At 38.2% G+C, this 72,089-nt stretch overlaps 1 protein-coding gene across 1 annotated transcript; it reads left to right on the top strand.

Moving 5' to 3' along the window:
• Positions 1–36,104: 36,104 nt before the first annotated feature.
• On the top strand, positions 36,105–38,381 carry LOC132477510 (zinc finger protein 410-like). The gene is given in 1 exon segment (XM_060079900.1): positions 36,105–38,381. A coding segment is annotated over 1 exon segment (1,383 nt). The 5' UTR covers positions 36,105–36,294; the 3' UTR covers positions 37,678–38,381.
• Positions 38,382–72,089: the final 33,708 nt, after the last annotated feature.

Genomic DNA, 72,089 nt, shown 5'->3' with positions numbered 1-72,089 from the left:
ACAAGCAAATAAATACCCAGTTCATTAAACACACATTCTGGACCTGGAGCCGACATTTACTCACATCTGAGGATCCCTGAAACTTCTACCAGCAAAGAGTGAACCAAAGATGTTAGGCTTACAAATGCTCAACTTGTTAGCAGGAAATTACAGTCTAAGAAGTAATTTTCTTATAAACTTAGAATATCAGTGAAGGTAGGTTTGTGGAAGTAGCAACGCTGGATACCCAGATAATCCTATCTGTTATTTCATACATCTGATTTTTTTTCTCTCTCTTAAAAAAGAAACAAAATCAAGATTTGTCCCGTCTGCTTATAGGCAGCAAAACTCATCAAAATCCACTCATTTTTCCTTATGTCTCGGAGTAAAGTATTTGCTCTTGTGCACATGATGAGAGGCTGAAGGAAACTGTGGAGTTAGACAGAGAAGACAAATTGTGCCTAAATCAGTGCATACCCATCACTGCCAATGATTTACACCCCTGAACTTCTGGCTCTTCAAAACAGGTGAGTAGATGAATATTTGTGTTTACCTTGGAGGTTTATACTGCAGGATTCCTTAAGGGAAATGGGACAATGGAAATGAAACCTAATTAATTCTGATGTGAGAGGCATTCTGTGCAATGGAAATTAAACCTTGGAGCCTTGGGGATTACTAGTTTCTTTAGGTCTTGAATAAAATTTAAAAGGTTGCAGAAGTTTTTGTGAAGTACCGACTTTAACTTTTCAGGAAAAAGTTTAAACACTTTGTTTCTTTTTTCCTCAATAGTTATTCTTTTAATAATACTAGACTTTTCACAGGAATTTTCTTGAAAAGCTTTCATTTTCTTGATAGGTATGGAATGTGCTCTTTAAAAATGTAAAATGTCCTCTGTACATTTGTCTATACAAGAGAAATTCATTCTTTCATGGAAGAACAGGGCTGGTTCTTCATACATAAAGAAAAAATCTAGCATTGTGGAGAAGACACTGTATGTCCTAGATATTCATATGAACATTGTATCCTAGGTACATATATTAACCTTGATAATCTCAGTAATTTTATATTGATAATGTACATATTGAGGTAGTAGAGTATACCAGCCTGATAATTTCAAGTGATCACACTTCCAATCTGACTGTCATTATTATTTTTATTATCACTATCATTAGTAGTCATGTACTTCTCATTAGTAGGAGTAGTAGTGATAATAGTACCATTTGGGCACCTATGGTGTCTCAACCTTGTAGTCTAAGCACATTTTATAAATTATTTATAATCCTCACAATGACCCTGATATATATTATTATTCTCACTTTATAGAGGGGGACTCAGAGTTTAAGCAAGGGTTCGAGATATGCTTAACAAGTTTGACTTGAGGAATCAAGCATCACAAGAAGAAAAAGTGAGGAAGGAATGGAGCTGAGAGAACTGGAATAAGGCTGTCCCTCAAGATGGTGTAGCATTTACACACCTATAAATCGTTAAGTCTATAACTTAAGTATACAAGCATGGAATTGTGTTTTTCTAAAACTAAGCTGAATTTTTACTAAAAATTATAGAGAAATTCTATATTCCACTGGAACTGTGTCCATTGGGTAGAGTTTCATCTAAGAGTTGAAGATGCATCTGCAGTGTGAAGGCTTAACAGGGCAGGGCAGTGCCTGTGCCCTGGTGGATCATCCATCCCACTTGGTATTGACTCAGGAACACCCGTTCTTTTCCATCTTTGACCACATTGGGTCACACAGGCAAAGCCCTAATTTACTGGCCTGGGCAGCCAAGGTATTTTGGTTCTCTGTGCCACATCCATTCTGCTTTGGTGAACATGAATCATCCTTCCTCTTGCTCTTCTCATGATGCAGAGACTCAGTGAGGCTATTTTAAGCCTGCCTCCACAGCTTCCCCAAAGGACATTTCTTCTGAACTCCACAATGGGAATGAGCCTAGACTCTCAACTGCTTTGGGCAACTTGATTAAGGCAAAGCAGTATCAGCATGGGTGTGTCGCTGTCCTGGCCTCATCCTCTGTGAACCTGATACAGGGGCAAGACACAATCTGATGTTGATGATTGAAACTGAACAGGAAACTGCAGGGTCTTCCTGGTGGAAGACAATCCCCAGTGTCCTCTGCCTCTTGTGTGTAAAAAGCTTTAGCCTCCTAGGACAGCCAGAGTTCTAAGGAGCAAATTTAATCAGAAAAGTGAAAAAATACAGAAACAAAGGAAAAGAGTGAAACCAGACAAAATAATAATAGTTTAGTCATTAAACAAAGTCAAGGACTTTTAGTTTTTCCTCAGAAGCTATATATCATATCCTGAGCCATATCCTTGAGTTGTTTTACAGATACTAAAACCCCCATGAGGTGGAAGAAATTAACTCCATGCTGATCACAAACACATAGACCCCAGACCAGTTGAAACCAGAAGTTGATGATGTTAACTCCCAAAATACCACCCTGTTTGCTCAGCACCAACTAATCAGAAAAATGTCCAGGAGCTGATCAGGCATCCTACAACACTCGCCCCTAATGTTGCCTTTAAAAACCCTTCTCTGAAAGCCACTGGGGAGTTAGGGTCTTTTGAGCATAAGCTGCCTGTTCTCCTTGCTTGGGGTCCTGCAACAAATGCTGTAATTTCTTTACCCCACAACCCATTGTCAGAAGGTTGTCTTTGTTGCCAAGTTTGGTTGGGTAACATGATGGAAAAAACACTCCTTCCCCACAACCCCACAAAAAAAAAAAAAAGAAAAAAAAAAAACTCTGCTCTGCCCAGAACTGGTATAGAATAGAGTGAGAGTGAGAATACAGGCATATTACCTCATGCTAACTTGTTCTAGAAAATGAACTCATGGGGTAAAGAGGCTTTGAGGGTAGCAGGTGTTGTGGAATACTCTAATAAGTGCCAACTTTTGAAATCAGAATCAAAACCAAATCCTGCACCTACTACTTTCTAGCTGGTCTGCCTATACATGTTTTCTTAACCTCTGGAAATTCAGTGTCCTCATTTACAAAGGGGCATAATAACAACTTCATTCACAAGATTTTTGTGAAGATTTAATATTAACTAAACCTAAAGCTGTTATAGAGCTTTCATATTTCAGGTGCTGTTTGCAGCCCTTTATGCATAATAACTCATTTTATCCTCACCCCAACCGCATGAATAGATGTTATTATTATGCCCACTTTACAGTAACCACAGTACAGAGATATTAAGGAATTTGTCCAAGATCACATACTAATAAGTGGCAGAACTGGGATTTTCCCTCAAGGAGGTTTGTGCTAGAGTTCATATTTCTACTCACTCCACTGTATTGCCTCTCCATTAAAACTAGAAGTGGTTGCTATATAACTAATTGTCCAAATCAGGATCCTTTTGAGTAAAAGTGTCACTAAAATAATGACACTGGAACATGATATGTAAACAGAGATTCTCCCAGGGAAACTAGAACATACGAGCACCTTAATGTGCCCTTCAGTACTTCACACAGAGCCTTCATCTTCAAAACAGAAAAAAAAAATCTAACATGATCAAGAACAAAAGCCACACATATTTTTTTCATCGAAGCCTAAATATGTCAAAGTTTTCATGAAGAGTAATTATAAGAAAAATAATCCATGTATTTTTGTGAACTATGTCTAACTACTGTATCAAATTTCTCTTCCATTACCAACCTGCAATCACCACCACCCCCATCTTGTTCTCTCTTACCACCAACCTACTGTGGGCCTGTCTTAGCATCATTGCAGGTCACAGCACTGATTTACCTATACTGAAATCAATCCAGGTCTTCACTGACACTGAGAGCAATTGGTCAGGTCCCACTGCAAAAGGTTTTCCTGTTGAAAGTTCTCCTCATTTCCCCCCAAAGCACTGCTCACCTTCCAATGGGAATCTCCTCAGTAGTCAGGGGTCTATGGCAGATGGGACCAGTAAAGCTGCCCAGTGAGAGGTTGAATGGCTCTTTTTGGTCCTCACTGCTCAATTGCTATTTTTCCAGGCACAACACACATTTATGTAAGCTATTTTGCAACACAGATGATTCACAGTCTGTCTGGGATTCAAAATAAATCAGCCAACATCAATCAATGCATATGTATTGAACACCTATTTTCAGTGCACAGGGAGCCTGACCTTCAGTTTTATGGAGCCATTTTTTTTCCCATTGTGCTGATGAAGAGTTTTCTTTTCCCTCCAAGGCCTGCTACTCTGTCTTTGCCCTCATTGACACTCTTTTATGTTGTCTTGACTTCCCACCCAGATCAACAAGGGCACTTCGAATTTTGATCCAGGTTTACTGGATGTTGGCCACTCTCCCATATCTTGGTGCAAAAGGAAAATAGAATGAAAATTTCTCTTACTGACTCTCTGTCTCTCCATATAACCATTCATAACCCCCTGAGTCTAGGAATGGAGGGTCCAGAAAATGCAATGAACTCAATGCAGGTGTATTATTTATCTACTGCTGCAAAAAAAACTACCCTAAAACACAGTAGCTTAAAAACAGTAAATACTTGTTATCTAATGTACTTTATATGGGTCAGGAATCTGGAAACAGCTGAGTTGAATGGTTCTGGTCAGGATCTCTCATGAAGCTGCAGTGATGATGACCACCAGGGCTTCAGTCTTCTGAAGGCTTGACAGGGGCTGGAGAGTCCACTTCCAAGATGGTTCACATGGCTGTTGGCTGGAGGTCTCAGTTCCTCATGATGTGAATTTCTTCGTTGGGCTTCTTGAATGTTCTCAAGACATGGCAAGTTGCTTTTCCTAGAAAAAAATGATGAAATAAAAAGAAGAAGAAAGCCATAGTGCCTTTTATCACCTTGCCACTCTGTCACTTCCAGTGTATTTCATTCATTAGAAGCAAGTCTTTAAGTCCAGCCCACATTCAAGAGAGAGGGGAATTTGGCTTCATCTTTTGGAAGCAAGGGTGTCAAAGAATTGTGAACGTATTTCAGGATCACCTCAGTGGGTGTATTAGTCAGGGTTCTCTAGAGAAACAGAACCAACAGGATATCTATCTATCCAGCTATCTGTATCTATCATAAGGAATCTGTGCACACAATTACAAGGGGTGGCAAGTTTAAAATCTGAAAAGCCAATATCCCAGTTCTAGTCAAAGGCCAGAAACTGCTAGAGAACCAGGAAGAGCTGATGTTCCAGTTCAAATACAATCAGACAGATGAAAAACAGGTCAGCCTTTTGTTCTATTCAGGCTTTCAACTGATTGAATGAATCCCACCCACATTATGGAAGACAATCTCCTTTATTCAAGTCCAATGATTTAATGTTAATGTCATCCAAAAAAATCCTCACAGAAACAATAGAATAAAATTTGCCAGCTATCTGGGTATCCCATGGCTCAGTCTGGTTGATATATAAAATCAACCATCACAGTAGGCATTTAAAAAAGTTTATCAGTAATGACATATCTGTGTTGTTCTTCTAGAATTTTACTAATTTACTGACCCATTCTCTGGAAAACAATAATAACATTTGTTTGCATGGAATATAATGATTTGCAAACCACTTCTCAAAAGTTTAGTAATTTAAAATTTCACAATATCCAAGATGAGAAAACTAAGGTCCAGAGAGGTTAAGTGACTTGTTCAAGGCCTCACAGCTAATTGGAAGAGGAAAATCAAAGGAGAGTTTCTCTGAGTCTAGATCCATGGAATTTTCCTTCATACAGCCTTTTTGGCAATTGTACATTCTCCTAATATTTGAGGAGACTAGATCAGGGGTTTTTTGCAATGTGTATAGTAACCAAATTCCTTTTGTAAATGAAGATTTATAGAGAATGAAAGGTACTTAAAAGATAAGTGAATCTGCTGAGGGTAAACATGGGTGAGGCTGGAAGAAATGAAACTCTACCCGCTCTGCCTCTCTTCCTCCCAGTGGCCCTTTAGGCATCTTCAAGAATCTGTGACACTTGGCTTGAAATCCACTGGCTTAGATCACATTGGCCTCTGTCTTGAGAATGCAGCTTTGCAGGGGGAACAGAAAGCCCATTTCTCAAGTAAGGAAGGAGTACTGGGTTGTCACTGTTATTTTACCTTCAGTCAAATAAGCATCTAGCTCTGCTGTTCTGAAGGGTTTGTCTAGGAGGAAAAACTCAAGTTTCAACATGGAAAGCAGAGTATCAGACCGTGATTTGTCTTGAACCCCTTGTACTCACACCTTTAAATTTGTTCTAAATTTTATTGTTTCTGAAATTAGATTCTCAGTTTTCTGTGTTGTAAAATGAGAATTACAAAAAAAAAAAAAAATAGGATGCCAGAGCAAAAACGTTTTGAAAAGGTACTTGGAAAAGTGAATTGGAACACAATTTAGAATGTCTGACTATATTACTTTTCATAATTAGAACATTTCATGATTATAAATGGTTGATTGTAAAACCTCAGCCAGACTGTCAGCCAGACACCTTCAGAAGCTCTAAAAAGAATACTTTTTAAGCTTGAAAAAAGTCTCACCTCCACAATAAAGTAAGTTAAAATAACTCTCCCACATACCAAATGAGCAAAGAACAGTGGTCGTGTTTCAATTCCTGACCCAGCATATTAGATCCATTAAGATATTAATTAAGATATACTATAGTTCTGTACATTTGCAGATTGCAATTCAATTAAAATAAAATTGACAAATACTAATTGAGAAATGGTAGGTTCTGTGCTAGCTGCGAAGATATAAACAAACAAAAAGGCACAACCTTAGGAAGCTCTCAACTCAATATGAAAGTCTAACAAGCACACAGGTAATAGACACACCTATTACACAGGTAATAGATGCAATACTAGATAGAATATAAGAGATAGAGAAGGGAATGATAATGTTGGAGACTTCTCAATATAACAATCTTGTGCTAGATGTTGAAAATAAATCCGATTTTTTTGGAAATAGAAAAGTTAGCCAAGTGGGGTGCACGGCTGTGGGGTGATAGGTGGAGGGAGGAAGGCTGACTTCTCGGCACAGGGAATAGCCTGTCAAAAGCTTTGTAGAGAGACGGTGGGAACTTTTAGTCCCCAGAATCCTCTGGGCAAGTTTTGACAGCATCAGTAGGAGAGGGGGCTTCTAGCTTCTGGCTCAGTGACAGCAGCAAGATGCTAGTACTAACAGAGACATTGGCTGCCCCACTGCACACTGACCAGGGGCCTAGCCTTCAGCTGGCAGCAGCTCTCACTTCTGAGTAATCAGTTGTTTTCTTCCATTGCTATTTTGATCCTTCGGGTCTGATTTTTTTTTCTTTTTTCCCATGTTTATTGCAATGTAAGTGACATAAAAGATTGTATTAGTACAATATGATTTGATATAACTATATATTGTGAAATAAGTTGAGTTGCAGACATCACCTCACATACTTACAATATTTTTCCTTATGGTGAGAACTTTTAAGATCTACTCTGCTATCAGTTTGCAAATACACAATGCAGTATCGTTGACTATAGTCACCGTGCTGCATATTACATCCCTATCATTAAGGTATCTTCTAACTGGAAGTTTTGACCAGTTTCACCTATTTTGCCCACCTCCCTCCTGCTCCCGCCCCAACCTCTGGCAAGCACCATCTGTTCTCTGTATCTATGATTTCAGTTTGTTCAGATTCAACATATAAATGAGATGATACAGTGATATAGTATTTTTCTTTTAATGTTTGACTTATTTCATTTAGCATAGTGCCCTCAAGGTCCATCCACATTTTGCAAATGGCAGAATTTCCTTCTTTCATGGCTAAATAATATTCCTTTATATATATATATATATATATATATATATATATATATATATATATATATACACACACATATATTCACATCTTTTTTTTTTTTTTTTTTTTTTGTGGTACGCGGGCCTCTCACTGTTGTGGCCTCTCCCGTTGTGGAGCACAGACTCCGGACATGCAGGCTCAGCGGCCATGGCTCACGGGCCCAGCCGCTCCCCGGCATGTGGGATCTTCCCAGACCGGGGCACGAACTTGTGTCCCCTGCATCAGCAGGTGGACTCTCAACCACTGCGCCACCAGGGAAGCCCAAATCACATCTTGTTTATTTATTCATCAGTTGATGAACACTTGGTTGTTTCCATATCTTGGCTATTGTAAATGATACTACAATGAGAATCCAATATGTTTTTAGCTTATTTCCTGTGTTGGATTCTCTCTGCTTGAAAGGCCTAGAATAACTCATGTTATCCTGATAAGACATTGACTAATACAAGCTCCTAGCACAGTGTTAGTGCTAAATAATAAAAGAATTTATATGTGAAAGAATGAATAGTTGGACAGATACATAATGAAATGAGGATGTTCTTATTCTAAAAATAAGACCTAGTTTTGGCAAAGAAGTCATGCAATTATGGTGACATCATGGGGTTGAAGAACAGTGTCATCAAGGAATGGAGAATTTCCTGAAGTTCTTAAACAGAAAAGGGAATGACCACAGCTTCACTGTAAGCATATTAAACTACATTGGAGATTTTATAATCCTCCCTCAACATTCTCCAGAAAATAAGGGGAGAAAATTAGTTCTCAGTTTGGCTTTGGATATTTATGAATTAGAAAGTGAATCCTGTCTTTTTCTGTTGGAAAATGAAAGTGCCAATGGAAAGGTTTTATACTTTTCTTTATAAACTTCTTTAATCCCTAGGTTTACTTTTGTTGTGTTTTCTTACAGCTTTTGCAGGTCAAATCAGAGTTATCTGCAAACAGTTTTCATTTTCAGTGAGACCATAAAGTTTAAAATTTACAGAAAATTTTATATTGACTATACAGCATTTGAGGCTGTGAAAGCTAAAGTGAATAGACTGTACTATTCTTTTTCGAGGGGAAAATTTTGTCAGTAAGCGCTGGCAAAGATCAGGCAGGGGAATTAGAGGGACAGCTTGATTTCTTAGGGAGATCAATGAATATGACAGGTTAATAGATGGCACACAGCTGGTGTCAGGTTCAGAAGAAGTGATGACAAGGGACAAAGGAGAGGACAAGATGAGCATTTATAGAACCAGAGTCCTGTTCTGCATGGAAAACCAGAGACCCTGGGGAAGACAGGGGTTAGCAGTTATCTTCCTTGGGATAAGCAGAGCAATCAAAACATCTTAGACATTTGGAGGGTCCCCCAGGAACCCAGACACTTCCTCCTCAAAGCCACAGGGACATCTCCAAACAGCAGTCTGTGCAGTCAAAACATCAGCCATGGTTTCTGGATTATTCCCCCTGTGTGACATACTCTCCGAGAGAAGACAGGAAGATATTCCCACCTTGTGAAGGTCAGAAGCAGGGAAACATTTTTTCTTGTGGCCATTCCCACCCATGTGTCATAATGTAGCTGAGCAGGAAGAAAATGGTCTTAGAAATTAAATTATACCTGTGTGAAATTAATTCTCTATTATTTATTCACCAGGCAAGTAATTCAGCCTCAATAGCCTCAATTTCCTTACCCACAAAATGAGAATAATAATACCTACATCCAATGATCATTGAACACTTTAAATGAGATGATGATGCTGATGATGATGATAATGAAAATGATAAAAGCAAACATTTGTGTAAAAATTACTAGCAGACACTGTTCTGAGTGCTTCACACATGTCAAGTCAAATCTATATCTAAGATACATAATATGGACAAAGTGCCTGTATAATATCCTGCACTCTGAGAATGCCTAATAAATGACATCTTTCTCACTGATGCAGGTACGTGGTGGCTACAGTGGTGATATTATCATTCCTTCCCCTTGAGATCCAGCCACTAAGGCCCCTAGTGTACTTAACGGAATATGCCTTCTCATTCCTTACATGATTTACATTAATAAAAATTCTTATCTGAGGGCAGTGTGATTGAAGCAGAATTTAGGCCATCTGCAAGAAAGAAAAACAGCTTTATTTATATTATTCTCAATATACTCATTCTCACTCATGTAATTAAAAAATAAGAGTACCATCAGTAGGGTAACTTGGGGCATGGTGAATATTGAAGTATGGGATCAAAATGTTTAAAAAGCAGAGGAAATGTCTGCATATTGAGAACATGTGTTAGAAGACAAAAACAGAGAAAGTATGTGCATCTAAAGAATATATGTGATGACCTTTTTGTAAATAAAAATGTTTTAAAAATATATACAAATGTTTACAGAAATAGTGACAAGGTGATGGCAGATGCATTGGCATTAGAGTCAAGCTTTTAACCTGGCAAGCTCTCTAACAGGTCTCAAATTTCTTGTCCTTATCTACTGAACAGAAGTATTAATGTCTGCCTCACAGAGTTGGATGTGTATAACAAAGTAAAATATATGAAGTGCATAATATACTAGTCTGTATATAGTAGTCACTCAATAAATGTTAGCTCTTTCTCCAACTTAAAGTCTCTAAGTTCCTTAACAATAACAGCTGGATGAGACATTCCCAATGCATTGTGTCAAAAAACTAATTTGTGGACCCATCCTGACACAATGTAAGATCAACTTTATAGCACTTAGGGGGAGGGGGATATGTTTAGAATTTTGTATTATATGACTAAGGATTATCATAACTAGGCAAATCATAAGACTAGTAAGGATCAATAATTAACTTCCTTCATCAATTCTTTATAGAATTCAGAATATTTTAAATGATCTTCTTTAATAGATTTAATAGGAAGATAGACAGAAAATAAAAATCAAAGAACTAGACCACCATGCTTAGCAATTAATTAACTGACTAAGAAATACCAAGAAATACCAAGGAAGACTTTGGAGGAGGACATTGGATACAGGTAATAAATATGCCACTTTGTCACATGCAGATAAAACTTTGTAATAGGCACAAATAGTGGAAAATAAACTTCTGTAAAAATAGAATTGCAAATGAGAACTAACAAAACTCACTGAATGTATTGAATCAATATTTGCATTAGATAAGGGATTATGTATTACCCCAGGAAAATTTCAAATGACTGCTGAAATTCAGTAAGGGAGGACTTGGGGAGGGGTTGGGGGCGGGGGTGATGGTGCACACTGGTCTAAGAAATGCAGTATAAAATTTTATATTAGAAGAGCTCGGCTCCATTTCCAGCATCACTTAGTCTCATCTGGGACCACTCACTTGCATCTACACTAGACATTTCAAATAGAACGGCTAGGGTAAAAGAAGAAGAGCTACCTGTGGAGTGTCAGCTACACTAGTGACAGAAGTATTTTTCTAAGACTTCTCTCCAATTGTTAAGAACACATCTGCTGTACAACAGAAGAACTTGAGGTTTGCCTCTCTTTGCTTCAGCACCTTTATTAGTAGTGCTGCAAGGCTGAAGGACAACGTCTCAGGCGAAATGTGTATGTTTCGAGGCCAAATATTCCCAGCTTGAGCTTTCTGGTGAGCCTGATTTGAAATTGCTCAGAGATATACATGTGTTTACAGCTACCCACCAACTTTATTAGGAAAATGTTTCATCCTACTAGAGGGTTGTTTTGTGTGTGTGTGTATAATGACAACGTGTTTCCTGTTTTTCTAATCTGTTTGCAATAAATCATTTTAAATAGCAAATACTTTTTCTAGCTCCTTTCCAGGCAGCAATAACTTTATATTAAATTTGATTTTATACAGATTGCATTTTAAATAAAGAGAAAAGAGAAGGATTGAACTGACCTTTAGCTATTTATACCTCATAAGTGTAGTTATAGAGTCAAAATTCCCATATAATTCCCTTTACTTCTTCCCATGTGAAGTATTTATTGAGGTACTCAGACCACCAAGCATTAAATGATTGAACCAATTAAAATCCACCCCATCTCCCAAATCTCTATAAACAGCAAATGAAAATATGTAGGGACTGTAAGAAAATGATTGAGTGATAAATATAACTTTTTTAACTAATATCAAACAACTAACGCCTTTATTGATCATATATTATATGAGGCAATGAGACTGGAAGTCAGAGTCAGATTCTTAAATTCAGCCTCTGCTGATGTCTGAGCTGCAAACTTGATCAATTTATTTAATTTCTCTTAGCAAAATTCCTTACTTATAAAATGAGGATAATAATATTATGAGATATTATATATCAGTATATATATATAATTATATGTATATATGTGTATATATATGTATATATGTGTGTGTATATATATATAAGAAAATGTACCAACTCCTAACAATTGCTTAGGAGATTTTTGTTCCTTTCCCTACATGCAAAGTTCTGTCCTGACAGCAACTTGAGAATGTGACAAATGAAGAGAATTACCAAGTATAACATGTTATATTTTTCCCTCAAGGAGCTACCACTTCAATAGAGCATGAAAGATACTCATTCATGAAAAGTTAATTCATAATATTTTAGTATATAGAGGTTTATATGAGATGCCCACAGAGTTTAAAGGCAGATTTTGTATTTGAAATTAAACTAGCAAAATTGTACCCCATTGGATGGGAAGGGCCATCTGTTGAGGGGGTTCAGTACAAACAAGCATCAGCAAATGCAAACCTGAGGAGGTTTGGGAAAAACCCAAAACCAAACAAACATGCCAGGCCGTATTTGTGGTTGTAGTGAGACAGACGTCAAGGAAGCCCAGAGTACTAGACACTCATGCTCTGGTCATCAACTCAACAGATGTGACAATTGTCTTCACTTTCTTTGTTCTGATACCAGGATCACAAAACAGCTGTTTGATCACAACTTGACTTCATAGGCTTTCATCTTAGGGAAAGAATATATTGACCTAAGAACACACTTGTTCCCTCTGTTTGGAAGTTCTGTTTTCATTTAAACTTTTTATCATAAACTAATAAATATATCAATTAGCTATGAGTTTAATTAACCAGAATCATTTCTCTTGAAACTGGTCATCTTTGGCCACAAAGACAAAACCAAATGAGGCTCTGGACTACCAAACTGTGCCCAGATGCTAGGTCATGTGAGGTGACATGATTTTTCACTCTCAACAAATACTAAGCAACGTGGTTTATGTTAGTGCTTCAAAATTAAAACCCAAAACAGAACAGAACTAGAAAGAAATACTCTTATTTAATGGCTAGGCTATTGGAAATATAAAACAGTGGATAAAACCTCAAATGTCACAACAATCGTTCTACTGTAGTTACACAGAACCACTGTTTTTGTTTTGTTTTTTGTTTTTAACATCTTTATTGGAGTATAACTGGTTTGTTTTAGAGTTTGTTTAAATATACATTCATACCAATAACCACATTCTACTGAACCCATAAATCCCAACCTATGTGGTTGGGACCCAGTATTAAGAAAGTCTGGGTTTCCATACTTTTTAAAACTTTCCAGGTGTTTCTAGTGTATAGGTTTGTGAATCCATGGACCTGTAGGCAATTAATATAAAGAGTAAAAGCAGAACAGGTAGAAGCTATAGGTAAGCCCAGTCTAAAGGGACAGCCCTTATTCCTCTATAACTAGCTATTCCCTTCTGTAATTGTAGACTCATTGTCCATGGATCTTTGGTATGTTTGAGAAAATTCAGAAATCTGGAATTTTTGAAATTCTCCAATTTTCAATATTTGACAAACAATTCAAAGCTTTAAATATTATTCTGTAAATTTCACAAAGCATACTGTCTGGCCATGAGCTTGTGTCCTCTGATTATAAACCAAGAAAGGCTATGTGACATGCAAAGCCATTATAGAGGTTCAAATACACCAAATCTTTAAACAGCAAGGACAAAATTAACACATACAGATGTGTTGACATCCCATAGAAAAGATGATCAATTGGTGTAGTGTTTTGCTTTTCCTACTGATATTTTACCTTGACTTTGGTCAAGAGCCTAAGTGTCTTGAAGGCAGAAATTAGATTTAGTTTATGTTAATTTCACCTCTCTAGTCCTGAATACATCCTTGGGCATTTATAAATCCTTGAACATGTTATAAATGTGATACATGAAATGTTTTAAATATAGACTAAGCCAGTCTTCTTTTTCATGGTTACCTGGAAGAAAAAATATGCAATTAATCCAGCAAGTATCTAGGGAACGTAGTTAGTGGTCAAAACCAGTCTGTTAACTGCATTATGATCAAATCTCTCTCCCTCTCTCTTTTTCTCTTCTTTGCCAGTTTTTCTCCCTCATTCTCACTCTTTGTCTCTTTTACTCACTCAAAAGTTGGGATCTACCCAATCTTTAAATGCCACTTTTTACATGAAAACAATCTGGAAAGAAACTGAAGGGAGTAACTTTTCTTAAGACTAACAGGGAACAACCATGGAAAAGCTTGAATATTGACCATGAAAGATTTTAATTACATTAACATCGATTGGGATAAGGGCAATTTAATTATAGAAAAGAGTTAAAGTTCTGTCCTCAAGTCACATTGTTTTTTGTTTCTAAGAGTTTCTTTGGCTAGTCTTTATGAAGAGAAGTTTTTAGGGGTTTGTTTTCTATCCTTTTAATCTATTTTTAATTTTTTCCTGGAACCTTTCCAAAAAATTCAGCCAAGTATGATAAATCAGATTGAAGCTGGGAAACATCTCAAATCTAGTTATTGACTTATTATTTGATTTCAAATGCTCAAGAGAATATGCTGCTTATGAAGAGAAAACAATGCAAGCATTTCCAACTTAGGGAAAGAAGATATTTTAAGAGTGCAAAGGGCCCTGAGGAATGTTGATTGGAATTCTATACAGTATAGGAAATCTATTGCACAGAAGTAAAGAATTGAACATTTTGGAAACAATTGGAAAGGCTGACATTGAAATTCAACAGAAACAAATAGTAATCACAGCACTGAATTTAGAATGAAAGAGTTGAATAAAATACAAGAACACACACTAAAAGACCATTAAAGGCAGTGCTTGTAGTTGAAGGGTCTTAAAAAATTCTACTGTCCATGACACAGTTTATCTTAAAATACATAAAACATCATGTACTTCAACTTTGCAATGAGGTGAGTACTTTATTATGTTTTAGTATTAGAGAATGGAAATACCTGGTGTCTGATTAAACACTACTTTTGTGAAATGTATTTACTCAAGAGAAATATATGTAAGACACTTGGATCTTTAAAAATTGGATTTTTCTAAGAAACTTTTCATAACTATAAGTAACAACCTTCATTATGAATTTTTTTTTAAAAAACTAGTTGGTTAATTGGTAGTTGTTGGGTGGATTTGAAATTTGTTTGCTGTTATAAATTTGGTTTTAATGGCATTGGTTACAATAGTTTTGACCCCATGTTGAGATCATATATATAATTTATATCATATAATTATATTATATACTATAATAAACTATATTGAATTATTATAATTATATATATATATATATGGTTATATTGCAAACATAAATACAATAGTAGGACATGATGAAACATGAGGGGGAACAAAATATTTTAATATATGACAGCTCAGAATCTTCCTTCCCCCTTTAGTCCTTTCTTCCTTTTAAATCTCACTGTATTCTATTCTTTTATTTTGGTTTAAAGGATAAAGTCCTTCTTTATCCCTAAGTCATTTTAAGCATATGTATTCTATATTTTTCAGATTTTTTTACCCAAGTTCTTAGTATATAACTTCTGGCCCTCCACAGTGGATTATCTCCTTCTTTGGTTTGTAAATTTTACCAGGGATTGCCTTAACTCTGGGTCCTCTGTAGAGCCTGAGCTGTAGAAAAGTCCCTACAGAGTGGTGATATATTTGCTTCTACAGAGAGCTCCATGGGCTTTACCAGTATGGGACTAAGTTTTATAATTAGTTTCCTGGCTTGGGAATTTCCACATCATGCCAAAATATAAGTTTGGTCAACAAAATCCAAACATGTCACAACTTGTGGCTTGGACTGTTCATGGGAGATTTCGCCCCACCTCCAGAATGTCAGGCAGGGTACACAGAATCTCCTTGAGCAAGTGCAAGAGTCTTAATTCAAGCTCCTCATCTTCTGCAAGCCAAGGCTCCTGCCTCCTGTCCTTATACAGATATTAGAAATTCAGCCCCTGGGCTAAGTTCCTATAATCAAGAGTGCTAGGTCCCACTTTGTTGGGACATTGGCTAACATGTTTACTGCTCTGGCTTTAATCTCTGGTGTGAGCATTTGGATTTTCCTTTACTTTTTTCAAGTTCAGCATTTACATATTTAAATTTTTGATAGATTCTGTTAATATGCATTTAGAGTTTTATTTCTACTAAGAGGCCTATGTTAAATCAGTCTTCTATGTCACTGAAATCAGAAGTCTCCTCCCCCACTCTTTGATGATGGAGGGAACAGATTTTCATGAAAAAGCTGTCAAGGCAATAGAAACTCCCCAAGATTTTATTCAAAGTTGTCACAAAATAAGTACTCAAACACCTTTAAAATGTTAAGAAAATGTGAGTGTGAGAAAATCTTGTCTAGTAAAAGCTTTTTTAGATGTAGTAGCAGCTGCATATCTGACATGTTTTTCTTGTACCAAGGTGAGGATATTGGTGCTACAGGAATGTAACAAATGTGAATTGTTGGTGTAATTTAGTCCAATCCAGGATTTGGACTCAAAAGGGATAGTTCCATCTTTCTTATCAAAGGCCAATTGTAAACTCCTTAACCAAATTTGGGCCAGAATGCCAAAATGAATGGAGGTAGAGTGGTGACAGCAAAGGATTATTACGGAGATAACAAAGAATTACAGGGCACTGGATTAGGATCCAGATGTTTCCTTTATAGAAGCTTTTAGGAAGTAGACAGCTGCCACCAACTACCACCAAATATGTCAAGGAAGCATCCCATCTATGCTAGATCCACACCAAGTCAATAGCAACAGAAAAATAGCTCAGATCAAAGAAACAGGCAGGTAAGCAGAAGCCAGAGTGAGATACCAGGCATGAGTGACAAAGCCAGGCATCAGGAGTGCATCCAGGAGGCAAAACTGTTCTGACAGCATATTTGGATGGTGAATAATTCCTGAAGTTCTAATCCAGCCTTTAACTCCATCCCAGTGCTTAGTGTGGTAAGATTCTTGGGCACAGCTGTAACTTACTTCAGCAACACAAGCTCTATTGCTTGCACACGATCACCACCAAAGTCCAGGCACACAAAAAGTACATCAGCGGGATTCCTATAGTACACAGGCTAGAAAAGCAATTTTCCTAATATTGAGTAAAAGAGAAAAGGGCTTCTATCCAGCAAACTTTTAATTAAAATTAAGAATATTGCTTCCTTGGATGAATTTAGAGTCTGTCATACAGAATGAAGTAAGTCAGAAAGAGATAAACAAATACCATATGCTACCACATATATATGGAATCTAAAAAAAAAAAAAAAGGGGTTCTGACGCAGATGTAGAGAATGGATTTGAGGACATTGGGAGGAGGAAGAGTAAGGTGGGATTAAGTGAGAGAGTGGCATGGACATATATACACTACCAAACGTAAAATAGATAGCTAGTGGGAAGCAACCGTATAGCACAGGGAGATCAGCTGGATGCTTTGTGACCACCTAGAGGGGTGGGTTAGGGAGGGTGGGAGGGACATGGAAGAGGGAGGAGATATGGGGATATATGTATATCTGATTCACTTGATTATAAAGTAGAAACTAAGACAACATTGTAAAGCAATTATACTCCAATGAAGATGTTAAAAGAAAAAATATTTATATATGAGAGAGACTTAGGGCCTTTTTAGGCTTTGGATTAAGGAAATGTAGCTGGTTTGATTTTCTATCCAGACCACTCAGAATTTCATTCTCCATGTCAACAATAAAGCTCTTTCACATTCTTGTCATTCATGTGTTCACTGAAGTAGCACTTATAATTCTTTTCAATAACTTTTCCTTTGTATTCAAAACTTGGTTAACTATTCACAAAAGAGACCTAGCTTTTGGCTTATCTCCATTTTTGACATGCTTCCCTCACTAAGCTTGATCATTTCTAGCTCTTGATTTTAAGTGAGAGACATGCAACACTTCCTTTCACTTGAAAACTTAGAGATCATTGTAGGGTTATTAATTGACCTAATTTCATTATTGTTGTGTTTCAGGGAATAAGGAGGCCCAAGGAGAGGGAGAAAGACAGGGGAATGGTTGGTTGTTCAGTGGAGCAGTCAGAACCCAAACAGGATTTATTGATTAACTTTGTCATCTCATATAGGTGTAGTTCACAGTGCTCTGAAATAATTATAATAGTAACATCAAAGATCACTGATCAGGAGACCTTCAAGATGGTGGAGGAGTAAGATGTGGAGATCGCCTTCCTCACCACAAATACATCAGAAATACATCTACATGTGGAACAACTCCTACAGAACACCTACTGAATTATGGCAGAAGACCTCAGACTTCCCAAAAAGCAAGGAACTCCCCATGTATCTGGGTAGGGCAAAAGAAAAAAAGACAAAACAGAGACAAAAGAATAGGGATGGAATCTGAACCTCTAGGAGGGAGCTGTGAAGGAGGAAAAGTTTCCACACACTAGGAAACCTCTTCTCTGACAGAGATAGGGTTTGGCAGAGGGGAAGCATCAGAGACATGGAACAACATGGGTGCAGAGGGCAAAGCAGAGAGATTCCTACACAGAGGATTGGTGCCAACCAGCATTCACCAGACTGAGACGCTTGTCTGCTCACCTGCTGGGTCGGGTTGGGGCAGGGAGCTGTGGCTCTGGCTTCGGAGGTCGGATCCCAGGGAGAGGACTGGGGTTGGATGTGTGAACACAGCCTGAAGGGGGCTAGTGTACCACAGCTAGCCAGGAGGGAGTGCAGAAAAAGTCTGGAGCTACCTAAGAGGCAAGAGACCATTGTTTCAGGATGCACGAGGAGAGGGGATACAGAGCACCATCTAAAAGAGCTCCAGAGATGGACGTGAGCCACAGCTATTAGCACAGACACCAGAGACGGCCATGAGACACTAAGGCTGCTGCTGCCACCACCAAGAAGCCCGTATGCAAGCACAGGTCACTATCCACACCTCCCCTGCCAGGAGCCTTGCAGCCCCCACTGTCAGGGTCCTGTGATCCAAGGACAACTTCCTCGGGAGAACACACAGCACGCCTCAGGCTGTTGCAACGTCATGCAAGCCTCTGCCGCTGCAGTATCACCCCACATTCTCTACACCTCCCTCCCACCAGCCTGAGTGAGCCAGAGCGCTCTGATCAGCTTCTCCTTTAACCCCATCCTGTAAGTGAAGAAAAGACACCCTCAAACCACCTACATGCAGAGGTGGGGCCAAATCCAAAGCTGAACCCCAAGACCAGTGTGAACAAACAAAGAAAGGGAAGTTTCTCCCAGCAGCCTCAGGAGCAGCAGATTAAATCTCCACAGTCAACTCGATATACACTGCATCTCTGGAATACCTGAATAGGCAACAAATCATCCCAAAATTGAGGTGGTGGACCTTGGGATCAATTGTAGACTTGGGGTTTGCTTTCTGCATCTAATTTGTTCCTGGCTTTATGTTTATCTTAGTTTAGTATTTAGAGTTTATTATCATTGGTATATTTGTTATTGATTTGGTTGCTCTCTTCCTCCTTTTTCTTTTATATATATATAGATATATTGTTTTTTTTTCTTTTTCTCTTTTTCTGAGTGTGTATGTGTATGTTTCTTTGTGTGATTTTGTCTGTATAGCTTTTCTTTTACAATTTATCCTATGGTTCTGTCTGTCTGTTGTTATTTTTTTTAGTATAGCTTTTAGTGCTTGTATCATTGGTGGATTTGTTTTTTGGTTTGGTTGTTCTCTTTCTTTCCTTCGTTTTTATTTTCTTCTTTTTATTACTTTTAAATTTTTTAATAATTATTTTAATAACTTTATTTTATTTTATTAGTATTTATTTTTCTTCCTTTCCTTTTTCTCCCTTTTCTTCTGAGGTGTGTAGCTGACATGTTCTTGGTGCTCTGGCTTGGTGTCAGGCCTCTGAGGTGGAAGAGCTGAGTTCAGGACATTTGTGCACCAGAGACCTACTGGCTGCACATAATATCAAATGGCAAAAGCTCTTCCAGAGATCTCCATCTCAATGCTAAGACCTGGATCCACTCAATGACCAAAAAGCTACACTGCTGGACACCCTATGCCAAACAGCTAAAAGGACAGGAACACAACCCCACCCATTAACAGAGAGGCTGCCTAAAATCATAATAAGCCCACAGATACCCCAAAACACACCACCAGATGCAGTCCAACCCACCAGAAAGACAAGATCCAGGCTCATCCACCAGAAAACAGGCACTAGTTGCATCCACCAGGAAGCATATACAACCCATTGAACCAACCTTAGTCACTGGGGGAAGACACCAAAAACAACAGGAACTATGAACCTGCAGCTTGAGAAAATGAGACACCAAACACATTAAGTGAAGCAAAATAAGAAGACAGAGAAACACACAGCAGATGAAGGAGCAAGGTAAAAAACCACCAGACCAAACAAAGGAAGAGGAAATAGGCAGTCTATCTGAAAAAGAATTCAGAGTAATGATAGTAAAGATGATCCAAAATCTTGGAAATAAAATGAAGGAAATACAAGAAATGTTTAACAAGGACCTGGAAGAAATAAAGAGCAAAGAAACAATGATGAACAAAACAATACATGAAATTAAAAATTATCAAGAAGGAATCAATATCAGAATAACTGAGGCAGAAGAACAGATAAGTGACCTGGAAAATAAAATAGTGGAAATAACTGCTGCAGAGCAGAATAAAGAAAAAAGAATGAAAAGAACTGAGGACAGTCTCAGAGACCTCTGGGACATCATTAAATGCACCAACATTCGAATTTAAGGGGTCCCAGAAGAAGAGGAACACAAAGAGACTGAGAAAATATCTGAAGAGATTATAGTTGAAAACTTCCCTAATATGTGAAAGAAAATAGTTAATCAAGTCCAGGAAGCGCAGAGAGTCCCATAAAGGATAAATCAAAGGAGAAACATGCCAAGACACATATTACTCAAACTATCAAAAATTAAATTCAAAGAAAAAATATTAAAAGCAGCAAGGGAAACCAACAAATAATATACAAGGGAATCCTCATAAGGTTAACAGCTGATGTTTCAGCAGAAATTCTGCAAGCCAGAAGGGAGTGGCTGGACATATTTAAAGTAATGAAAGGGAAAAAACTACAACCAAGATTACTCTACACAGCAAGGATCTCGTTCAGATTCAAAGGAGAAATTAAAACCTTTAAAGACAAGCAAAAGCTAAGAGGATTCAGCACCACCAAACCAGCTTTAGAAAAAATGCTACAGGAACTTTGCTAAGAAGGAAACACAAGAAAAGAAAAAGACCCACAAGAAAAATCACAAATCAATTAAGAAAATGGTAATAGGAAAACAAATAGATAATCAACTTGAATGTAAAAGTATTAAATGCTCCAACCAAAAGACAAAGACTGGCTGAATGTATACAAAAACAAGAACCTGGGCTTCCCTGGTGGCGCAGTGGTTGAGAGTCCGCCTGCCGATGCAGGGGACACGGGTTCGTGCCCCGATCCCGGAAGATCCCACATGCCGCGGAGCGGCTGGGCCCGTGAGCCATGGCCGTGGAGCCTGTGTGTCTGGAGCCTGTGCTCCGCAACGGGAGAGGCCACAGCAGTGAGAGGCCCGCGTACAGCAAAAAAAAAAAAAAAAAAACAAGAACCTTATATATGATGTCTACATGAAACCCACTTCCAAACGAGGGACTCACACAAACGGGAAGTGAGGGAATGGAAAAAGATATTCCATGCAAAAGGAAATCAAAAGCAAGCTGAACTAACAAATCTCATATCAGACAAAATAGACTTTAAAACAAAGACTATTACAAGGGACAAAGAAGGAAACTACATAATGATCAAGGGATCAATAAAAGAAGAAGATATAACAACTGTAAATGTTTATGCACCCAATATAGGAGCACCTCAATACATAAGGCAAATACTAACAGCCATAAAAGGGGAATTCAACATTAACACAATCATAATAGGGGACTTTAACACCCCACTTTTACTAATGGACAGATCATCCAAAATGAAAATAAATAAGGAAACAGAAGCTTTAAATGATACATTGAAAAAGATGGACGTAATTGATATTTCTAGGATATTCCATCCAAAAACAACAGAATACACTTTCTTCTCAAGTGCTCATGGAACATTCTCCAGGATAGATCATATCTTGGGTCACAAAACAAGGCTTGGTACATTTAAGAAAATTGAAATTGTGTAAAGGATCTTTTCTGACCACAACACTGTGAGACTAGATATCAATAACAGGAAAAACTCTGTAAAAGATACAAACACATGGAAGCTATACAACACACTACTTAGTAACCAAGAGATCACTGAAGCAATCAAAGAGGAAATCAAAAAATACCTACAAACAAATGACAATGAAAACATGATGACCCAAAACATATGGGATGCAGCAAAAGCAGTTCTAAGAGGGAATTTTATAGCAATATATTACTACCTCAAAAAGCAAGAAAAATCTGAAATAAAAAATTAACTTTAACCTAGAGCAATTAGAGAAAGAAGAACAAAAAACATCAAAGTTAGCACAAGGAAAGAAATCATAAAGGTCAGATCAGAAATAAAAGAAAAAGAAATGAAATAAACAATAGCAAAGATCAATAAAATTAAAAGCTGGTTCTTTAAGAAGATAAAAAATATTGATAAACCATTAGCCAGACTCATCTAGAAAAAAAGGGAGAAGACTCAAATCAATAGAATTAGAAATGAAAAAGGAGAAGTAACAACTGACACTGTAGAAATACAAAGGATCATGAGAGATTACTACAAGAAACTATATGCCAATTAAATGGACAACCTAGAAGAAATGGACAAATTAGTAGAAAAGCACAACCTTCCGAGACTGAACCAGGAAGAAACCGAAAATATAAACAGACCAATCACAAGCACTGAAATTGAGACTGTGATTAAAAATCTTCCAACAAACAAAAGCCCAGCACCAGATGGCTTCACAGGTGAATTCTATGAAATATTTAGAGAAGAGTTAACACCTATCCTTCTTAAATTCTTCCAAAATATAACAGAGGGAGGAACACACCTATACTCATTCTATGAGGCCATCATCACCCTGATACCAAAACCAGACAAAGATGTCACAAGGAAAGAAAACTAGGGGCCAATATCACTGATGAACATAGATGCAAATAACCTCAACAAAATACTAGCAAACAGAGTCCTACAACACATTAAAAGGATCATATACCATGATCAAGTGTGGTTTACCTCAGAAATGCAAGGATTCTTCAATATACACAAACCAATCAATGTTGTAAACCATATTAACAAACTGAAGGATAAAAACCATATGATCATCTCAATGGATAAAGAAAAATGTTTTGACAAAATTCAACACAAATTTATGATAAAAGCACTCCAGAAAGTAGGCATAGAGGGAACTTATCTGAACATAATAAAGGCCATATATGACAAACTCACAGACAACATCTTTCTCAATTGTGAAAAATTTAAACCATTTCCACTAAGATCAGGAACAAGACAAGGTTGCCCACTCTTAACACTATTACTCAACGTAATTTTGGAAGCACTAGCCACAGCAATCAGAGAAGAAAAAGAAATAAAATGAATCCATATAAGAAAAGAAGAAGTACAGCTGTCACTATTTACAGAAGACATGAATCTATACATAGAGAATCCTAAAAATGCTACCAGAAAACTACTAGATCTAATCAATGAATTTGGTAAAGTAGTAAGATACATATTAATGATCAGAAATCTCTTGCATTCCTATACACTAATGATGAAAAATCTGAAAGAGAATTTAAAGAATCCCTCCCAATTACCATTGCAAAAAAATAAATTAAATACCTAGGAACAAACCTACCTAAGGAGGTAAAATACCTGTACTCAGAAACTATAAGGCACTGATGAAAGAAATCAAAGATGATACAAACAGATGGAGAGATACACCATATTCTTGGATTGGAAGAGTCAACATTGTGAAAATGACTGTACTACCCATAGCAATCTACAGATTCAATGCAATCCCTATCAAACTACCAATGACATTTTTCACAGAAGTAGAACAAAAATTTCTCAATTTGTATGGAAACACAAAAGACCTGAAATAGCCAAAGCAATCTTGAGAAAGAAAAATGGAGCTAGAGGAGTCAGGCTCCTGGACTTCAGACTATACTACAAACCTACAGTAATCAAGACAGTATAGTACTTGCACAAAAACAGAAATATATGTCAATGGAACAGGACAGAGAGCCCAGAGATAAACCCACACACATATGGTCACCTTATTTTTGATAAAGGAGTCAAGAATATACAATGGAGAAAAGATTGCCTCCTCAATAAGTGGTGCTGGGAAAACTGGACAGCTACCTGTAAAAGAATGAAATTAGGAGGGAGGGGAAAATGGCAGAAGAATAAGACACGGAGATCACCTTCCTCCCCACAGATACATCAGAAATTCTTCTACACGTGGAACAACTCCTACAGAACACCTACTGAACGCTGGCAGAAGACCTCAGACCTCCCAAAAGGCAAGAAACTCCCAACGTACCTGGGTAGGGCAAAAGAAAAAAGAATAAACAGAGACAAAAGGATAGGGACGGGAACTGCACCAGTGGGAGGGAGCCGTGAAGGAGGAAAGGTTTCCACACACTAGGAAGCACCTTCGCGGGCAGAGACTGCATGTGGCAGAGGGGGAAAGCTTCGGAGTAGCAGAGGAGAGCACAGCAACAGGGATGTGGAGGGCAAAGCGGAGAGATTCCTGCACAGAGGATCAGTGCTGACCGGCACTCACCAGCCTGGTCTGCTCGGTCGCCGGAGTGGGCAGGGCTGGGAGCTGAGGGTTGGGCTTCAGTCAGAGTACAGGGAGAGGACTGGGGTTGGTGGTGTGAACACAGCCTGAAGGGGTTAGAGCACCATGGCTGGCCGGGAGGGAGTCCGGGAAAAAGTCTGGACCTGCCGAAGAGGCAAGAGACTTTTTCTTCTCTCTTTGTTTCCTGGTGTGCAAGGAGAGGGGATTAAGAGTGCTGCTTAAAGGAGCTCCAGAGATGGGCGCGAGCCGTGGCTAAAAGTGCAGACCCCAAAGACAGGCGTGGGACGCTGGGGCTGCTGGGTCCACTGTGAAGAGGCCTGTGAGCGATCGCAGGTCACTGTCCATGCCCCGTTTCCAGGGAGCCTGTGCAGCCCGCCACTGCCAGTGTCCTGGGATCCAGGGACAGCTTCCCGTGAAGAGCGCACGGCTTGCTTCAGGCTGATGCAACGTCACGCTGGCCTCTGTTGCCACAGGCTCGCCACGCACTCCGTACCCCTCGCTCCCCCTGGCCTGAGTGAGCCACAGTCCCTGAAGTGGCTGCTTCTTTAACCCCGTCCTGTCTGAGCGAAGAACAGTCACCCTCCGTGACCTACACAAAGAGACGGGGCCAAATCCAAAGCTGAGACCCGGGAGCTGTGAGAATAAAGAAGAGAAAGGGAAATCTCTCCCAGCAGCCTCAGAAGGAGCAGATTAAATTTCCACAATCAACTTGATGTACCCTGCATCTGTGGAATACATGAATAGACAACGAATCATACCAAATTGAGGAGGTGGACTTTGAGAACAAGATTTATGATTTTTTCCACTTTTCTTCTTTTTGTGAGTTTGTATGTGTATGCTTCTGTGTGAGATTTTGTCTGTACAGCTTTGCTTCCACCATTTGTCCTAGGGTTCTATCCATTCATTTTTTTTCTTAATAATTATTTTTTATTTTAATAACTATATTTTAATTTATCTTTATTTTATTTTACTTTATCTTCTTTCTTTCTTTCTTTCTTTCTTACCTTCCTTCCCTCCTTTAGACAACGAATCATCCCAAATTGAGGAGGTGGATTTTGAGAGCAATATTTATGATTTTTCCCCTTTTCCTCTTTTTGTGAGTTTGTATGTGTGTGTTTCTGTGGGAGATTTTGTCTGTATACCTTTGCTTCCACCATTTGTTCCAGGGTTCTATACATCCTTTTTTTTCTTAATATGTTTATTTTAATAAAATTATTATATTTTATCATACTATATTCTATTTTACTTTATCTTCTCTCTTTCTTTTATTCCTACCTTCGCTCCTTCCTCCTTCCCTTCCTCCCTCCTTTCTCTTTCTTTCCTTCTTTCATTCATTCTTTATTTATTTATTTATTTATTTCTTCCTTTCTTTCTTTCTTCTTCTACTAATTCTTTCTTTCTAGTTTTTCTGCCTTTTATTCTGAGCCGTGTGGATGAAAGGATCTTGGTGCTGCAGCCAGGAGTCTGTGCTGTGCCTCTGAGGTGGGAGAGTCAACTTCAGGACACTGATCCACAAGAGACCTCCCAGCTCCACATAATATCAAATGGCAAAAATCTCCCAGAGATCTCCATCTCAACAACAGCATCCAGCTTCACTCAACAATGAGCAAGCTAGATTGTTGGACACCCTATGCCAAACAACTATCAAGACAGGAACACAACTCTATCCATTAGCAGAGAGGCTGCCTAAAATCATAATAAGCCCACAGACACCCCAAAACACACCACCAGATGTGGACCTGCCCACAAGAAAGACAAGATCCAGCCTCATCCACCCAAACACAGGCACTAGTCCCCTCCACCAGGAAACCCACACAACCCACTGAACCAAACTTAGCCAGACACCAAAACTTAGCCAGACGCCAAAAACAACGGGACCTATGAACCTGCAGCCCGCAAAAAGGAGACCCCAAACACAGTAAGATAAGCAAAATGAGAAGACAGGAAAACACATAGGAGGTGAAGGAGTAAGATAAAAATCCACCAGACCTAACAAATGAAGAGGAAAGAGGCAGTCTACCTGAAAAAGAATTCAGAATAATGAGAATAAAGATGATCTAAAATCTTGGAAGTAGAATAGACAAAATGCAAGAAACATATAACAAGGACCTAGAAGAACTAAAGATGAAACAAACAATCATGAGCAACAAAATAAATGAAATTAAAAATACTCTAGGGCCTCCCTGGTGGCGCAAGTGGTTGAGAGTCCGCCTGCCGATGCAGGGGATACGGGTTCGTGCCCCGGTCTGGGAGGATCCCATATGCCGCGGAGCGGCTGGGCCCGTGAGCCATGGCCGCTGAGCCTGCGCGTCCGGAGCCTGCGCGTCCGGAGCCTGTGCTCCGCAACGGGGGAGGCCACAACAGTGAGAGGCCCGCATACCGCAAAAAAAAAAAAAAAAAAAAAAAAAAAATACTCTAGATGGGATCAATAGCAGAATAACTGAGGCAGAAGAACGGATAAGTGATGTGGAAGATAAAATAGTAAAAATAACTGCTGCAGAACAGAATAAAGAAAAAAGAATGAAAAGAATTAAGGACAGTTTCAGAGACCTCTGTGACAACATTAAATGCACCAACATTCGAATTATAGGGGTTCCAGAAGAGGAAGAGAAAAAGAAAGCAACTGAGAAAATATTTGAAGCAATTATAGTTGAAAATTTCCCTAATATGGGAAAGGAAATAGTTAATGAAGTCCAAGAGGCACAGAGAGTCCCATACAGAATAAATCCAAGGAGAAATATGTCAAGACACATATTAATCAAACTGTCAAAAATTAAATACAAAGAAAGCATATTAAAAGCAGCAAGGGAAAAACAACAAATAACACACAAGGGAATCCCCATCAGGTTAACAGCTGATCTCTCAGCAGAAAATCTGCAAGCCAGAAGGGAGTGGCAGGACATAGTTAAAGTGATGAAGGAGAAAAACCTGCAACCAAGATTGCTCTACCCAGCAAGGATCTCATTCAGATTTCATGGAGAAATTAAAATCTTCACAGACAATCAAAAGCTGAAAGAGTTCAGCACAACCAAACCAGCTTTACAACATATGCTAAAGGAACTCTAGGCAAGAAACACAACAGAAGGAAAATACCTACAATAACGAACCCAAAACAATTAAGAAAATGGGAATAGTACCATACATATTGAAAATTACCTTAAATGTAGATGCAATAAATGTTCCCACCAAAAGACACAGATTGGCTGAATGGATACAAAAACAAGACCAATATATATGTTGTCTACAAGAGACCCACTTCAGACCTAGAGACACATACAGACTGAAAGTGAGGGGATGGAAAAAGATATTCCATGCAAATGGAAATCAAAAGAAAGCTGCAGTAGCAATTCTCATATCAGACAAAATAGACTTTAAAATAAAGACTATTAGAAGAGCCAAAGAAGGACACTGCATTATGATAAAGGGATCGATCCAAGAAGAAGATATAACAATTGTAAATATTTATGTACCCAACATAGGAGCACCTCAATACATAAGGCAAACACTAACAGCCATAAAACGGGAAATCAACAGTAACACATTCATAGTAGGGGATTTTAACACCCCACTTTCACCAATAGACAGATCATCCAAAATGAAAATAAATAAGGAAACACAAGCTTTAAATGATACATTAAACAAGAAGGACTTAATTGATATTTATAGGACATTCCATCAAAAAACAAAAGAATACACATTTTTCTCAACTGCTCATGAAATATTCTCCAGGAGAGATCATATCTTGGGTCACAAATCAAGCCTTGGTAAAGTTAAGAAAATTGAAATTGTATCAAGTATCTTTTCCGACCACAATGTTATGAGACTAGACATCAATTACTGGAAAAGACCTTTAAAAAATACAAACACATGGAGGCTAAACAATACACTGCTTAATGACGAAGTGATCACTGAAGAAATCAAAGAGGAAATTAAAATATACCTAGAAACAAATGACAATGGAGACACGGTGACACAAAACCTATGGTATGCAGCAAGAGCAGTTCTAAGAGGGAAATTTATAGCAATACAACCCCACCTTAAAAAACAGGAAACATCTCGAGTAAACAACCTGACCATGCACCTAAAGCAATTAGAGAAAGAAGAACAAAATCCCCAAAGTTAGCAGAAGGAAAGAAATCATAAAAATCAGATCAGAAAAAATTAAACAGAAATTAAGGAAATGATAGAAATATAAATAAAACTAAAAGCTGGTTCTTTGAGAAGATAAACAAAATTGATCACGCACTAGCCAGACTCATCAAGAAAAAGAGGGAGAAGACTCAAGTCAATAGAATTAGAAATGAAAAAGGAGAAGTAACAACTGACACTGCAGAAATACAAAAGATCACGAGAGATTACTACAAGCAACTCTAGGCCAATAAAATGGATAACCTGGAAGAAATGGACAAATTCTTAGAAATGCACAACATGCCACGAATGAATCAGGAAGAAACAGATTTTATGAAGAGACCAATCACAAGCACTGAAATTGAAACTGGAATTTAAAATCTTCAAACAAATAAAAGCTCAGGACCAGATGGCTTCACAGGCGAAATCTATCAAACATGTAGAGAAGAGCTAACACCTATCCTTCTCAAACTCTTCTAAAATATAGCAGAGGGAGGAACACTCCCAAACTCTTTCTACGAGCCCACCATCACCTTGATACCAAAACCATATAAGGATGTCACAAAGAAAGAAAACTACAGACCAATAACACTGATGAACATAGATTCAAAAATCCTCAACAAAATACTAGCAAACAGAATCCAACAGCACATTAAAAGGATCATACACCATGATCAAGTGGGGTTTACTCCAGGAATGCAAGGATTCTTCAATATATGCAAATCAATCAACGTGACACACCATATTAACAAATGAAGGAGAAAAACCATATGATCATCTCAATAGATGCAGAGAAATCTTTTGAAAAATTTCAAAACTCATTTATGATAAAAACCCTGCAGAAAGTAGGCATAGAGGAAACTTTCCTCACCATAATAAAGGCCATATATGACAAACCCACAGCCAACATCATTCTCAATGGTGAAAAACTGAAACCACTTCCACTAAGCTCAGGAACAAGACAAGGCTGCCCACTCTCACCACTCTTATTCAACTTAGTTTTGGAAGTTTTAGCCACAGCAATCAGAGAAGAAAAGGAAATAAAAGGAATCCAAATCAGAAAAGAAGAAATAAAATTGTCACTGTTTGCAGATGACATGATTCTATACATAGAGAATCCTAAATATGCTAGCAGAAAACTACTAGAGCTAATCAATGAATCTATTAAAGTAATAGGATGCAAAATTAATGCACAGAAATCTCTAGCATTCCTGTACACTGATGATGAAAAATCTGAAAGTGAAATCAAGAAAACACTCCCATTTACCACTGCAACAAAAAGAATAAAATATCTAGGAATAATACTAGCTAAGGAGACAAAAGACCTGTATGCAGAAAAGTATAAGACACTGATGAAAGAAATTAAAGATGATACAAACAGATGGAGAGATATACCATGATCCTGGATTGGAAGAATCAACATTATGAAAATGGCTCTACAACCCAAAGCAATCTACAGATTCATTGTAATCCCTATCAAACTACCACTGACATTTTTCACAGAACTAGAACAAAAAAATTCACAATGTGTATGGAAACACAAAAGACCCCAAACAGCCATACCAATATTGAGAATGAAAAACGGAGCTGCAGGAATCAGGCTCCCTGACATCAGATTATACTACAAACGTACAGTAATCAAGACAGTATGGTACTGTCACCAAAACAGAAAGGTAGAGCAATGGAACAGGATAGAAAGACCAGAGATAAACACACGCACATATGGTCAACTTATCTTTGATATAGGAGGGAGGAATGTACAGTGTAGAAAGGACAGCCTCTTCAATAAGTGGTGCTGGGAAAACTGGACAGGTACATGTAAAAGTATGAGATTAGATCACTCCCTAACACCATACACAAAAATAAGTTCAAAATGGATTAAAGACCTAAATGTAAGGCCAGAAACTATCAAACTCTTAGAGGAAAACATAGGCAGAACACTCTATGACATAAATCACAGTAAGATCCTTTTTGACCCACTTCCTAGAGAAATGTAAATATAAACAAAAATAGACAAGTGGGACCTAATGAAACTTCAAAGCTTTTGCACAACAAAGGAAACCATAAACAAGACCAAAAGACAACCCTCAGAATGGGAGAAAATATTTGCAAATGAGGCAAATGACAAAGGATTAATCTCCAAAATTTATAAGCAGCTCATGCAGCTCAATAGCAAAAAAACAAACAACCCAATCCAAAAATGGGCAGAAGACTTAAATAGGCATTTCTCCAAAGAAGATATACAGACTGCCAACAAACACATGAAAGAATGCCCAACATCATTAATCATTAGAGAAATGCAAATCAAAACTACAGTGAGATATCATCTCACACCAGTCAGAATGGCCATCATCAAGAAATCTAGAAACAATAAATGCTGGAGAGGCTGTGGAGAAAAGGGAACCCTCTTGCACTGCTGGTGGGAATGTGAATTGGTACAGCCACTATGGAGAACAGTATGGAGGTTCCTTAAAAAACTACAAATAGAACTACCATATGACCCAGCAATCCCACTACTAGGCATATAGCCTGAGAAAACCATAATTCAAAAAGAGACATGTACCAAAATGTTCATTGCAGCTCTATTCACAATAGCCCGGAGCTGGAAACAACCTAAGTGTCCATCATCAGATGAATGGATAAAGAAGATGTGGCACATATATACAATGGAATATTACTCAGCCATAAAAAGAAACGAAACTGAGCTATTTGTAATGAGGTGGATAGACCAAGAGTCTGTCATACAGAGTGAAGTAAGTCAGAAAGAGAAAGGCAAATACCGTATGTTAACACATATATATGGAATTAAAAAAAATGTCATGAAGAACCTAGGGGTAAAACAGGAATAAAGACACAGACCTACTTGAGAATGGACTTGAGGATATGGGGAGGGGGAAGGGTACACTGTGACAAAGCGAGAGAGAGGCATGGACATATATACAGTACCAAACACAAGGTAGATAGCTAGTGGGAAGCAGCTGCTTAGCACAGGTAGATCAGCTCGGTGCTTTGTGACTGTCTGTAGGGGTGGGATAGTGAGGGTGGGAGGGAAGGAGATGCAAGAGAGAAGGAATATGGGCACAGATGTATATGTATAACTGATTTACTTTGTTATAAAACAGAAATTTATACACCATTGTGAAGCAATTATACTCCAATAAAGTTGTAAAAAAATTAAAAAAAAATCAAATTAGAATACTCCCTAACACCATACACAAAAATAAACTGAAAATGGATTAAAGACCTAAATGTGAGACCAGACACTATCAAACTCTTAGATGAAAAGATAGGCAGAACACTCTATGACATAATCCACAGCAAGATTCTTTTTTTTTTATTAGTTTCTGCTTTATAACAAAGTGAATCAGTCATACATACACATCTCTTCTCACATCCCTTCCCTCTTGCGTCTCCCTCCCTCACACTCTCCCTATCCCACCTCTCCAGGCAGTCACAAAGCACCGAGCTGATCTCCCTGTACTATGCGGCTGCTTCCCACTATCTACCTTACGTTTGGTACTGTATATATGTACATGCCTCTCTTTCGCTTTGTCACAGCTTACCCTTCCCCCTCCCCATATCCTCAAGTCCATTCTCAAGTAGGTCTGTGTCTTTATTCTTGTTTTACCCCTAGGTTCTTCATGACTTTTTTTCCCTAAATTCCATATCTATTTCCAATAGATTTCGTCTATTCTATTTCCAAGATTTTTTTCCAAGAGTTTGGATCTTGAAAATAGAATATTGGATCATCTTTACTATCATTATTTTGAATTCTTTTTCAGGTAGACTGCCTATTACCTCTTCATTTGTTAGGTCTGGTAAGTTTTTATCTTGCTCCTTCACCTGCTGTGTGTTTTTCTGTCTTCTCATTTTGCTTATCTTACTGTGTTTGGAGTCTCCTTTTTGCAGGCTGCAGATTCGTAGTTCCCGTTGTTTTTGGTGTCTGTCCCCAGTGGCTAAGGTTGTTTCAGTAGGTTGTGTAGGCTTCCTGGTGGGGGGGACTAGTGCCTGTGTTCTGGTGGTTGAGGCTCGATCTTGTCTTTCTGGTGGACAGGTCCACATCTGGTGGTGTGTATTGGGGTTCCTGTCACCTTATTATGTTTTTAGGCAGCCTCTCTGCTAATGGGTGGGGTTGTGTTCCTGTCTTTCTAGTTGCTTGGCATAGGGTGACCAGCACTGTAGCTTGTTGGTCGTTGACTGAAGCTGGGTGTTGGTGTTGAGATGGAGATCTCTGGGAGATTTTCACCACTTGATATTATGTGGAGCTGGGAGGTCTCTTGTGAACCCGTGTCCTGAAGTTGGCTCTCCCACTTCAGAGGCACAACACTGACTCCTGGCTGCAACACCAAGAGCCTTTCATCTACCCGGCTCAGAATAACAGGGAGAAAAAGTAGAAAGAAAGAATTAGTAGAAGAAAGAAAGAGAGAGAGAAAGAAAGGAAGAAGGAAAGGAAGGAAGGAAGGAAGGAAGGAAGGAAGGAAGGAAGGAAGAAAGAAAGGAAGAAATGAGGGAGGGAGGGAGGGAGGAAAGACGGAAGGAAGGAAGGAAGGAAGAAAGAAAGAAAGAAAGGAGTGAGTGAGGGAGGGAGGAAAGATGGAAAGAAAGAAAGGAGGGAGGGAGGAAGGAAAGAGAAAGAGTGAAAGGAAGAAAGGATGGAGGGAAGGAGGAAGGAAAGAAAGAAAGAAAGAAAGACAGGAGGGAAGGAGGGAGGAAGGAAAGAAAGAAAGAAAGAAAGAAAGAGGCAGAGGGAGGGATGGAGGAAGGGAAGGTAGGAAAAAAGAAAGAGAGAAGATAAAGTAATATAGAATAAAGTATAAAATATAGTAGCATTATTAAAAATAAAAAAGTAATTATTGAAAAAAAAACGGATGGATAGAACCCTGGGACCTATGGTGGAAGCAAAGCTATACAGAGAAAATCTCACACAGAAGCATACACATACACATTCACAAAAAGAGAACAGGTGGAAAAGAATCAAAAATCTTGCTCTCAAAGTCCACCTCCTTAATTTGGGATAATTCATTGTAAAAAGAGGGAAAGGGGAAAAAATCTTAAATCTTGTCCTCAAAGTCCACTTCCTCAATTTGGGATAATTCCTTGTAAAAAGAGGAAAAGGGGGGAAAGCCTTAAATCTTGTCCTCATAGTCCACTTCCTCAATTTGGGATGATTTGCTGTCCATTCATGCACTCCACAGATGCAGGGCACATCAAGCGCACCGTGGAGCTTTAATCCGCTGCCTCCGAGGCTGCACAGAGAGATTTCCCTGTCTCTTCTCTGCTCGCACATCTCCCGGGTCTCAGCCTTGGACCTGGCCCCGCCTCTGTGCATAGGTTGCCGGAGGGCATCCGTTCTTCGCTCAGACAGGACGGGTTTAAAGGAGCTACTGATTCAGGGGCTCTGGCTCACTCAGGCCGAGGGGAGAGAGGGGCACACAGTGCGGGGTGGGCCTGTGGCGGCAAAGGCCAGCGTGATGTTGCACCAACCCAAGGCGCTACGTGCGCTTTCCCGGGGACACCGTCCCTGGGTCCCGGGACCCCGGCAGTGGCGGGCTGCACAGGCTCCCAGGAAGGGGGTGTGGACAGTGACCTGCGCTCACACGCAGGCCTTGTGGCGGCAGCAGCAGCAGTCCCAGCATCCCACACCCGTCTCCGTGGTCCGTGCCTTTAGCCGCAGCTTGCGTCCGTCTCTGGTGCTTCTTTAAGCAGCACTAGCAAGATCCTTTTTGACCCACCTAGAGAAATGGAAATAAAAACAAAAATAAACAAATGAGACCTAATGAAACTTAAAAGCTTTTGCACAGAAAAGGAATCCATAAACAAGACAAAAAGACAACCCTCAGAATGAGAAAAAATATTTGCAAATGAAGCAACTGGCAAAGGATTAACCTCCAAAATTTACAAGCAGCTCATGCAACTCAATATCAAAAAACAAACATCCCAATACAAAAATGGGCAGAAGACCTAAATAGACTTTTCTCCAAAGAAGATATACAGATTGTCAAGAAACACATGAAAAAATGCTCAACATACCTAATCATTACAGAAATGCAAATCAAAGCTACAATGAGGTATCACCTCACACCAGTCAGAATGGCCGCCATCAAAAATTCTACAAACAATAAATGCTGGAGAAGCTGTGGAGAAAAGGGAACTCTCTTGCACTGTTGGTGGGAATGTAAATTGATACAGCCACTATGGGGATCAATATGGAGATTCATTAAAAATGTAAAAATAGGGCTACCATATCACCCAGCAGTCACACTACTAGGCATATAACCTGAGAAAACCATAATTCAAAATGAGTCATTTACCACAATATTCATTGTAGCACTATTTACATTAGCCAGGACATAGAAGGAACCTAAGTGTCCATCGACAGATGAATGGATAAAGACCATGTGGCACATATATACAATGGAATATTACTCATCCATAAAAAGAAATGAAATTGAGTTATTTGTAGTGAGGTGGATGGACATAGCGTCTGTCATACAGAGTGAAATAAGTAAGAAAGAGAAAAACGAATACCATATTCTAACACATATACATGGAATATATATATATATATATATATATATGGTTCTGAAGAACCTAGGGGCAGGACAGGAATAAAGATGCAGACGTAGAGAATGCATTTGAGGACACAGGGAGCAGGATGGGTAAGCTGGGACGAAGTGAGAGAGTGGCATGGATTTATATATACTACCAAATGTAAAATAGATAGCTAGTAGGAAGTAGGCATATGGCACAGGGAGATCAGCTCAGTGCTTTGTGACCACCTAGAGGGGTGTTATAGGGAGGGTGGGAGGGAGGGACACGCAAGAGGGAAGTGATATGGTGATATATGTTTATGTATAGCTGATTCACTTTGTTATAAAGCAGAAACTAACACACTATTGTAAAACAATTATACTCCAATGAAGATTTTAAATAATAAAAAATTTTAAAAAGATCACTGATCACAGATCACCATAATAAATAAAGTAATGATGAAAAACTTTGAGGAAAAAAATGAATATTTGGGCCTCCCTGGTGGCGCAGTGGTTGAGAGTCCGCCTGCCGATGCAGGGGATACGGGTTCGTGCCCCGGTCTGGGAGGATCCCATATGCCGCAGAGCGGCTGGGCCCGTGAGCCATGGCCGCTGGGCCTGCGCGTCCGGAGCCTGTGCTCCGCAACGGGAGAGGCCACAACAGTGAGAGGCCTGCATACCGCAAAAAAAAAAAAAAAATGAATATCACTTCTAGTAATCATACATATGTGTCTAACCCTAGCTGTATGTATGAATAAAACAATATATTTAAATCAAAGCTTAACACTAGACAGAATTCGGGACCGACTGACGGACGGACGGCTGCCCGGGATGGAGAGGCTAAATTAATTACCCACCCAGCACAGCATCTTACAGGAAAAGCATAGCACTTCCTAGAGGAGTATGAGCATAACAGGAAGGTGTCATTGACTCTGAATTAAAAACTTAACCTGTCCCCTGAACAGCTACAGGATTTGGAAGCTGAATCAATGTTATCAGATGAGTTAGAATCCAAACCAGAGCTGCTGGTACAATTTGTTCAGAATACGTCCATCCCACTGGGACAGGGGCTAGTAGAATCAGAAGCTAAAGACATTACTTGCTTGTCCCTCCTTCCAGTGACTGAGGCCTCAGAATGCAGTCGGCTAATGTTACCAGATGATACTCCAAATCATACTAACTCCTCCAAGGAGGTTCCTTCCTCGGCTGTGTTGAGAAGCCTTCAGGTGAATGTGGGTCCAGACGGAGAAGAGACAAGGGCTCAGACCGTACAGAAGTCTCTGGAGTTTTTGTCCACTCCAGAGTCTCCTAGCTTGTTGCAAGATCTACAGCCAAGTGATAGCACTTCTTTTATTCTTCTTAACCTAACAAGAGCAGGTCTGGGCTCTTCAGCCGAACACTTAGTATTTGTACAAGATGAGGCAGAGGATTCAGGGAATGATTTCCTCTCCAGTGAGAGCACAGACAGTAGCATTCCATGGTTCCTCCGGGTTCAGGAGTTGGCCCATGACAGTTTGATTGCTGCTACTCGTGCACAACTGGCAAAGAATGCGAAAACCAGCAGCAATGGAGAAAATGTGCACCTTGGTTCTGGTGATGGGCAACCGAAAGATTCTGGGCCCCTTCCTCAAATGGAGAAGAAGCTCAAGTGTACAGTTGAAGGCTGTGACCGGACATTTGTGTGGCCAGCTCACTTTAAGTACCACCTCAAAACTCATCGAAACGACCGCTCCTTTATCTGCCCTGCAGCAGGTTGTGGGAAAAGCTTCTATGTACTGCAGAGGCTGAAGGTGAACATGAGGACCCACAATGGGGAGAAGCCCTTTATGTGCCCCGAGTCTAACTGTGGAGAGAAGCCTTTCCTTTGTGAAGCCCAAGGATGTGGCCGTTCCTTTGCTGAGTATTCTAGTCTTTGAAAACATTTGGTGGTTCACTCAGGAGAGAAGCCACATCAGTGTCAAGTCTGTGGGAAGACCTTCTCTCAGAGTGGGAGCAGGAATGTGCACATGAGAAAGCATCACTTGCAGATGGGAGCAGCTGGGAGTCAAGAGCAGGAACAAACTGCTGAGCCACTAATGGGCAGTAGTTTGCTTGAAGAGGCTTCAGTAACCAGTAAAAACCTGGTGTCTATGAATTCTCAGCCCAGCCTTGGTGGAGAGTCCTTGAACCTACCAAATACCAATTCTATCCTAGGAGTTGATGATGAGGTGCTTGCTGAAGGATCCCCACGTCCTCTGTCTTCAGTGCCTGATGTGACGCATCATTTGGTGACCATGCAGTCAGGGAGGCAGTCATATGAGGTGTCTGTCTTAACTGCCGTAAATCCACAGGAGTTACTGAACCAAGGAGATTTAACTGAAGGACGGACATGAGCCTGGGTGCCGATTCCTGGAAGATCAGCTCTACCTGATCCCAGAGTGCATGTAGTGGGAACAGGATGCTTATGGCTCATAGTTTGCCAGAACCAAAATGAATCTGTGAAGGACACGACCCCACTTTTGCCTCTGTTCATCTTTCCTGGCCTAGAAGATGACTGTAGGAGAGCTTCTCTTCAACCACCATCTGATTCAGACAAGAAAGAAAGCAGTGAATGTGGGCTGGGTAACTGTACCTACCTCTCTTCCCACTGCACAATTTTGGGATAGACTTCTCCCAAAAGTGAATTTGATTATTTGTTGGCTGAAGTTTCTCAGTAAGACTGTTGAGGGGAGGTTTTCCTTTGAAGAGTTTTCATCCCATACTGAGCTGTCTTTTCACATGGGTGAACTAAATCCTGCCACCAACCATAAAACTTCACCAAGAAGTTAAGCTTTCAAGATGCCTTGTTGCTTTCGAGAAGGGAGTGATGTCAGTTCTGTTGTGACATTCTCCCTTTAGCAACCTGAGTAAGAGACTCTCTGCCACTGGTCTCCAAAAAGTAAATTACTTGAATCCCTGCTTGGCCCAGGCTGAGGTACTATCTTGTCCTATACACCTCTACTTGGCCACTTTGCTTTCTTTGTTTATGGAACATACAGTAGCATGTTAAGAGGTTGTTTGTTTTTGTTTTCTGGGTTTTTTTTAAGTTAAAAATCACCTGATTCAGAGCTTCAATTGTTTTTCCTTTAAATAAACAAAACAGCCAGTCAAAAAAAAAAAAAAAAAAAAAAAAAAAGCTTAACACTAGAGGAAATCTAATGGAGTGTAATGGCAAAACCTACACTTAGAGCAAATTTTGATCCAAAACTTGGTTAAGTTTGTACTGTTAGGCAATAGCATATAAAATATGGCAGTGCATATACTAGAATTAAGTCTTCTGACTCTCAGTTCAGTAGTCTTCCCAGAAGAGCAATATTGGGCATATAATTTTAATTCTACTGGTGAAGAGTTGAGTTAATCATGATCTTCAGCTATTGGCAAGATTTCATCTTTGGTCCATATAAAGTCCTTAATTACTATTATTTTTGAATTATAATAACCTTACAATATTATATTACTTTCAGGTTCCCTTCTATTCTTTTTTTTTTTTTCCCTGTGGTACACGGGCCTCTCACTGTTGTGGCCTCTCCCGTTGTGGAGCACAGGCTCCGGACGCACAGGCTCAGCGGCCATGGCTCATGGGCCCAGCCGCTCTGTGGTACGTGGGATCTTCCTGGACTGGGGCATGAACCCGTGTCCCCTGCATTGGCAGGCGGACTGTCAACCACCGCGCCACCAGGGAAGCCCCAGCTTCCCTTCTATTCTTGATCCCCATTCCATTTCCCTTCCTCTACCCAGGAATTCAGTCAAATGTGACCAATATATGACCTTGCATATGTAAATTTTCCTTGCACATTGTAGGCATGTTTAAGTGTGTATAGCTGTTTTTAATTTCCCTAAACTGTATGGATATAGTTCTAATTCTTGCTCCTCTTCTTAAAATCTACATTTTAAAACTGAGCGTAGTGCTTCATGTACTGCCAGTTCATTGCTTCTAACCATTGCATAGCATTACATAATAAATATTTTACACGTTTTGGTTGTCCACTCCCCCCGTAATAGAATCTAAGATCTATCAGTTCATTTTCAATTCATCAGCTGTCAATTCGATTTCAATTAATGTCTGTTTTATCTCTGAAATTCAAACAAGCACTACAATCTACAGTCAGATCCTATGGTTTGGTAGGGTACGTTTCCTCATGATATATAAGGTAGATGTCTTATTGGTTTCCTATTTACAACTTATGAAATCTTTTGCTCAATATGTCATTTCTTAAATATACTGCTAACAGCTAATCACACAGAAAGAAATATCAGTGGTTACAGGAATTTGGGCTATGTATCATGTCCAAGGGGAAGTGGGTAGAGATTTTCTGTAAGATTAGAAATATTCTTTGGAGTAAATCCCTGTGTGGCAATTAGCACTACATTTATTGGTTCACAATAGAAAATACATTTTTAATGTGTGGGAATATAATTTACCAATTAAAATTCTAAAAATATAAATCAGTTATTCCCTTGATGACTTTAGTCACAAGTAATAACGTGAAAGTATTCAGAAAACAATGAGTGGGAGGCAATATTCAAAGCAAACAACAAACCAGTGATACAGTATCCTAAAGACTAAATATTGCTAAATGTTTCCAGAGACCCTCAATTGATTCTATTAGTTTGGATATGTATTGAATCTGATCATATATTCTGCCCAATATGCATCATGAATTTTTTACTTATATTTTAAAACTGGAACTTAGACAAGGAATAATAGGGTACAAGACATTCAAGAGATTGAGATGAATGGGGACTCTGGACAAGCAAGACGGCATGGCAAGTTAAGAATTATGTCATACATATTTAAGAGCTACTTTAAAATGCAGCATGAACCCCAAGCAGGGACTGTCAGGAGAGCTGAGTGCTAAATGGAACACCTTGTTTAATTGATGTATGACTTAAGGTTACTCACCCAACTTCTCAAGAATATCTTGTTCCTCTGATAAAAGAGAGAAGGAACATGTCCCACTTCACGTAGCATGTTGTGATCATAAAACCCAGTGACACTACACCACTTAGAGGAAAATGAACTTCCGTATTTTAATATTCATATAGAATGTTTCATAACTGAAGCTGACACGCTGACCATCAAGAAGGAAATATGAATAATATGGAAACTGGTGAGGCAGGATTTTAAGAATTTTCCCTCACAGCTAAATTTCTTTTTATTGAAGTTGAGGTGTTATGGCTTGAGAATATTTAGGATAGAACACTATTTAAAAGCTGAAAGAAAATTATTTAGCAAGTTTATTAAGCTAATACACAGTCATCAACCAAGAAGTGTTAATGGGAATTTTGGAATATAGGGTGCTGTGTGCACAGTCACAGGGGTGGTAGACACCCTACCAAAGCTTCAATAATGAGCAAAGTAAGCTGAGGCTGTCCAGACCAAAAAAAAAAAAAAAAAACACATATCTCCATATCACCCACTCTTTGAAACATGTATACACACACACACACACACACACTCACAAAAATGAGGGAACAAAATCAAGTTCAAAAAAAAAAAACCTTGAACTGAGGGAAAGACAATAGTATTAAAAATGATGTGAGAAAAGGTACAGGGCTTAGAGGACAGGCTGAGGAGATCCAGTGCACATTTGAAAAGAATTTCAAAAGAAAAGTAGGAAGCAATAAACATGAAATAATGCAAGAGAAAAAATCAGCCAGTAAAAAAAGAATTGAATTTGCAAATTTAAAAGGATTTTTCTTAGAATTTAAGATAGAATACTCATTTCTAGATCTATCTCAGCAAAACGTTTAAAGGCTAAAAAAATAGAAAGCCAATAACCATAAAAATAGGAAAAACTAAACCAACTTACCTGCAAACAAATTAAGTGGCAGACCATAAAAAGTAAAGGGAGAAGGAAGAAAGTATAAGAATTTCGCATCTTACACTGGGTATATAAAATAGCAATTTTACCATTTATACTTAGAGAAACACAAATTCAGAAGAGTTTTTCACTTTAAAGGTAATAATAAGTAGAATAAAAAGAGGGTGCATACCATCCAAATCACTAGATTTGAAAAGAAAAAGCAAATGCCATCAGAGAAAAATAAAAGTAAAAAATTTTTAAATGGAAGTAATGATACAAAAATATCAGAATGACATCAGATTGCTCCCCAACAGTACTAGAACCTAGAAAAAATTGGAATAGCATGTACAGCATGTACAAATTAAGAAGAAAAGACTGTAACTTGAGGTTCCTCTATCAAGCCTTGATAACATTCACCTGATAGAGTGAAAGAAATCTATTCAACAATAGATAGATTACATTATAGGTAGGTAGGTAGATGGATAGATATATAGATAGATAGATAGATAGTGGTTATTAATGTATATTCAGGAAAAGACATTGCTGTAAGGAAAGGGAAGCAGGAAAGAAAAAACAGGTGACATCTTTGAAAAATATATGTATTTAATTACACTTATTTATTAATACAAATTATATTTTGTATACATGTATAAATTAATGTATAGAATCCTCAAAGTATATTTTTATGAAAAACCATGGATTTCTAAAATTTCTCAAGAAATAGAAAAAAATGAATAGATTAATAGCCAAGAAGTAAGCTGAAAGATGTTTTAGAAGAATTACTTAGAAATAAGGCCTCAAAACATAAAAAGCTAAAATAATAAAATTACAGAAAACATAGATTAGCATAGTATCCTTGTGATAACAAATACTGACTAAACAGAAAATAATTATAAATCAGAATTTTTCAAATTAAAAACTTCAGCTCACCAAAAGGCACTGCTATGAAAATGAAAAATGGGCTACAGTCAGGGAATAAATATGGATATCTGAGAAAGGACTTGTACCCAGAATACATAAAGGATACCATCAAATCAATGATAATAAAAAATGCAAATAAATTGGCAAAGACTTGAAAAGACACTTCATAAAAGAGGATAAATGTATCTCCAACAAGCATATGAATGGTGATTGGCATCATTAGTCATCAGAGAAATGCAAATTAAAACCACAATGAGATTTCACTTCACACCCATTAATATGACAAAAAGACTGATAATACCAAGGGTTGGTGATGATGGGTAATTGTCATTCTTACTCATCACTGGTAAAATGGTGCAATCACTTTGGAAAATAGTTTGGTAGTTTCTTACAAAGCATCACTATGAACCCAGAACTACTTTTAGGTATATATACAGGAGAAATAAAAGACTATCTTCTACAAAAATGGCCAAACAAAAATCTATAGAACCACTTTATTCACAATAGACAAAAACGGAAATAGCCCAGGAGAGGAGCTTCAAGATGGTAGAAGAGTAAGATGTGGAGATCACCTTCCTCCCCACAAATACATCAGAAATACATCTACATGTGGAATAACTCCTACAGAACACCTGAACGCTGGCAGAAGACTTCAGACCTCCTAAAAGGCAAGAAACTCCCCACGTACCTGGGTAGGACAAAGGAAAAAAGAAAAAACAGAGACAAAAAATAGGTACGGGACCTGCACCAGTGGGAGGGAGCTGTGAAGGAGGAAAGGTTTCCATGCACTAGGAAGCCCCTTCGTGGCTGGAGACTGCAGATGTCTGAGGGGGGAAGCTTCGGAGCAATGGTGGAGAGCACAGCAACAGGGGTGCAGAGGGCAAAGCGGAGAAATTCCCGCACAGTCACCAGCCCGAGAGGCTTGTCTGCTCACCCGCTGGGATGGGTGGGGGCTGGGAGCCGAGGTTCCAGCTTGGGAGGTCAGATCCCAGAGAGAAGATTGGGGTTGGCTGTGTGAACACACCTGAAGGGGGCTAGTGAAACATAGCTAGCCTGGAGGGAGTCCGGAAAAGGTCTGGACTTGCCTAAGAGGCAAGAGACATTTTCTTGCCTCTTTTTTTCGAGGTGCGCGAGGAGAGGGGATTCAGAGCACCACCTAAACGAGATCCAGAGATGGGCACAATCCACGGCTCTCAGCTCAGACCCCAGAGACAGGCATGAGACGCTAAGGCTACTGCTGCAGCCACCAAGAAGCCTGTGTGCAAGCACAGGTCACTATCCACATCTCCCCTCTCAGGAACCTGTGCAGCCCACCACTGCCAGGGTCCTATGATCCAAGGATAACTTCCCCAGGAGAACGCACTGCACCTCAGGCTCTTGCAACATCATGCTGACCTCTGCCGCCACAGGTTCACCCGGCATCCGTACCCCTCACTCCCTCCGGCCTGAGTGAGCCAGAACACCCTACTCAGCTTCTCCTTTAACCCCTTCCTCTCTGAGCGGGAACAGACGCCCTCAGGTGACCTACACACAAAGACGGGGCCAAATCCAAAGCTGAACCCCAGGAGCTGTGTGAACGAAGAAGAGAAAGGGAATTCTCTCCCAGCAGCCTCAGGAGCAGCAGATTAAATCTCCACAATCAACTTAAAGTAACCTGCAACTGCAGAATACCTGAATAGACAACGAACCTTCCCAAATTGATGTGGTGGACGTTGGGAGGAACGATATATATATTTTTTCCCTTTTTCTCTTTTTTTGAGTGTGTATGTGTATGCTTCTGTGTGTGATTTTGTCTGTATAGCTTTGCTTTTACCACTTATCCTAGGGTACTGTCTGTCTATTTTTTATAGTATATTTTTTAGCATCGGTTATCATTGGTGGATTTGTTTTTCGGTTTGGTTGCTCTCTTCTTTCTTTCTTTCTGTTTTTTTTTAATTACTTTTTAATTTTTTAAATTTTTTTAATTTTAATAAATTTTTATTTCTTTTCTTTTCTTTCTTTCTTTCTTTCTTTCTCCCGTTTATTTTGAGTTTCTGGATGACAGGGTCTTGGTGCTCTGGCCTGTCATCACAGCTGTGATTCTGAGGCGGGAGAGCCAAGTTCAGGACATTGCTCCACCAGAGACCCACCAGCTCCACATCATATCAAATGGCAAAAATCTCCCATAGATCTCCATCTCAACACCAAGACCCAGCTCCACTCAAAAACCAGCAAGCCACATTCCTGGACAGCCTATGCCAAACAAATAACAAGACAGGAACACAACCCCACCCATTAACAGAGAGGCTGCCTAAAATCAAAATAAGGTTACAGACACCCAAAAACAGACCATCAGACGCATGCCTGCCCACCAGAAAAACAAGATCCAGCCGCACCCACCAGAACACAGGCACTAGTCCGCTCCACCAGGAAGCCTACACAACCCACTGAAACAAACTTAGCCACTGGGGGCAGACCAAAAACAATGGGAACTACGAACTTGCAGGCTGCAAAAAGTAGACCCCAAACACAGTAACTTAAGCAAAATGAGAAGACAGAGAAACACACAGCAGATGAAGTAGCAAGGTAAAAACCCACCAGACCTAAGAAATGAAGAGGAAATAGGCAGTCTATATGAAAAAGAATTCAGAGTAATGATAGTAAAGATGATCCAAAATCTTGGAAATAGAATGGAGAAAATACAAGAAATGTTTAACAAGGATTTAGAAGAACTAAAGAGCAAACAAACAATGATGAACACAATAAATGAAATTAAAAATTCTCTAGAAGGAATCAATAGCAGAATAACTGATGCAGAACAACGGATAAGTGACCTGGAAGATAAAATAGTGGAAATAACTACCACACAGTAGAATAAAGGAAAAAGAATGGAAAGAATTGAGGACAGTTTGAGAGACCTCTGGGACAACACTGAATGCAACAACATTCGAATTATAGGGGTTCCAGAAGAAGAAGAGTAAAAGAAAGGGACTGAGAAAATACCTGAAGAGATTATAGGTGGAAACTTCACTAATAGGGAAAAGGAAATAGTTAATCAAGTCCAGGAAGCACAGAGAGTCCCATACAGGATAAATGCAAGGAGAAACACGCCAAGACACATATTAATCAAACTATCAAAAATTAAATTCAAGGAAAAAAATACTAATAGCAGCAAGGGAAAAACAACAAATAACATACAAGGGAATCCCCATAAGGTTAACAGCTGATCTTCCAGCAGAAACTCTGCAAACCAGAAGAGAGTGGCAGGACATATTTAAAGTGATGAAAGGGAAAAACCCACAATGAAGATTACTCTACCCAGCAAGGATCTCATTCAGATTTGACAGAGAGATTAAAACCTTAACAGACAAGCAAAAGCTAAGAGAATTCAGCACCACCAAATCAGGTTTACAACAAATGCTAAAGGAACTCTAGGCAGGAGAAACAAGAAAAAGAAAAGACCTACAATAACAAGCACAAAACAATTAAGAAAATGGTAATAGAACATACATATTGATAATTACCTTAAATGTAATTTGATTAAATGCTCCAACCAAAAGACATAGACTGGCTGAATGGATACAAAAACAAGACCCATATATATACTATCTACAAGAGACCCACTTCAGACCTAGGGACACATACAGACTGAAAGTGAGGGGATGGAAAAATATATTCCATGCAAATAGAAATCAAAAGAAAGCTAGAATAGCAATACTCATATAAGACAAAATAGACTTTAAAATAAAGACTATAAAAGAGACAAAGAAGGACACTACATAATGATCAAGGGATCAATCCAAGAAGAAGATATAACAATTGTAAATATTTATACACTCAACATAGGAGCACCTCAATATATAAGGCAAATACTAACAGCCATAAAAGGGGAAATCGACAGTAACACAATAAAATAGGGGACTGTAACACCCCACTTTCACAGATGAACAGATCATTGAAAATGAAAATAAATCACGAGAAAAAGCTTTAAATGATATGTTAAACAAGATGGACCTAATTGATAATTATAGGATAATCCATCCACAAACAGCAGAACATTCTTTCTTCTTAAGTGCTCATGGAACATTCTCCAGTATAGATCATATCTTGGGTCACAACTCAAGCCTTGGTAAGTTAAAGAAAACTGAAATTGTATCAAGTACCTTTTGTGACTGCAATGCTATGAGACTAGATATCAATTACAGGAAAAAATCAGTAAAAAATACGAACACATGGAGGATAAACAATGGACTACTTAATAACCAAGAGATCACTGCAGAAATCAAAGAGGAAAGCAAAAAATACCTAGAAACAAATGACAATGAAAACAAGATGACCCAAAACCTCTGGGATGCAGCAGAAGCAGTTCTAAGAGAGAAGTTCATAGCAGTACAATCCTACCTTAAGAAACAAGGAACATCTCAAATAAACAACCTAACCTTACACCTAATGCAATTAGAGAAAGAAGAACAAAAAAATCCCAAAGTTAGCAGAAGGAAAGAAATCATAAAGATCAGATCAGAAATAAATGAAAAAGAAATGAAGGAAACAATAGCAAAGACCAATAAAAGTAAAAGCTGGTTCTTTGAGAAGATAAACAAAATTGAAAAACCATTAGCTAGATTTATCAAGAAAAAGAGCAAGAAAACTCAAATCAATAGAATTAGAAATAAAAAAGAAGTAACAACTGACATTGCAGAAATACAAAGTATCATGAGAGATTACTATAAGCAACTCTATGTCAATTAAATGGACAACATAGAGGAGATGGACCAATTCTTAGAAAAGCACAACTTCCCGAGACTGAACCAGGAAGAAATAGAAAATAAAAGCTGACCAATCACAAGCATTGAAATTGAGGCTGTGATTAAAAATCTTCCAACAAACAAAAGCCCAGCACCAGATCGCTTCACAGATGAATTCTATCAAATATTTAGAGAAGAGCTAACACCTATCCTTCTCAAACTCTTCCAAAATATAGCAGAGGGAAGAACACTCCCAAACTCATTCTACGAGGCCGACATCACCCTGATACCAAAATCAAACAAAGATGTTACAAAAAAGAAAACTACAGGCCGATATCACTGATGAACATAGATGCAAAAAACCTCAACAAAATAGTAGCAAACAGAATCCAACAGCACATTAAAAGGATCATATACCATGATCAAGTGGGATTTATCTCAGGAATGCAAGGATTCTTCAATATATGCAAATCAATCAATGTGATACACCATATTAACAAACTGAAGGATAAAAACCATATGATCATCTCAATAGGTGCAGAAAAAGCTTTCGATAAAATTCATCACTGTTTTATGATAAAAACCCTCCAGGAAATAGGCATAGAGGGAAATTACCTCAATATAATAAAGGCCACGCATGAGAAACCCACAGCAAACATCGTCCTCAATGGTGAAAAACTGAAACCATTTCCACTAAGATCAGGAACAAGACAAGGTTGCCCACTCCCACCACTATTATTCAATATAGTTTGGGAAGTTTTAGCCACAGCAATCAGAGAAGAAAAAGAAATAAAAGGAATCCAAATTGGAAAAGAAGTAGTAAAGCTGTCACTGTTTGCAGATGACATGATACTATACATAGAGAATCCTAAAGATGCTACCAGAAAGCTACTAGATCTAATCAATCAATTTCATAAAGTAGCAGGATACAAAATTAATGCACAGAAATTTGTTACATTCCTATACACTGATGATGAAAAATCTGAAAGTGAAATTAAAGAAACACTCCCATTTACCATTGCAACAAAACAAATAAAATACCTAGGAATAAATCTACCTAAGGAGACAACAGACCTGTATGCAGGAACTTATAAGACACTGATGAAAGAAATTAAAGATGATACAAATAGATGGGGAGATATACCTTGTTCTTGGATTGGAAGAATCAACATTGTGAAAGTGACTATTCTACTCAAAGCAATTTACAGATGCAGTGCAATCCCTATCAAATGATCACTGGCATTTTTCACAGAACTAGAGCAAAAAAATCTCACAATTTGTATATAAACACAAAAGATGCTGAATAGCCAAAGCAATCTTGAGAAAGAAAAACAGAGCTGGAAGACTCAGGCTCTTTGACTTCAGACTATACTAAAATGCTACAGTAATCAAGACAGTATGGTACTGGTACAAGAACAGAAATATATATCAATGGAACAAGACAGAAGCCCAGAGATAAAGCCATGCACATATGGTCACCTTATCTTTGATAAAGAGGCAAGAATACACAATGGAGAAAAGACAGCCTCTTCAATAAGTGGTGCTGGGAAAACTGGACAGCTACATGTAAAAGAAAGAATTTAGAACACTCCCTTACACCATACACAAAAGTAAACTCAAAATGAATTAAAGATCTAAATGTAAGGCCAGACACTATCAGAGTCTTAGAGGAAAACATAGGCTGAACACTCTATGACATAAATCACAGCAAGATCCTTTTTGACCCACCTCCTAGAGAAATGGAAATAAAAACATAAAGAAACAAATGTGACCTAATGAAACTTAAAAGCTTTTGCACAGCAAAGGAAACCATAAACAAGACAAAAGACAACCCTCAGAGTGGGAGAAAATATTTGCAAATTAAGCATCTGATGAAGAATTAATCTCCAAAACTTACAAGCAGCTCATGTAGCTCAATATTAAAAAAACAAACAACCCAATCCAAAAATGGGCAGAAGTCCTAAACAGATATTTCTCCAAAGAGGATATACAGATTGCCAACAAACACATGAAAGAATGTTCAACATTATTAATCATTAGAGAAGTGCAAATCAAAACTACATTGGGATATCATCTCACACAAATCAGAATGGCCATGATGAAAAATCTACAAACAATAAATGCTGTAGAGGGTATGGAGAAAAGGGAACCCTCTTGCACTGTTGGTGGGAATGTAAATTGAAGCAGCCACTATGGAGAACAGTACAGAGGTTCCTTAAAAAAATACAAATAGAACTACCATTTGACCCAAGAATCCCACTACTGGGTATATACCCTGAGAAAACCATATTTCAAAAAGAGTCATGTACCACAATGTTCATTGCAGCTCTATTTATAATAGTCAAGACATGGAAGCAACCTAAGTGTCCATTGACAGATGAATGGATAAAGAAGATGTGGCACATATATACAATGGAATATTACTCAGCCATAAAGGGAAACGAAACTGAGTTATTTGTAGTGAAGTGGATGTACCTATAGTCTGTCATACAGAGTGAAGTAAGTCAGAAAGAAGAAAACAAATATCGTATGCTAACACATATATATCAAATCTAAAAAACAAACAAACAAACAAAAATGGTCATGAACAACCTAGGGGCAGTACAGGAATAAAGATGCAGACCTACTAGAGAATGGACTTGAGGACACGGGGAGGGGGAAGGGTATGCTGGGACGAAGTGAAAGAGTGGCATGGACATATATACACTACCAAATGTAAAATAGATAGCTAGTGGGAAGCAGGCACATGGCACAGGGTGATCAGCTCGGTGCTTTGTGCCCACCTAGAGGGGTGGGATAGGGAGGGTTGGAGGGAGGGAGATGCAAGAGGGAAGAGATATGAGGACATATGTGTATGTATAGCTGATTCACTTTGTTATGAAGCAGAAACTAACACAACATTGTAAAGCAATTATACTCAAATAAAGAAGTTAAAAAAAAATTTTAAAAAGCCCAGATGTCCGTTAACTCATGAATGGATAAAGAAATGGTAACACATCCATATAATGGAACAGTAATAAAAAGGTAGTTAAATAATACAAGCAACAACATGGATGAAACTCAAACCATTTTACTCAGTGAAAAAAACCAGACACAAAATACAACATTATGAATAATTTCATTTATGAAGTTCAAGAATGGGTTGGAAAGTGACATGAGGGACCTCTTTGGGGTGACATAAATGTTCTACTGGGGTGGTAGTTGCAAGCATGTATTAATCTGTCTAAACACATCAAACATTATATTTAAATCTGATCAGTTTGCTGTTTTTAAATTACACTTCAATAAAATTAAGTTTAAGAGAAAGATCACGGGCTTCCCTGGTGGCGCAGTGGTTGAGAGTCCGCCTGGCGATGCAGGGGACACAGATCTGTGCCCCAGTCCGGGAAGATCCCACATGCCATGGAACAGCTGGGCCCGTGAGCCGTGGCCACTGAGTCTGCTCATCCGGAGCCTATGCTCCGCAATGGGAGAGGCCACAACAGTGAGAGGCCTGCGTACTGCAAAAAAAAAAAAAAAAAAAAAAAACAAGAAAAAGAAAAAGAAAATGATCACATGTAAACATATGAAGTAAAATTGGCATATAATATTAAAGTTAGAAGAAAATTTATAGAACATATTGCAGTTAAGAAAATGGAATCTACAAGAATTGAAGTGATAAAATTAACAATGGTTTTAGCTATCATTTATTAAGTGCCTTCTCTGTACCAAGTGCTGTTCTATGCTTTTTTCAACATGATCCTTTTTAATCCTGATAATGACAATGACACTAGTGGTCCTCTACCCCATTGTTTCCCAACCAGAATTCTGATTTTGTATAAGTCCGCAGCACCCTCCCACAGAGCCATGTGCTTCAGGGGATCTGATCCCCTTCACTTTCACCTGGTGGGCCAAGGTTTATCTGTTTCTCCTTGACAAGTATTGGTTCAAGAATGGGTAAGTGATCAATTCTGACCAATGAGATATAAAGGAAAATCCAAAGAGAAGCTTTGAGGAAAGTGCTTTCGTGGTAAACCAAGCCATGTGAAATCATCATGTCTCTTCTTCCTCTTGATATTGTCATGCCTGGATGCAACGCCTAGAATTGCTGCAGCCGTCATGTCATCTTGAAGCCATTGGGTAGCTATCTGTACCTAAAAACAGCCTAAATGACAGAATTATTCATAGTTCCTCCTTTACAAATGAAGACATTTGATAACTTGCCTGAGGTGACACAGTAAGTGGTAAAATCATGATCTACTTCTCTGGATCTACTTCATTCTGAAATTAATGTTCTCCAACACTCCTTATTGCCTCTACTTAAGCTTATTAGAGCGACCATAAACTTTATATGTTCATAAAGCTTGACACATCTCAGTCCACTGTTTATTTTACTACCTTGTGGTGTAAAATATTCATGTTATTGCATTTGGGTAAGTGTAAGATTGACTTGTAGCTGCTATTCTTGTCTTTTCCAGAAGATCAATCTTTTAATGTTCTCTCGTGTGATCAGAGAGCCTCAGGTGAAATGCCAATCTTTCTCCAGCTCTGCAGACTGTATTAAGCTTCTCTTTTTTGTTTTCCCTCCCTCAAATACATGCCTGCCTTATGAGCTGCTGTTCTTGTCCTCTCTTATTCTAGCACATAGTGCCATGCCTGGTGCAGGAAAGATGATTAATGACCATGGAGAAGTCCTTGCATGAACTGTGGAAGGAAGGAAGGAGGGACAGAGGGAAGGAGAAAGGAAGGAAGGAAGGAAGGAAGGAAGGCGGGATAGAGGGAGCGAGCGAGGGAGGAAGGAAGGAAATGGTACATTCATCACACTTTAGTCTAACCCTATTGAAATTTCAAAAAGACAGATTGACATTGCTATGCCCTCATCCTCCAAGCCTCAAAGACCTTTTGTTCCTTTCTTATTGCATCCACATTCTGCTTTGTCTTAAGCTAATTATCTACACTTACTTTCCTCCTTATCCATAAACTCTTTGAGTTTGGTATCTGTCAAATCCCCTGATGACCCACAGCCCCTAGCGTTGTGCCTTTCACTTAATGAAAGCATATGAACTGCATATGTCAGTGTAGGGATCTTGTCAGTAACCGGAGAGATGTGGAGTAGTCAGCATTTTAAGGATGGTATCATTGAAATATCGTGGGATTTTTCTGAACTTTATTCACGATAGAGAAGGGCTCCTGCTCTTCTCAATTTGGTATCTCCATAATGTTATTGGAATTGCTATAGTCCTTAGCACCTGTACTTTAATATGGAGTACTTGTTTACAACAGTTTTGTATGTTTACTGTTTAATAACTGCACTTCTATCTTCCTCGAAAAGGTTGCAAGTCTAAAAGCCTGGAATCCATGATCTCTGGCCCATGCTCCCTGTGAGAGTCTATTTCTCTGTTTCTATTAAAGAACTCCTACATGTGCATTTTCTTTTATGATGTCTACAAGGTGCCTGGCTCAGTTAAATATTTGCCAGTCATTTGAATATTTCAAAGAGGAAGTAATGCTCATGTTGTTACACCTTGACATTTTTAATGCTTCAGAAAAGTCATTCTGTAGTGATGGAAATTATGAAAGGGAAATGAGGAGGACAATTTGGCCAATTTGGTTCATTGCATCACTGGGAAGCAGAGGTGAAAGAATATATGTATTAAGATACAAATTCCAGAGTTACCGAGAAAATAGTAATACTGAAAGTGTTAAATAGTATTCAAAGTAGTCTTACAGGGATACATTTGACTAAAGAACATAGATAATTTAGGTAGAATCTTTGAAAATAATATTTTTTCCAGATCCCTAAGCACCAGAAAAATAGATAAAGGTCTTGGGGGGTGGGAGTATAAAAGCTAGGTTTCACTGGACAGCTACCTATTTTTGTAAATTAAGATTTACTGAAACACAAATATACCCAGTTGTCTATGGCTGCTTTCAAGTGGCAGAACTGAGTAGTAGTTGGCAGAGGCCATGTGACCCGAAAACTAAATATTTATTATCTGGCCCTTTAAGAAAAATGTTGCAGATCCCTAGTCTAAACTACAGAGAAGTATCAAATTATTATGAGGGTGTTCCATCACAGTGAAGACACATTCTGGAAGAAGTGCAAGAATTATGTTTGACATGATTAGGATTAATTGAAAACTTTTCACTAGCTTTGAGGGACAATTCCAAGGGTGTAGAAAGAGTAGGCAAAGCAAGCATTTATTGAATTACCCAAAATGGAAATTTGTCTTTAAAATGCCAAGCAGCCTGTTTTTCTTCATTAGAAAACCGTCGTCGATACATGTACAGTATGGATTCATCACAGCAGCAACATTCTAATTGCATTCTGTGAAGAGTTCTAATTGAAATAAGATTAATGAAGAGTGTGCCAGCCTCCTACAATATCACAATCTGTATGAACACTTAGTTTCTGTGAGTCAACTTCCAAACTAATGGCAACATTTCCGTCCAAATTTCATTTTATGTCTTGCATCATGTTCCAGGTACAGCACATGAAGCAAGACTCATCTTCTGCTATCAGCTAATGTTATTAAATGTCAGGCATTTAATAAAATTAAAGGGCAAAAAAGTTTTAAAGAACTTATTCTGCCTGGCAATCAGCCCTCGAGAAGGCTTGGAAAAACTCGCTCCTTTATTGACTGAATCAGAATAAGAAATTTTCTTATCAGGTTCTGAAAACATAACCCAATGCCCTTATTCTAAATCTCTATGAAGAATGTCCATATATGCATATGTATGCATGTTTGCATTTGATTGCACATATGTATGTATTTAGGAATATTTTTGAAATATCATAATATGTGTTCTCATGTATACACAAAATATGGATTTTATGTAATAGAAAAATGGGTTAAATTCAGGTGTTTGGGAGCCAGGGCACAATTCCTAAAAAGAGCTCTTGAGATGTCCCAGTTGCCCAAACAAGAAGTACTTTCTGTGTTGGCCAAAGGGATGGAAGACAGCAGAGCTATGACATCTCTGCAAACTGGGATGAGGGGTCTGTCCTTCGTGATTCTCCAGTGTTCTTTAGAAGGGAAGCCCCTCAGTCTGCCTTCTTTTTCTACCACTGGACTTGGAGATGAAAAGTGGAGGTTTATCTCCTTCTATTGCCTCAGTTTCCTCTTTTAAGTATGTTGTGAGGCAGAGGAAACTGTTGCAAACTGAGGAGAAAAGAACAATTTGAAAATGCATCTTAGAGCATAAAAAAATCAAATTTGCTAAGAAAAGGTGGTAGGAATTATTGGCAATGTCAAGTCCCTACCCTTATTGAGTTCCCACTCTATGACAGACAGTAGAACATTCCAGCAGAGGTATATGGATAGTGAAATTTTAATCCTGTGGGCGCCTTCTTGTTTTCAGTACATACTATGGGACTGATGTCTCTGTTAGCCGTCTTAAAATAATTTCTGCAAGGAAAAGGTTGATTTTAATGAAATATGTATGGTGAATGACACAGCAGTGCTGAGTACCCTTCTACTTTAGAAGGAAATTGTAAAAGAAAAAAAACATATATATATATATATATATATATATATATATATATATATATATATATGTACACACACACACACACACACACACACACAAGTATATACAGAGAGAGCGAGTGGCAGCTGTTTTCAAAACTTCCAGAGCAAGGTGCCACAAGCCTGAGAAATTGTTTCCTCTGATCTCTTGGGTTTTAATGACTAGCTAGCAGCATTCAGTTACAAACTGGCCATTAACAAGAAATCTAATTGCTATTAGCAGAAAGGTAAACAACTTATATTGACATCACAAAGTGCATGGAGGGCCATTTTAGAATATCAGATGAAATTAAGGTTTCCTTAAGAAAAAAATAGATAATTCTGCATTTATTAAATAGTATTGCCCCTCCATTCCACATACATAGAAATATAAGAATAGATGTAAAAATGGTGATGAACTATGACACCTTTTTTTTAATACATGCAAATAAAGCTGCTAAATAAGCCACAAATCCCATTCAGTAAGCATAATCTTTACCATCATTTAGGGTTTCAAAAACTTAAGCCACTATTAGAAACTCGGCTTTTGACCAAAGGTGATCAGGAAAGAGTTTCCTTATGATTATGTTATTTTTAAAATGGATATGCATATAGTTATTAAGTTACATTTGTTAAATAGGTATTATATACTATGTAACTTTATTAAACCAGGAAAAAGGGAAAGGATAAAAAATATGTATGGAGAAATGTGAGTTTAAGATAACAAAAGACTCTGTTTTATTTTAATACAGTTTCAAATTCTCACCTTCTTTGAAAAGGTTCATTTTGGTTACTTTGACCAGAGTGCCAAAGTTACTCTTTACCTATGTGGAGTCACTCAGGTGATTTTGCATCACAGGTGATTTTGCATCACTTTATGGTCTATCAGTTAGAGCTTAAACACACACACACCTACAAAATCACCAAACACATTCCAGAATCTTTTTCTCTCTAAGTTGGAAGAGTTACAGCTGTGAGTTTCAACCTACAAAGAGATCTTGACTTATCCTAAAAAATCTTTAGTAAAACAAAGAAGAGATTTATTATTACAAGAACTTTATCTGCATATCACCCCCGTATCATAGATGACCAGGAGGCAGGATAGACATATTGGAAGTTCACTAGTAATAATTCAAGACTCCTATGGCATTTTTATGTAATTGTGAATGTTAAAATTAAGTTTTAGTGAAGAAAAAAGTATCTATTAAAGTCTGTTATCAATGTCATTATCAGGTTTGGAAAAACTGAATTTTACCTGGAATTATTTTTTAAAATAAACTTCTAGTATTAAAGGGGATCTGAAAGTGACTATAAAAGTCATGTAATGCCAAAACCATCTCAAATGTGCTCGTGGTAATTGTGTCCTCAATACTGTAGACCTTTGGCCCAGAGGGAGAGTAGTGGACCAGATGACATTCACTGCAAACCTCAGTTTAGAAAAGTCTACAGTACCCCCCAAACCCATTACCTCTCTTCGAATAAAATAGTCCCCCGTGGTTAAGAAAATATATAATAATCATGTTCTCTCTTGTCTCCAGTCTAAGTCCGTGCCACTTTGCAAATTCATTTTCTCTTGTTTTTCTCTTTGGAGACAGTGAACAGCTGGTTGTCATCTTCCAATACTGTAAGAATCCCTCATACACTGAAGATAGTAATTAAGTCATCCTCTCAGCCTTCTCTTTTGAGAAACTCAAATTTCTTTTTAACACAGATTATCAAAAAATTGCCACAGCCTTGGACATGAAAATTGTTATTGCTTAGACTTCCTCTGTAAACCCCACTTGTTTCTATAAATACTCTTTCTCCAGAAAAACGTTGCCTCCATGAAGTTGAGTCCCTGCCTTCGATCAGGATGTATCCTTCTTACACGACTTCACTGGTGAACTTGGGTTCTCCCTTAACCTCGCACAAACACTCCCCTGTTCTCAGACTTGTGTGACTCTTACCTCCCAGTCACCTTTCACTCTTTGCCTCCACCCCCTCACATTCTAAAATGAGAAAAAGTCAGGAAGAGCAAGTTCCTCCGCAGCCTCGAAAAGAGTAGGGCTCCTATGTGACATTCCCAGTTGGGGAAGTTTTCTCCATAGGGTATTGTTTTAGTATGGTAATAAGATTTTAAAAGAAACATAGCACTCATCACGTGGAGATCTGAAAGGAAAAACAAACAAACAAACAAAAAAAAACAGATTTACTGACTGTGATTTGAGGTAAATTATTTAATCTCACATGTTCTTCATCTGCAAAATGGGATTATATTAGCTCACAGAGTTGGTACTGACCAGGGTTCTCGGCCTCCTTAATCAATAGAAACTGTTTAAAGGCCAGACAAGAAATTCAGGCAAAGCTTCACTGGGAGTCCCTGCTGCAGCAGGGGGCAGCGAGAACCAGGTCTCCTTGCTTGCTTGCTTGCTTGCTTGCTTGCTCAAGGCAGGGGGCAAGCTGGTTCTTTATATGGAGTGAGGCAGAGAGGTAGCTTAGGTGGTTTGTTCACACCTTTGGTGGTGCTGTGTGCAGGGGACATGCGCAGCACCTGGCATTTGCTCCTGACGCCCTGCTTTTGTTCCCAGCTCTTCAGAAATGGCCACTGGGTTTTTGGTCTCTTTGTATCTTGTTGTCCATAAGTTGCCCCAACTGTGCATGCATGCAGTTATTTTTAGTCCCTTATAGTTTCTTAGAATTTTATTGCTGGAAGAGATGTTTGTCCAGGTGTAAAGACTGCAGTAAAGGGTCCCAGGTTACAGGTCCCAGCCTGTCTCAGAGTTGTGTTGAAGAATGAATGAAATCATGTTACCCACCAACCTGCCTGATAAAACTCCTTTCTCTGGCACTTGTGTGACATTTTCATCACGTGTACTGCTCTCTATGAAAATACAGTGGATTAATGAATCAGTTCTTTTGGGTCACATATTTGGATTTAAATAGGGGTTTCCTGGAGTTTTAACAAAAAAAAAAAAAAAACCCAAATGACTCTAAAAATAAGCATTCCAGTTAGCAAGTCAGCCTTGAGGCAGGAATACCTCCTGAATAAAACAAAATAACTCACAGGTGTGTGATTTCATTTCATATGTGAGGCATAAGCATGTTTATTTAAAGACAAATATGCTCATTGAGATCATATCTCAATGATCCTGAGTTGCTTATAATAAGATTTTCTCTGAAATACCAAACTATATATTTTACTCCATATTATTTCACTGATAAAGAGGACAACCCTAATCTTGGGAAGATTTGACATGCCAATTTATTCACAATATATATCTAGAATGTTAATGCACCAACCTTTCACTTCATTTTACTTTGAATAAGAGTTACTCCACTTGAGGATAGAATATTTCAAGTGTGAAAAAGTTGAAAATAGTTGTATTTTTCTTACATGACCACAATTTAGCTGTTCATTTTCTCCCTCTCCCTTCTTCCCCATTCTATACAGCCAGGAAAAGAAACATTAAACAGGTAGAATGAAGATCTACACTCCATAAATATTTTAATAAATAATCGTTTGAGAAAGGCTTGATCATCTACTGACTGGAGTGAATGGATGATTCTTAGAATTTCATAATTTCATGATTTACCTGTTTCCTAGTGCCCACAGATAATGATTGATGATCTGCCCAGTAATTAATTTCACTTAAGTCTAGGGATTACAGAGAGGAGGTAGGAGGGAAGGAGTCTCAGGCAGGAAACAGTTATTTCTGTTAGAAAAAAGAGAGAAATTTTCTAAGCAGCCAAGCTAAATGGCTCAATCAGCCACACGACAAAATGCTTCCTTACCTAATATAAGCCTCTTAAATGTCAACCAATTAAAGTCATCACTTACCTAGAAAGTTTATCTTTTCTGTGTTTAGAAGAAAGCTACCTGACTATTTATATACCCAGAAATATGGATGTGTGTGTGTGTGTCATGTTTGTGAGGTTAAGGTGTGTGGAGGGATTATGCATATTTAAAACTACTTCTGCTCTTCTCTAAATGGCTGTATTAACATGTTATTTGGTGACTCATTTTATAAGGTGATTCATTCTCACCCACAGACACGTTTCTATTTTTGAAAAGACATATGCCAATATGCTAGTAGTGTTGAAACAAGTTGTGTGTTGTTTATGAAATATTCTACCCTGAAATGGCCATTGTGGGCCATCAAACTAACAGGGCTGTCCTGAAATGAATGAGCACAAAGGGTACAAAAGTCTTGATGTGAAGAGTGAAAGAGGAGCACCTCTTCTAAGTACTTCAGTAGCATTTTACCATTCTCATTGATACCTCTTATTCCATTACAAAAAACATTTTTTAAGGAGTTAATTTGTTATTTGGTTAAAGTTCAAGCAAGTTCAATAGAATCCTGCCTTTGCAAGGGTTGTGAAATGTTCCCCTAAGAAAATGTGAGACCCTTATGTTCATTTCCTCCTTGGCATCCCCAGAACTGTGTGGAGGAGACATACAACTGGGACCCTATTTGACAGCTAACCAAGATGGCTGGACAGAGGAAGCTTAGGATTTCAAAAGGTCAAACTATCTGGTCAGCAAAGTAGGTAAAGAAAAGTTGTGGAGTTGTTCATGTAACTTCAACACTCCTCTAAGTAGCAACTCGACAACTTCTTTTGTTTGGTCATCTTTTTCATTAATAATGTCTGAAAGCTCTATTTTACTTCCCCTCCAGAATTCTCTCTCCCATTCCGTCCCTCCTCAGTCTGGTTTGTACTATTGATTGATTTTTAAATATTACACATAATTTAGTTATTTCAAAGGTTACAGTAGCAGGAAAAGTTATCTCCAAGACTTCCAACATCATCTTCTATGACTTATTTTCAAAACTCATTTTTTAACATCCTCACTTGATCCACATGCCTTTCCTTCCTAGTTTTCTACTCTCTCAGGTTTTGCTTTCCTCAATAAGATTATTTTCTTCTGTTTATCTGACTCCTCAATTTCCAGTTTTTATCCCACCACTTTTCCTTGCTAAATAGATTTCACAAACCATTACAACATATTAGAACCATACTGGACAGTAGGGAAGCAAGCCACAGGTTTACTTACCAAGAAAGCTCATGAATAACTTCCATCCATGCACATCAGCCATAGTCCACACAGCACTACTCCAGCAGTGTAGACCAGCTTCCCCAGCATCCACACTCCTGAAAATGTTATACTAATATGTTTCCCAATATTCTTCCCAAGAGAAAAGGAAGGAGATGGAAGATAGAAGAGAATCAGTCCCTATATGTCAGCATTGTAGTGAAGCAGGTAAAGGCTAGTGAAGAGGAGAAACCATGAACACAATAGTCAAGCGCTTTGGAGGAAAGTGATTAACAGGAGTCATGTGTCCAGCTAAAGGGTAAGCAATGTGTAAAACGGTGAGTTTCTTAAAGAGATAGTACTTATGCCCAAAAGTCAAGAGAACAAACCTAAGCTGAAGTACACAGAGTTAGTCAGCAACTCACTCTGCAAATTGTTTGAATAGAGGCAAAGGTAAATAGAAATCTTCCTAAGCAAGCAAAGGAGAAAGAAGAAAGTTCAGTTGAAAAAAAAAGGTAAAAGTGAACAAATATGAGAAATTTTAAAGGACATGTTCTTATTCAGGAGAAGGAAATTAAAAATCTCGAATTCTTTTATGGTATAATTACCATGAACAAAAATATACATGTGTGTATATATGGAAGGGATAACAAAGGAGAACTTTTTAAATAATTGTATACACAATGTGGGTTACTATCTCAATAAGTTTTGTAGAATGTATACATTCAGGCTGCAAGAAAACTCGGATTCATGGCTTGATGGAATGGTGGATTACTACCAATATGTGATATTGAATTGTTTTAAAATTCTTTTTATATTCAGATAGTCTTGCAAAAATACAGGAACGCATAAGTACCAGAAGTAAATTAGTGCATGTGAACAAATGTCATGACCTTGTTATTGTAGAGTACAGGCAAAGATCTCATTGCATGAAACATATGTCCAATTCAAAATAGCCCTTTCAAATCCACAATCCTGAATTTTCCTAAGCAACACTTCTCACAAAGAGCTTTAATTTCTGCAAGAGTTACATCAAACAAAATGTTAAACTTGGAAGGGAATGGTATAGTTTCATAAATAAAGGGATAATTAGGTATAATATTCAGGAATACTAAGAAATGTTTACTTCTTGCAAGCAATGTTTTTTCCAAATAAAAGCTCAGTGTGAATTAATTGTTGTCAAATAAATACACAATCAAGCAACTAACATTTTATAATTCTGAAACAAGCACATAATAGAAACATTTCAAAGATGCCTAATCCAAGGGAACTGGAAGTAGATTTGTGAATTAGCAAACGTGATGATCTGGCAGTCAACATCTCCAGTTCCCAGTGTTTGAATGCAAACTATAGAATGAGTGTAAAGCACACAGGAAATTAAATATAGGCAGTGTATGAAAAATTAAGCAGGTGGAGGAACAGAGAAGGGGAATGAGTGAATGAATCTCAAGGAAAATAGGAAAGCATGGAAACTGGAGAAGGAAGAGAAGGAAATGAAAAATATGGGTCTATTTGGAAAATCATTTATCTTCTTTGTTCAACATCTTCTATTGATCACCAACAGTGTTGGCAGGTAGCTTGAAGTTGTGATCCTGAATTGATATTTAATTAAAATCCACTTCTATTTTAATAATATGGTAAACACATAACAATTCTGTATGTAAATAACATCAGCAGATGAAGGATAAAAGAAGAATCAAAACTAAGTGCTAGGAAGTTTACAAAGAAGGCAAAGAGCGAATCATGCAGAGAAAAGCAATAACTAAACTCTGCTTCCAATTTATTGTTATTGTGGCTTTTATTAAGATTCTGTTTTAGTCCAAATATCATTTTCTTTCCGTATTATTTGTCTTGCCAGAGAGGAAAATAAGCACAGACTGTATTTTATTCCTCTTATCTATAAAATTATAGCCAACTTTTGCCTTCACAACTCATTCCCAACTTTCCATGGGCTGAGTTATCTTCCTGAGCATTACCTTTAACTTCCTCTGAGTAAAAATTGTCCCCAAACTCTCACCCTTGATTACACTAAAATACCAGTTAATGGGGGTTTTATGTGTTTATCTAGGGAATGATTTGACATTTGAGCTAGATTCCACTAGTCAACCCACCCAACTTCTTTGAAAACCACTTAGATTTATAAGCAACCTCACAGATGGTACTTCATAGGTATGTTATATTCCTCTGGGACCCATTGCCATGCATATATGTTCATATTTACACAGATATTCCTCTACTAACAATAGGGTTATATCCAATAAACCTGTCATAAGTGAAAATATTGTAAGTCAAAAAATGCATTTAATGCTCCTAACCTACTGAATTTCATAGCTTAGCCCAGCCTACCTTAAACATGCTCAGAACATTTAGAGTTGGGCAAAATCATCTAACACAAAGTCTGTTTTATAATAAAGTGTTGAATATCTCATGCAATTTATTGAATACCGTACTGAAAGTGAAAGAACAGAATGGTTGTCTGAGTACAGAATAGTTGTAAATGTATTGGCTGTTTACCTTCATGATCTTGTGGCCAGCTGGGAGCTGTGGCCCCTGCCCAGCATCACAAGAGAGTATGTACCACATATCATGAGCCCAGGAAATGTTCAAAAGTAAAAAATTCAAAGTACAGTTTCTACTGAATGTGTGTGGCTTTCAAACAATCGTGAAGTCAAAAAATCGTAAGTTGGGGACCTTCTGTATATTTACACATGTGTAAAATGAGAAAATGCTTATGAGATTTCTTTGTAATTTGGAAAGTGTTTTCCAAATTCAAAATAATTTTTTTAATTATAATGGTTAGTCGGTGTCATAAATCTTTGTGCTTCACCAGAAAGTTGGCTAAATTGTGATTCCTTAGTGGCCTGGCATAGTTCCAGCTATAACAAACTTTAGGCTCTCCTAGTAGGGAAGTGACTTAATTCCTTTGGGGTACTATAACAAAATGCCATACACTGGCTGGCTTAAACAACAAACATTTATTTCTCAAAGATCTGGAGGCCAATTCCATGTCTGATAAAGGCCTTATTTCAGGAGGGCTGTCTTCACTGTGTTCTCACAGGGTAGAAGGAGCAAGGATCTCTTACAGGCCTTTTTCATAAGGGCACTAATTGCATTTATGAGGAGTCACCCTCAGGACCTAATCACCTCCCAAAGGCCCCTCATCCAAACACCATCATGTTAGGCATTAGGGTTCAACAAATGAATTTTAGAAGACACAAATAACCAATGCATCACAGGAAGACTTACTAAAGACCATGTTTGTTCCTTCCTTTCCCAAGAATTGAAAGAAGTTCTGATCTCATGAAATAGAATCATTGAAATTTCTACTTCATTTCTTCTTCCCATTGATCCATGGTACCTCAGTTCCAGAGTGAGACATGGAAAGCAAATAGAAATATCAAATGGATATCCTCCTGTAGAATCAGGGTTGAAAGGACAGGTAAACATGTCTCCCAATCAGGTCAGTAAAGGAGATGAAATGCAAGTTTCTTGAGAGAGCACAGCCAATCCATCTAGTCCCACATGTCCAACTCACCTAAGCCTCCCATCAGGCAGAGCAAAGACTTTACAGGAGCCTCTACAGGTCTTGCATGTCTCGGGGGAGGTGGATGAGAAGCAACTGTCCCTCCTCTACTGAGACTCCCATCCCTTCCAGGAACACAGGGACTAGCACACTTGCGTGCATCATTATTTTGTTCTAAAATAAACAAATCTTAGACACCTAATATTGGTCCAGGTGATTCTCAAGGTGAAAAGAATCACCTATATCCCTTGCACATATCTCAGATCTTTGTGTAGCAAGTGCCTGCACAGGTAGTAGGAACGGCTCACTGGGTTTAGTTATTCTATTCTTGAAGAAGCCAAAAATTCAGAAAGAACATCGAAGGGGCCAAAAGGGAGGATTTTCTTTTTTCCAAGACTAGCTAAGAAGAAAAGTGAAGCCAAACCTACATCAGCTCAGCAGTGAGGTGCACTCTAATGATTTGAATGGGAAGAGATGTACCAATGCCAGGAACATAAAACAGAGGGAATTAATTCAAAGATTTGAGACAAGGATGTGATTTGGCTAAATATTATTTCTGCCTTTCTCTCCTTCCAACCCACTTTAATTCAAGCAGCTCACATCTGGTATTTTATGTGAAGTCAAGGGGAAAACTTCAGTGAACAGATACTGAGCAGCTCTAGGCTGGGAACTTGGCCTGTGAGCTCATGGGGCTGGAGAAAAATCACACAGAAGACCCACCTGCCAATCTCCAGGTTTCAGAGTGCAGGCTTTGTACAAGCACCTTCATTTCAGTTAGAAGTAATAGATGAAGTAAAGGTAAAATAGTTAAGATATAGTCAACTAGAAGTAAAAATCATGCTGAACCCACTCTAAACCACTCTAAACCATAAGCGGGACATACTTTTCCCAGAAAAAACTTAAGCTTCAATTGTGTGTGTGCTCTAATTCAAAATATGTAAATTCCTCCACTTGGAAGAAGATTTTCTTAACATGAAAAGTATACAATGACCTCATTGCTCTGCTGTGATATCTAGCTCATCTATAAATAGCAAATTAAGATGCTACTTTCTATATTCTTTTAGAATATCCCTTATTTTTAACTCAAAATTATTAGTTTGTTAAAAAAATTGAATTTTTTAAGTTATAAAACTTGCAAGGTTTTAATCACAATATTAGACTTGAGATATTCTACATACTGCCTAAGTGTGTAGGTCAAAAATAATAAATAAATAAAACCACTGTGAAGCTTGGCCCACTGTACTCAGGACATATGTGTTAAAAGGAGTTCCGATGGCCTGTACTGTCAGCCTGATCTCACATCCATGATGGAGGTGAGTAACCCCACCAGGAACATATTCATTTCTTCTGAACCTCATTCAAACAGTGGGAATAACATCCGACTTATAGGGTTATTGTGAAGATGGTGATAATAAAAGGGTCTAGAACTAGCATAATGGTGGCACAGAATGGGTGCTAGACAAATAATAGTGTCCTTTACTTTCTTATGGCACCATGGGTCTCCTCTAATGTGCAAAGCTATCAAGCTAACAAAATAACTGAGAAAAGGGACTATACTCCCAATAACATTTTTAAAAATCTGCATAATTTGAAAAATGAGATTGATGCACAGTCATCCCCCAGCAACTAAAAGGAGCATTTCTCACCTAGGAAATACCATCTCTACTAATCTTGCTCAGAAGAATTCCTGCCAATATCTTGTATTTCTCTGTCCAAGTTTTATTCCCATTTATAAATGAATATTTCAAGATGATTTATCAGAAGCTCCTTAATGCTGATCTGATAAGATAGGCACCATAAATTTGTAAGGACTCCTGGGATATTTCCCAGTTTAGCCTAGCTTCTAGTGGAGATCCTTTTGTGTGTTAGCTCTCATTATTTTGTTCAGTTCTGAGGGATCAGTTGGAGCTTCAGTTCTTATTGTTTATATTCCTCTTAGAGGAGCTCTGAGATATGCCAGACTGCTGCTCTCTGTTTTCCCAAATTTCAAAAATATGCCACAGAATTTTTACTCTCTTCAAGATATCAGTGTTGTATACACATCTGGGCAAGTTTGGGGAAACATCTCGTATGTTGCATCAGGGTGCTCTCCTATAAACAGGGGGTCATCTGCTCTCATTTCCCCCCATAGTCTGAACAGTATGTGGAGTTGTTGTCAAAAATGGGCAGAGGTTTCTGTGATCAGGGGACTAGTCAAGGCGTGGGCTGGGAGATAAGGAAACATGGATCAAACTTGAAGAATGGACAGGAGAATAAATATGAAGGTGAACTAAATTAGGTGTATATATTGAGTGTGCCAGGGGTAAGAAGCATTACAGTAATTGCAGGGCCAGGTGAAAGGGTTGCAGAGGGAGTAAGTAAGCACAAAGGGTAACATAAGGAGTATTAAATTGCATAATGCATTGGTCAGGTGATTCACAGAGATAAATGATATATATCCACAAGCAAGGGATATATATTGTGATATTTCTTCATGAAAAGCAAGTTACCAGTGAAACACATCTCCCTAAAGATGCCAGCAATGGCTGGACAATCTTCAAAATTACAGACCAAAATACAGACATGCATGCCTCCTACTCATCACCAATTCAATCTCATAAGATGCACCTTTATGTTTTACCTTCATGTTCCACCTAAAACTTTGGAGTCTTTAGGAATTTTCAATTCTTAGAGTCTGAAAAATATTTTTTTTCTTTGAAAACTAACAATACACAAAAAGACATTCACCTTAGCACTTGTCTTTCATCCTATTTACTAATGACAGAAAAGCAGCCAGATATTACTGAAAATATGACCATGACCTTAACTGAATTAAATCAGCATAATTCAACAACATAGAATATATACCCTGTGGCTACAAACATGTGCATCTTTCTTTACAGCTCCATTAGTTTGCACCTGAGCTTCAGCCCTTTGAAAATGTCAGTACACATAGGTTGTGGAGATAATCAAATCCTTATCCTTGGTTCGTTAATATGATTGCCGTCACTGAATTGGTTTGAATTCACATCCAAGGGCACTATGGCCCAGCACACTTTCCAAGGATGAAGACAGAAATAGAGATGAGATGGAGATAGAGATAGAAATTGTAGACAGATTATATTGATAAACTATTATACATAAATGCAATATAATTCTTATATCATCTCACATAACTATCACAGCAAAGGACGCTTTTTAACCAAGATCATGAATAGCTCATTAATGAAATGTTTTTGGTATTCTCCTAAAGAAAGCATTCCTAAAACCACTTTTAATTGCACTGTAACCTATACAGTATATGTGGTTGATTCTACTCTAGACTCAGTATTTGTTTGGGGTTACCTTTAGAAAACAAAATTGCTGAAAGGTGATTGTCAAGCCCTAACATCAAGTGTAAACTCTCAGAGCTTGAAAGAGCAGATGCAGGTTTTCATTCTTTTCATGGATATAAAAGCTGCAGAGTACTATACACGACTTCGCTCAGTGTTAATTGCATAGAACAAAAACAGGGGGGAAACATCTAAACAGGCTATGAAGAAAAGGAGAGACCAAAATGTCAACTCGGAAGGAAAAAAGGTAATTAAATACTTCAAAAAGATATATATGATAGAAAATTGAGAAAATGAAGCTAAAATGTACAAGAAAAAAAAGATCATTTTTCCTGTCACTTTTTAACATTCTTGTTCTGACACGTCTACCATGCTATCAATGCTATCTTACTATATTTAAATTTTCAAGTACACTGAAGCTTGAGAATTGATTGTTTAAAAATGAAAGAAAAGTTAAGCAAAATGACCAAACATTGAAGAGAAATTTCAGCTCAATTTAGAATAAAACCTAATTCATCCCTGCTGATTTTTTCATTCATGTTGGCGAGGTTAATTTGTGTCCCACATTATTTCACTCTTTCTACTCACTACTTTTGCAAGGAAATAAAAATAAATTCAATCTCACCTTTAAAGAGTGATAATTATGCTTCCACTGCTTATGTGAAAGATCTTAGTAACTCCCTCCTGCGTGAGACTTTTTGAGCTATGGGTTTTTTGCCTTCCTAACAAAAACATAATAGCCATACTTCACAGGTGAGGCATCCTGAGGTTGTAAATGGGAAGATGAAGTTCCAGCTCCTCTTGGAAAAACAGCCTCCACTGGAGGGTGGAAGAATCAGATTTGAATCATTCAAGGTGCTGATTCCTCAGGTAAATACTCTTTGTCCCACATAGCTGTTTGGGGATTAAGAAACCCAAGAACCTTATGAGCATGGAAAACACACACACATACACACACATACATGTGTATATATAACATCTAATTTATATATTATAATTTATATATGTATGCATATATAAATAAATATATGTGCATTTATGTGTGTGTGTGTGTGTGTTTCAATCATGGTGCTATACAAAGTGATTAACTGTGGCCTCATACTGGGCCATATATAAACAGCATAATCTTTTTCTTCATGATAGTTTTCCAAAGAGTTGATGATAGCTATCTTAATATGCTCATAATGGATCACATAACTTTATAATTATTTATAGGGGACACCTGAGCTATTGCTTACTATATATATTTATCAGTTCAAGTGAAACATAACTGTCACTCATCAGTTTAAGCTGCTTTCATCTTCTTTCCCCCTGAATCCACTAGCCAGTAGTTGAGAAAAAGAACAGATTCATCTTGGTAGTAACACAGAAAACCTACAGAATGAACTTTGGCACAAGATGAACATGGCATAAAGGTCCAAAGAACAACTCAGCCAAATTTTTACCTATTTGTCCATGTATTAAATTACTCATATCTCTATGCTTCAGTGTCATCATCTTAGAAATCGGGATTAAAAAATAGGTTTTCTGTAAATATTACATGAAATTATTTACATATTACAATTTGAAAACTGGCACATAATGACAGAATACAGTTCATTGTTATATTATTTGTTAAGATGGGGATGACTCTGTTCCATCCCAAAAGTTTCATGAAATTAGACTTTTAGTTATATTTAAAAAGTGACAGACACATGTCTTGTTAGGTCCAAGATGTGCATTGTGAAGCATGGGACAGTCTAAACATTTATGATATGGAAGAAGTCTAAAGAGTCATCTCTATGTACCGAACCATAATAAATATGGGAGTACTTCCCACTCTAACTTTGGGTAAAATTTGTTATAGAAAATATGGTTATTGCTCACCAATCATACCGTGTGAACCCTCCCTCCTCCACGTTTCCCTTGTTTGGACCATGTAATTATGTCTTGCCAATGGTTAGCAACAAAATATGCCATTTCTGGTCCAACAGTTTAAAGAGTGGCTTGAGTTCTCCAAACTCTGTCTTCCCCAGACCAAGCATAATGAATGTATTCTGTGGAAATAACAGACATAGAATGGAAACAGTCTAGATTCCGCAGTTTTGCTTAGAGATTTCAACACCCCTCTCTCAAAAAATGAGAGAAATAATTGACAGAAAATCATTAAGTATGAAGAATGCCTGAGGGACTTCGCTGGTGGCACAGTGGTTAAGAATCAACCTGCCAATGCAAGGGACATGGGTTCAAGCCCTGGTTCAGAAAGATCCCACATGCCATGGAGCAACTAAGCCTGTGAGCCACAACTACTAAGCCAGTGCTCTAGAACCCATGAGTCACAACTACTGAGCCCACATGTCACAACTACTGAAGCCTCCATGCCTAGAGCTCGTGCTCTGCAACAAAGAGAAGCCACTGCAATGAGAAGCCCACACACCCCAATGAAGAGTAGCCCTGGCTTGCTGCAACTAGAGAAAGCCCGCGCACAGCAAAAAAGACCCAATACAGACACATATATATATATATATATATATATATATATACACACACACACACACACACAAAAATAAATAAATAAATAAACAAATAAACAAAAAGAATGCTTGAAAAACACTGTCAATTAACTTGGCCTAATAGCTCCACCTAACAGCAGAAGAATATACAGTTCTTTAATACACATGGACTATTTACCAAGCTAGACCACTCGCTGGGCCATAAAACAGGTCTAAGTAACTTAAAAAGTGTGCAAACCACTTATGTTCCTTGATGACAATAGAACTAAATTAGAAATCAATAACAAATCAGTATGTGGCCAATCCCTAAATATTTAGAATAGAAATAATATGTTTCTAAATAACCAATGGGTAAAAAATAAAATTACAAAAATGAAATAAAATTATAAAGTATTTTGAACGAAATTCAAATGAAAGCATAACATATCAAAATCTGAGTGTGCACCAAAAGTAATACTTAAATTGCAATAATAACATTTATTTAATAGCATTGAATAAACCATATTACAATAGAAAACAGGTCTCATATCAATAAACTTAATTTTCACCTTAAAAAACTCAAAACAGAGCAAATTAAAACAAAGGAAAGAGAAAGGAAAAATAAAGATTAGAGCAGAAATTAATGAAATAAAAAACAGAAAACAAAAAATGCAAAATATGGTTATTTGAGATCTATAAAATTGATATATACCTAAACAGACTGATCAGAAATAAAAAAATATGATGCTCAACAGACTCCCTCTTGCAAGAGCACCAGAATCACAACTAACTGCTGAACAATCATTGACAGGAAGACACTGGAAATCACCAAAAATGATACCCCACATCCAAAGACAAAGGAGAAGCCACAATGAGACAGTAGGAAGGGCACAATCACAATAAAGTCAAATCCCACTACAGCTGGGTGGGTGACACAAACTGGAAAACACTTATACCACAGAAGTCCACCCACTGGAGTGAAGGTTCTGAGCCCCAGGTCAGGCTTCCCAACCTGGGGGTCCAGCAATGGGAGAAGGAATTCCTAGAGAATCAGACTTTGAAGGCTAGCAGGATTTGATTGCAGGACTTAGGCAAGACTGGGGAAACAGAGACTCAACACTTGGAGGGCACACACAAAGTAGTGTGCACATCGGGACCCAGGGGAAGGAGCAGTGACCCCATAGGAGACTGAACCAGACTTACCTGCTAGTGTTGGAGGATATCCAGCAGAGGCAGGGGTTGGCTGTGTCTCACCGTGAGGACAAGGACACTGGCAGCAGAAGTTCTGGGAAGTACTCCTTGGTATGAGCCCTCCCAGAGTCCATTAGCCCCACCAAAGAGCCTGGGTAGGCTCCAGTGTTGGGTTGCCTCAGGCCAAACAACCAACTGGGAGGGAACCCAGCCCAACCAATCAGTAGACAAGTGAATTAAAATTTTACTGAGCTCTGCCCACCAGAACAACAGCCAGCTCTACCCACCACCAGTGCATCCTATCAGGAAACGTGCACAAGCCTCTTAGATATCCTCATCCAACAGAAGGCAGACAGCAGAAGCAAGAATTACAATCCTGCAGCCTGTGGAGCAAAAACCACATTCACAGAAAGATAGACAAGATGAAAAGGCAGAAGGCTATATACCAGATGAAGAAACAAAATAAACCCCAGAAAAAAAAAAAAAAAAAAACTAAATGAAGTGGAGATAGGCAAGCTTCCAGAAAAAGAATTCAGAATAATGATAGTGAAGATTATCCAGGACCTCGGAAAAAGAAAGGAGGCAAAGATTGAGAAGATGCAAGAAAGGTTTAACAAAGGCCTAGAAGAATTAAAGAACAAACAAACAGAGATGAACAATACAATAACGGAAATGAAAAATACACTAGAATTAATCAATAGCAGAATAACTGAGGCAGAAGAATGGATAAGTGACCTGGAAGACAGAATGGTGGAATTCACTGCTGTGGTACAGAATAAAGAAAAAAGAATGAAAAGAAATGAAGACAGCGTAAGAGATCTCTGGGACAACATTAAACACACCAACATTCTCATTATAGGGGTCCCAGAAGGAGAATAGACAGAGAAAGGACCAAAGAAAATATTTGAAGAGATTATAGTCAAAAACTTCCCTAACATGGGAAAGGAAATAGCCACCCTAGTCCAGGAAGCACAGAGAGTCCTATACAGGAAAAACCCAAGGAGAAACATGCCAAGACACATAGTAATCAAATTGGCAAAAATTAAAAAAAAAATTTTTTTTGAAAGCAGCAAGGGCAAAATGACAAATAACATACAAGGGAACTCCCAGAAGGTTAACAGCTGACTTCTCAGCAGAAACTCTACAAGCCAGAAGGGAGTGGCATGACATATTTAAAGTGATGAAAGGGAAGAACCTACAACAAAGATTACTCTAACCAACAAGGATTTCATTCAGATTCGATGGAGAAATCAAAAGCTTTACAGACAAGCAAAACATTAAAGAATTCAGCACTCCCAAACCAGTTCTACAACAAATGCTAAAGGAAGTTCTCTAAGTGAGAAAAAAAGGGGAAGAAAAAGACCTACAAAAACAAACCCAAAACAATTAAGAAAATAATAATAGGAACATACATATTGATAATTACCTTGAACGTGAATGGAATAAATGCTCCAACCAAAAGACACAGGCTCGCTGAATGGATAAAAAAAAACAAGATGCGGGCTTCCCTGGTGGCGCAGTGGTTGAGAGTCCGCCTGCCGATGCAAGGGACACGGGTTCATGCCCCAGTCCGGGAAGATCCTACATGCCGCCGAGCATCTAGGCCCGTGAGCCATGGTGGCTGAGCTTGTGTGTCCGGAGCCTGTGCTCCACAACAGTGAGAGGCCTGTGTACTGCAAAAAAAAAAAACAAGACGCATATATATTCTGTCTACAAGAGACCCACTTCAGATCTAGGGGCACATACAGACTGAAAGTGAGAGGATGGAAAAAGATATTCCATGCAAATGGAAATCAAAAGAAGCAGGAGTAGCAATACTCATATCAGATAACATAGACTTTAAAATAAAGAATGCTATACGAGACAAGGAAGGACAGTATGTAATGATCAAGGGATCAATCCAAGAAGAAGATATAACAATTATAAATATATATGCACCCAACATAGGAGCACCTCAATACATAAGGCAACTGCTAGCAGCTCTAAAAGAGGAAATCAACAGTAACACAATAATAGTGGGGGACTTTAACACATCACTTACACCAATGGACAGATCATCCAAACAGAAAATGAATAAGGAAACACAAGCTATAAATGACACAATAGACCAGATAGATTTAATTGACATTTATAGGACATTCCATCCAAAAACAGCAGATTAAACTTGTTCTCAAGTGTGCACAGAACATTCTCCAGAATAGAACACATGTTGGGTCACAAATCAAGCCTCAGTAAATTTCAGAAAATTGAAATCACATAAAGCATCTTTTCTGACCACAACGCTATGAGATTAGAAATGAATTACAGGGAAAAAATGTAA

The sequence above is a fragment of the Mesoplodon densirostris genome, chromosome 17 (assembly GCF_025265405.1).
Source record: "Mesoplodon densirostris isolate mMesDen1 chromosome 17, mMesDen1 primary haplotype, whole genome shotgun sequence".
NCBI lineage: Eukaryota > Metazoa > Chordata > Mammalia > Artiodactyla > Ziphiidae > Mesoplodon > Mesoplodon densirostris.
Note: the sequence above shows the minus strand (reverse complement) of the source record. Positions and strands in the feature narration are given on the sequence as shown.